Source organism: Eublepharis macularius, chromosome 5 (assembly GCF_028583425.1).
Source record: "Eublepharis macularius isolate TG4126 chromosome 5, MPM_Emac_v1.0, whole genome shotgun sequence".
Lineage (NCBI taxonomy): Eukaryota > Metazoa > Chordata > Lepidosauria > Squamata > Eublepharidae > Eublepharis > Eublepharis macularius.
In genome coordinates, this window is record NC_072794.1 from 173,017,066 (window position 1) to 173,082,408 (window position 65,343).

The 65,343-nt window shown below is 47.9% G+C and overlaps 1 protein-coding gene across 1 annotated transcript; it reads left to right on the forward strand.

Annotated features, from left to right (window-relative positions):
• The first annotated feature begins 6,705 nt into the window (after positions 1–6,705).
• LOC129330150 (bactericidal permeability-increasing protein-like) lies at positions 6,706–27,950 on the forward strand. Its single transcript, XM_054980103.1, has 15 exons — positions 6,706–6,905; positions 7,197–7,311; positions 8,975–9,106; positions 10,990–11,145; positions 12,910–12,973; positions 15,472–15,535; positions 16,763–16,854; positions 17,766–17,942; positions 19,286–19,345; positions 21,310–21,477; positions 22,690–22,757; positions 22,964–23,006; positions 23,390–23,453; positions 25,535–25,611; positions 27,202–27,950. Exons 1-15 carry the CDS (start codon positions 6,791–6,793, stop codon positions 27,238–27,240), a joined length of 1,434 nt encoding a protein of 477 aa, XP_054836078.1. The 5' UTR covers positions 6,706–6,790; the 3' UTR covers positions 27,241–27,950.
• The last annotated feature ends 37,393 nt before the right edge of the window (positions 27,951–65,343 follow it).

A 65,343-nucleotide genomic window follows, 5' to 3' on the forward strand; every position in this document is an offset into this window, starting at 1 on the left:
CTGATCTCCAGACAGAGGGGAGTTGAGATTGCCCTCCGCGGCGCTGAGCCATGTGACCATTTTCAAGAGGTCCCGGAACTCCGTTCCACCGCATGCCAGCTGAAAAAAAGCCCTGCTTGTAAACATGACAACTGGTGTAGTAGTTAGCATGTGGACTTCGAACCACATTTGCAAGTATGGAAGCATAAAGAGAAGTCTATTGTACAACGTCTGCAATAAGGGTCAGATATTGAGCAACTGAATTCCCTGCAAGGCCAGCTCTGGGGTGTGGCATTTGCTCTCGGGGTCCACAGAATGGTGCAAGAGACTCCTGGCAGCCCCCCCCCCCGGCTTCTCCTCCCGACCCACTTCCTGCCCTCCCCCCCCCCCAAGAAACCAAAAGCTTTGAGAAGATGAACTTTCTTCCAATTCCTTCTGCCCTCACTGTACAGGGAAGAGGCCAGAAAGAAAGAAAGAAAGAAAGAAAGAAAGAAAGAAAGAAAGAAAGAAAGAAAGAAAGAAAGAAAGAAAGAAAGAAAGAAAGAAAGAAAGAAAGAAAGAAAGAAAGAAAGAAAGAAAGAAAGAATTTTCGAGAGGACACAATCGCCAGAGAATAGGTGTGAAGGGACGGGAAGGGAAAGGTGTCAATAATACTAATACTAAGTCCCCATTGGGGACTTGGATCAGGTTAACTATACTGATTTAATAAACCCCTCACCTCGTACACCTGTTTTTTATGTCCTCCCTAAGATTCACAAGAATAAATTCCCTCCCCCTGGCCGTCCTATTGTTTCTGGGTCTAATTCTGCTTTGGAACCCCTCTCTTTTTTTGTAGATTTTGTGTTACAGCCCATTGTGCTCCAAATGAAATCTTACATTAAGGTTACGACGTCATTTATAAAATCCATAGAGAGCCTCACTGTATCGGACCAGGCAGTTCTAATGACCACGGACGTAGAGTCCTTATACACTTCAATCCCTCATGAAGGTGCCAGACTCGTTGTTGAAAATGCCCTTCGTTCCAGAAGTATTCAAACTCCCCTTACTCCATTTATTCTTCAACTAGTCAATATGATTTTGGAAAAGAATTATTTTTGATGGTTGTTGTGGGTTTTCCGGGCTGTATTGCCGTGGTCTTGGCATTGTAGTTCCTGACGTTTCGCCAGCAGCTGTGGCACCATCGCCATCGTGACGTTTCGCCAGCAGCTGTGGCACCATCGTTCTCCGGCCGTGAAAGCCTTCGACAATACATCAATTATTTTTTATTTAAAGAGCAATTTTTCTTTCAATGCAAAGGAGTAGCGATGGGCTGCCCTGCTGCGCCCAGCATTGCAAATTTATACATGGCCGATTTGGAAGAAAAGTTTTTCCTCAATTCAGAAAGGAATCCTTTTTTTAAGGAGATACTGTACTTTGGGAGATACATTGATGATGTGGCCGTGATTTTGAATGATATTGCACACGTAGAAGGTTTGGCCCAGTGGATGAATTCAGTTGCTCCAAACATAAAATTGTCATGGCTGTGAGGAAATTAATTTTTGGGATGTTTGTGTGTACAAAACCAGACAGGGGAAGTTAGGCGTGAAGCCTTATAGAAAACCCACAGATAGGTTTGCCTACCTCCACTATTCATCTCACCATAACATCCAATTGAAAAAGAATATACCCTTTGGCCAGTTCCTGAGATTGAGACGTAACTCGACCATGTTTGGGGATTATAGCAGTGAATGCAATCAATTAGCCAGGGCTTTTGCCCAACGGGCTTACCCAGCAAAGGTGGTGGGAACGGGCCAGGTTGCGAGCAAATCAGGTTCCCAGGGAAACCTTGTTAACACCAGCCGATAGATCAATTGAAGACAGATTGACATGGTCTATAGAATATTCATCACTGGCATGGGGCATTATAAGGATTGTTAAGAAGAACTGGCACATCGTGCAGAATATTCCAGGGTCTCCCCCAAAGAGCATCAAGGATGCGGTAGTTCATTCTGATTTCGTGGACAGAACACCTACCTGTAATTTGCCCTGTGGCCACTTTAAATGTGGGCATTGTAATGTTGGTGATCTTGCAGTGAGCGTGGATAGTATTACCAACCCAAAAACGGCCAGAAAATTGTATGCAAAAGGCTTTTCCACCTGTGCCACATTCAATGTAGTATATGTAATCTGTTGTACATGTAATTTACTGTATGTTGGAAGTACTATCAGACCCTTGAGACTTCGCATTCAAGAACATTTATCTAGAATTAGAAACAAGTCATTAGAAGCCCCTTTGAGCCAGCATTTTCAGGAAAGGCACACACATGAACGTGAATTGCATTTTTCTGTATTACAGACCTGGTCTAGTAAACATTCTTCTGACACACGGAGAGCTTTGTCACGCCTGGAGACTCAATGGATTTTCCGTTTAAACAGTTTATCTCCATTTGGGCTTAACAATGAGGCTGATTTCACTCCTTTTCTAGGATAGGATACAATTGGTCATTTCATTGTTGTTTCACGCTAGATATTTTCACATTCTTTTGCTAAAGAGCCTTTGCAACCCTGACCCTTTAATTGTGGGGACAGGGATGATTGATTTGATAAGATCCGCTCCCTTTAAATAGCTAATTAGCACAGCGTTTCTCACCAAACGCTTGCAAAAAGACTTCTGAGCATATTGACTTTGAAATGAGAAAGGATTGAGTGATTATTCTGCAAGCATATTGGTAAGTTCGACCTTTGCATGAGGTAACTATTTGTATATGTATTATTCAGTTTGTATATGAGAATATAAAGGGAAATTATGGTCTAATGGGATCCACTTTTAAAGTGTAACATTCTCACCAAATGCAAAGAGAATCTTGAAAAAGTTAAGCTCACAAAGGAAAAATATTGAATGTACATTTTTGAATGTATTTGAAAAAATGTTTTGGGCGTTGGCTTTCTTATTCATTTTATGATGTTATAAATTATGTTAACTATGTACAAAATCAATTGTTTGTAAATGAAGTTGTAAATGAAATTATCTACTGCAGAAAATTTTGCTTTTTGAGGTGGTCACATCCTGATTTGTCTTTGTGTATTAATTTCAGAAAAGTTGTGGCTTTGGAAGAAGCATAATTCTTGCGAAACGGGAAAATTGCAAGCCGGCAAGCCCGTTGCCATCTCCCGTCAGGAGGTTTGGTGTTAATTTTTGACTCAATAATTACGCGTATCAAGCTCCAGTGCGCTGTATATTTCAGTTCTATAATCTGGAACATAAAAGTTGGATTGTTTTTTCGTGGTCCCTGTGTTTTCTTTGTTGCTGCTTGTAAACATGACAACTGGTGTAGTAGTTAGCATGTGGACTTCGAACCACATTTGCAAGTATGGAAGCATAAAGAGAAGTCTATTGTACAACGTCTGCAATAAGGGTCAGATATTGAGCAACTGAATTCCCTGCAAGGCCAGCTCTGGGGTGTGGCATTTGCTCTCGGGGTCCACAGAATGGTGCAAGAGACTCCTGGCAGTCCCCCCCCCCCCGGCTTCTCCTCCCGACCCACTTCCTGCCCTTCCCCCCCCCCCCAAAGAAACCAAAAGCTTTGAGAAGATGAACTTTCTTCCAATTCCTTCTGCCCTCACTGTACAGGGAAGAGGCCAGAAAGAAAGAAAGAAAGAAAGAAAGAAAGAAAGAAAGAAAGAAAGAAAGAAAGAAAGAAAGAAAGAAAGAAAGAAAGAAAGAAAGAAAGAAAGAAAGAAAGAAAGAATTTTCGAGAGGACACAATCGCAAGAGAATAGGTGTGAAGGGACGGGAAGGGAAAGGTGTCAATAATACTAATACTAATACTAATACTAATACTAATACTAATACTAATACTAATACTAATACTAATACTAATACTAATACTAATACTAATACTAATACTGTGGTTGTTGTGGGTTTTCCGGGCTGTATTGCCGTGGTCTTGGCATTGTAGTTCCTGACGTTTCGCCAGCAGCTGTGGCTGGCATCTTCAGAGGTGTAGCACCAAAAGACAGAGATCTCTCAGTGTCACAGTGTGGAAAAGATGTTGGCAGGTCATTTATATCTACTCAGGAGGGGTGGGGGTGGATATAAATGACCTGCCAACATCTTTTCCACACTGTGACACTGAGAGATCTCTGTCTTTTGGTGCTACACCTCTGAAGATGCCAGCCACAGCTGCTGGCGAAACGTCAGGAACTACAATGCCAAGACCACGGCAATACAGCCCGGAAAACCCACAACAGCCATCGTTCTCCGGCCGTGAAAGCCTTCGACAATACAATACTAATACTAATACTAATACTAATAATATGGCACAAGTACAAAGGCCCTGTTCCAGAGAATGCCCACCCAACTTGCTTAAGATTAGTTGTGTGAATGACTTAACTGACTTTATCTGGAATGAGTCCAATATTTGTGGTACAAGTTTTTATTTATAAACAGTAGAAAAGAGCAAGCATCCAGGAGCACCTATAAGACTAACAAAATTTGTGGTAGGGTGTGAGCTTTCATGAGTCACAGGTCACTTCTTCACGAAAGCTCCTTCCCTGCCCCAAATTCTGTACGTGTTACAGGCGCTACGGGACTCTTGCTCTTTTCTACTGCTGCTGACAGACTAACACGGCCACCCATCTTGATCTATATTTTAAACAATTTTTCTCTATTATAGTCACATGAGGTACAATAAAAACAGAACAACACATTATAAAAGAGCATAAACAGAAACCAGTATTTTATTTGTTTATGTTTATTTATTTATTTACATTACATATAACACAATAAGCATCAAATCCACCAACGTTCCCCCACCCACCCAACCAATCCTGAGAAACAGCTCCGTTTGATAGGTCAGAATAGAGTTACCAAATCTGGTTTAGGAAACTCTTGTAGATTTGGGGGTGGAGCCTGGGAGGACAGAGTTTGGGGAGGGGTGGGAGCACAGCTGGGAATCCATCATCTATCCTCAAGCTGCCATTTTCTGCAGGGGGACTGAGCTTTGCCACCTGGACATCTGACTCCCGCAATCAAAACTGTAGGAGAATTCCAGGCCCTACCTGGGGGTTGGCAACCCTAGGCCTGAGAGAGGGACCACAGCATGATAAAATGGGACCTGCTGCAAGGTGTTGCTGTTGGGTTGCAAAAAAAGTGAGGGGAGCGGGCAGGGGGTGGGGTTGGAAAGAAAGACGCTCCAGTGGTCCCAGGCTGAAGCAGGTCAGGTGAGTTTCGCTTAAACACAAAGCGTTGTTCTAACTTACCGACGTGCTGCCTGCATATAGGATGGTGCCAAAGGGACCAGCAGTGAACTGGGCCATGCCATAGGAAGCATGCAATTTAAATGTGGAGGACATGCACCACTCTGCACTCTGCAGCCTGCAGACCCTCCGTGGGGAAGGAAGAAACATGGATAGAGGGACAGACGGACAGACAGATGGACAGATGATGGGGTGGGCTTTAAAAAGAATTTTCAAAAGTACACAAATGTGTTTACGTGTGTGCACATAAGTTCACAGGAAGGCTTTCTACCCAGATTACAGGACTGTGGCATAAGAAAAAGCTCACAGAGATGCCTTGGTAGGGATAGGGACTAAAGGCTATGCTACTGGGTACTGTCTGCTGATGTAGATATACACCTACTAGTGAGTTTCCTTGCTGCTAAACATGCCAAGGAAATTGGTTATGCTTTGTTTTAGATAGATTTCATCTCTCAGCTCGGCTTTATGCATGCTTATTCCCTACCATATCTGTTTCCCTGAACGCCCTTATTGGACTTTACTCAGTGAATGTCCTGGCTGTTGATTACACTGTATTTTCACTCACACTTTTGTAATCTCCCAGGGAGAAAGGGAGGAGGAGGAGGAGGAGACGATGGCGGCAGTTGTGTCTTCTTCTGTTGTGGTTATTGATTTTAATAGCACTTCACTGCAGTGTTTGCCAAATGGTATGTAATAAATACCAAACGAACACTAAGTCACAATAAACGACACGGTTCTGAAGACAACAATGAAGTCGAGCATCAGTCGGGACTGTGAAATCTTGCTTCGGTCTGCTGAAACCTGACATGAGACTCAGGACTGCCTTCTCGCTCTGCCCCATAAAGTGTCAGGACGGAGCAGCCCCTGGTGTGGGAGGCTGGTGGCACTGGATGGAAGGAGACTGGACGGACTGGTTCTCAGCCTCAGAACCAATCCAGAATGCCAAGGAGGGTGCTGCATAATTGCTGAGGGCATCTGGCCATGTGGCCTCTCTCCCTTTACACCAACTTACACCCAAGGATCTCTGAGCACCTCTTCTGGTTAAGACAGGCGTTTAGTTTAGTCTAGTTTATTGGACCCATAGCCCGCCCGCCCTGCAAGCCGGCTCAGGGCAGGCCACAACACAAATCTATAATGCAACCAACGGATGAAAGCTTAAAAGCACACAATAAATATAAATAAAATACAAACAGTTACAATCAACATAATTTAAATCCAATTCACTAAAGATGAGGCATTTGTAATTCCTCAGATGACGCATTCAATACAAAAGCTTGAGGTCTAGTAACTGTATTCTTAAAAATGAAGCCCTGGGGCTGGATATGTTTGTTGCAAGAAAGGCACCAGGAAGAAAAGCATCCGACCTGTGCCCCAGGCAGCAGCCGCAGGGCACACCCTGGCTTGAAAAAAATTATACCAGGGCCCGATTGTGCAACCTGGGGAAAACCCACAGCAGAAATATTATTGCAGCTTCCTGTTTCCTCCTGCCACTCTGTGGTGCTTCTCTTTTCTCCTGGCCGAAAGCAGATGCTTGCCACTTTCAGTGTCCCTGGAAGCTCACAGGGCTGCAAAGATGGCCCACGGGAAACTGCTTCGGGCTACTCTGCTGGTCTCTCTTTCTTTGGTGTTGGTCGAGGGCACGGACCCCGGCTTTGTGGGCAGGATTACTAACAAAGGGTTAGATTATGGTAAGTATTCTAATAACATTCTATGGGCGGTGCTTTGGATGGCAGGTGGGTTCTTTTGAGATCTGCAGTGGGAATTCTTGTTAGTGCGTGGCAATTCTGAGCACTTTGCTAAACCTGAGCTGCTGCAAACAAGGTCTTGCATAATCTTGCTCTGATCTGTTCTTCTGTCTAAGAACATGGCTGTTTCTTTGAACTTGTTGTTACCAGAGGGTCAGAGTGGTAAATGTTGCTTCCCCCTGGGAGGAAGTCAGCGTCTCATGTCAGCGATCTTTCTTTTTGCTTTCCCTTCAGCTCGCCAGGAGGGCGTTACAGCCCTGCAGAGAGAGCTGGCCAAGATCAAGCTGCCCGCGTTCTCTGGGTCCTTCAAAGTCAAACATTTTGGAAAAATACATTACAAATTCGACAGGTAAAGTGACTGGAATTAGAACTAATGCTGAGGACAGGTAGGATAAAATAGGTTATGGTTTGAATCAAAGGGGATTTCTTCCTTTCATTTATTTATCTACACAATGTATACCCCCAATTTTCCGTCCCGATCGGGGCCACCAAGGCAGCTAACAGATTAAAAACACACATAAAAACCCACATCTTAAAAAATCATTAAAACAAAAACACATTGTTCAGACAATTCAAAGCAAGTTAAAATACCCACCCACTGCAATAAAATCCACATCCCTAAAAACCACAATGAAAAACAGGGCAGGAAGGATGGGAACATTCACTTCCCCTTTGGGGAGGCGAAGATGAGATAACAAAACCCTCTGAGGAGCAATCTCTGCTGGCTCTAGAGAGGTGAAACTGACGAAGCCTTTGCTCTGTCTTTTTAAACTATGCTTCCCGGCTAACATTGTCTCCCTTCACTTGAGCATCCTCATGTCATGGAAAGAGTCTCTGAAGGAATGGCCGTTCTGAAACAGGTTTTTTCCAGCTTTCCTCCCTATCTGTTTTGTGCAGCGTACACATTATTGGACACTCCTTAGAGCAGTGAACAATATTTGCTTAAGCCGAGTTGGGGCGGAAGCAAAGAGTCACGCTTGTAAAAGGGCAGATGATCCCCAGCGGGAGAAATCCTGTGCTGGGTAGGGTCTTCAGCCCCCATTACAGCAGGGCAAGGGTCTGTCTGCTTCTCTGTCTTAGCCAGCTCTAAAGCTACTCTTTCCTCACACACCTGTCCCCTCCACAATGGGATCTTGACTGCCTCCTTTGAGCTCTGCTAAATGCTTCAAGAGAGCCACTGGGGAACCACTTCTGAACAAGCAGAACCCTTGAAAGCCAGTTTGGTGTAGTGGTTAGGAGCACAGGACTCTAATCTGGAGAGCCGGGTTTGATTCCCCACTCCTCCACTTGAAGCCAGCTGGGTGACCTTGGGTCAGCCACAGCTCTCTCAGAGCTCTCTCAGCCCCACCCACCTCACAGGGTGTTTTGTTGTGGGGATAATAATGGCATACTTTGTAAACTGCTCTGAGTGGGCATTAAGTCATCCTGAAGGGCGGTATATAAATCGAATGTTGTTGTTGTTGTTGAGAAACCTGTCCCGGCTGTTCAGAGCCCTGAACCAAACAAAGCAATGGCCTGCTAGCCGCTGCAGGGATATTGAATCTGTGCCACTCAGCTGTCCAAAAGTTCTGCAGGCCCCATTGCTTTAGAGGGGGGCGGGCTGCAGTGAGCTTGAAATGCTCCATTAGGGAGCCCCACCCAAAAAAGTGAGAGGCTTCCCAGAGCAGAACCACAAGTGACAAAAGGCACAGATTGGACACTTGTCTGCTTCCCTCAAGTTTTGATGGGAAATGTAGGCATCCTGGTCTCGCAGCTTCTCTCTCTGACTGCTGTCCAATGGACTTTTCAACTGTCACTTGTCCAACATTCCGCCAAGTTGCCTACATTTCCCATCAAAACTTGAGGGAAGCTGACAAGTGTCCAATCTGTGCCTTTTGTCACTTGTGGTTCTGCTCCCAGATAAAGGGGGAGCCAGCCCCGTTGAGCTCTGGACGCTTCGGCTTGGCCCTCGCTCACACACTTGCAGGATGCCTTCCCACATTGACTGTCTTCTCCTCTCTCTTTTTGTGAAGCTTGCAAATACGCTCGTTCCAGCTGCCCAGCTCGACGATTGCGCCCATCCCGAACGTGGGCCTCAAAGTCTCCATCTCCAACGCCTTTGCTGAGATCTCGGGGCACTGGAGGGTCAAGAAGAAGCGGGTGCTGTAAGTCCGCCATGGCTTCCGTCCTTCCTATGTTCACAGCTGCTGAGCCGAAGAGCCGTGGAGCTCCCAGAGATAACTGACAGATGGTGCTTCTGCATGCAGACATGGGATTGGTCAGACAGAGTTGACTGACAGACGGTGCTTTTGCATGCAGACATGGGATTGGTCAGACTCCCCACTGCCTAGCCGCAGTGCCCAGAGAGAGGCCTGAGGCCAGGCAGGTTGACAAGCAGCCCCGGGAGGAGGAGGAGGAGGGCATTTGCAACCCTTCCTCTTCATCCTCAGCACCCAACACTCGGAGTGGAGCAGAGGGGAAGCCATCATAGCTCATAGCCACTAGATTGCCCTCTAAGCTGGAAGGTGCACGGGGGCCGATTGTACTATTGCTGGATGGGCTTTTCCACCCAGGAAAGGCCAGCTCTGAATGATTGCCACAGCGCACCATGCACCAATGTGTGAATGCCACCTCAGAGGGGCATAGCTCAGAGGGGCATAGCTCAGAGGGGCATAGCTCCACAGTGAGATCTTGTCCACAAAAGCCGGTGCTGTGTTAGTCTTTAAGGTGCCCCAAGACTCCTGGTTGTTTTATTTTACTTGCCTTGCCTGGCATTCATGTGCACCTGTGAATCGGGTTGTCACTTGAGCAGAATGCAAAAGGCAAGGAGCACTGAGGCAGCCCCAATGCTCTGTCTGCACGGGGCCTGGGGGCACTGGTGTGGTTGGTTCACTGTAGGCATGGAGCACCACTTACAGTGTGCAAAGATGCCCATCAAAGAGGGAGCCTGGCGGCAATGGTGCCCTGTGCTCTCCGCAGCCCTGATCTTTTAGCAGGCATGCTTGTGATATCTTTGCAGTTGTCATGGGGCAGCCTGTAAAAGAGGCAGCCATGATCTCAGGGTCAACTCAAATATTTTGGGTGCCCTAGGTTAGGGCACCCTGACCTGGATAGCCCAGGTGAGCCTGATCTCGTCAGATCTCAGAAGCTAAGCAGGGTCAGCCTTGGTTAGTAATTGGATGGGAGACCGCCAAGGAAGACCAAGGTTGCAGAGGAAGATGGCACAGGGTTTCCTTGCCTCAGCCCCCAAGAAGCTGCTGCTTGCCTTCTTTGTATGCTGGCAGCTGGGAGCAGTGGGGCCTGCCCTCTTTGCCCCCTGGTGGCACGGTGCGATGATACCTTCCCTCCTCACCCCGTGCGGCATGGGGGAAAGCCACTGCCTGCCTCCTTACACCTCCCAAAGGGTCAAGTGCCTCGAAGCAAGGTGGCAAGATGCCACAGAGGAAACCCCAACATGCTCCTGCCCCCAGACAGGAGGGGAGGAGGGAGGAGGCTCCCTGGTGGTAACCAACTGGGGCCAGGACTTTGATGCCACAGATGGTTGGCACAGCTTGGTTGCCTGTTTGCCCTCCGCCTCTGTTGCCGTAGGCAGTCACATAAACTGTTCCTGCATGAACATACTAAACAAGCCCCTTAGCTGTCCATTTGCAAAATGCAAATAACACTGCTGGCCTACCCTGCAGGGTTGCTACTTGTAATGCAATAGTTAGTGCAGAAAACTTAACAGCAGTATGACAAACGATATTTACTGTTATGATTGGATTTTTAAAATGTGCAAAATGATTCAAGACTTCTGTGATCTTTCTCGGACATTAATTTTGCAGGCAATGGCAAATTTACTCAGTGCTTTTGAGCATGTGCGGAGTGTTTTCCCATCACCCCTTCCCCCCAGTAACCACATTCTGCAATTAAATCTCTGGGATTAGGAAGTGTGTGTGACTCCCCGGAGTGTGAACCTAGCCACTCCCTTGTTTGTTTGTTTTTTAAGCTGAGCTGGTGCTGCTATTCTGCTACTGAAAATCCTTTGTTCCGTGGTGTTTCCAATCAGAAGCGACCATGGCTCCTTTGACGTGAAGATCGAGGGCCTCTCCATCTCTGTGGGTTTGCAGTTGGGCAATGACTCTGCCGGGAGGCCCACCGCCGGCACCTCTGCATGCAGCGCCCATATCTCCAGCGTCACGGTGCACATTCATGGCAAGTGGAGGTATGTACGACAGCTTTGCTATGTCAGGCTTGACCCTGCTTTGGGTTCAAATGATGCTATTAGGTGAACAGAGTGGGGGAGCATTGGTGGATAAAGTTGCAGAGTTTAATATTAGCACAGTGGAAATAAGTAGACAGACTTCTGTGGTTTGAACTCTAGAAAAATACTTTTACTACATATCAGGGGAAAGGGTACATTGGTGAGAAAATAAAGAATACATCTCTCTACATCTGGATGGTTAACTAGTACAGGGTAGACTAAACTGCAGACTGAAGACTGAAGACAGAGCTAAACTACAAGAGACGAATTACTCGCGTGAAGGAAGTCGCAATGTTAGCCAGGAAGCTGAGCAGGGCCGGATCTAGGGTTGCCCGCCCCCGCACGCTCCCGGCACTACGTGATGATGTCACTTTTGTGAGGTCATCACGCAGGGCCCCTCTGGAAGCATGCCGTCCATGCTGCTGCTGTAGGGAAGGGAGCGTGCAGCAAGCCGGCTACCCCAGCACACGGCGCACCGCAGAGCTGGCAGTGGCAGTGCGAGTGGCTGAGTGGAGGGCTGGAAGGCCGCTCACGCCATTCGCCTGCCCCGCTGATGGGGCAGCCGGCTTGCCACGCACTCCCTGCCCTCCAGGGGTAGCACGGGCGGGGCGCTTCCAGGGGGTGCCCTGCACTGCTGCCAGCTGCCCTGCCAGTGGGGCAGGCGAATGGTGCAAGCGGCCTTCCAGCCCTCCACTCAGCTGCCCACACTGCCGCCACCAGCTCCATGGCACGCGCTCCCAGCTGGCAGCCGCACCCAGTGCCCACTCTTTGGCGGCACTGGGGGCAGGTAACCCCTAGATCCAGCCATGAAACTGAGTTTTAAAAGACAGATTGGAAGGCTCTGTCAATTTCCCCTCTCTACAGAGCAGCAAAGATGGCTGCTTAGAGGGTTTGTTAATTTCACCTTCGCCTCCAAAGGCTCTGTCAGTTTCACCTCCCCTTCTGGGAGGCGAAGAGGAAATTAGCAAACCTCTGAGCAGCATCTCCCTGGCTCTGGAGAGAGGGGAAATTGACAGAGCCTTCTGATCTGTCCTTTAAAACTCGGCTTCCCGGCTAACATTGCGACTCTCTTCACGTGAGCATCCTTGTGTAATTCGTCTCTTGTAGTTTAGCTCTGAGAGAGTGGACAAACAGCAATAAAACCTTAATATATGTTGCTAGCTAATTGTCCTCCAATAAACTGGCTAATCCAATAGACAATCCGAGATCCCTTCATTAAGACTAAAGATTCCCCTTTCTATGCCAGGAACTTTTACTGGAGGCTGAAGTGGTTCTGTGCTCATTAAACCCTGGAGGCACTTCCTGCCTGCAGCAGCCCGATCCAGTGCCAGTGGGGTTGGAACAGGCTGCTTCCAGTCACGGGTGCCCACCATGGCACCTGCCACCCCCCTCGCTGTGCTGGGGAGGGGGCAATGCCAGGCCCGGGCACCTTGCCCTCCCCTCAACCAAATCAGAGTGCCGCAGAGGAGGTAATGCTTGGCCCGCCTGCCCTGCCCTTTCTAGAGCCTGTTGTATCCCCCCCCCCACACACACAACAGGCTTTGTTACTAGCGCTACAATAACATTGGTTGGTCTTAAAGGTGCTACTGGACTCTAATATTTTGCAACTACAGACTAACACGGCTAACTCCTCTGGATCAAGGGAGGTGGGCATCTACTTTGCACTGCTCATCTAACACCCCCCCCCTCGTGCGCGCACACACAATGTTTCCTTTCTTTCCACAGTTGGCTGTACAATCTCTTCCGCAGTAAGATAGAGTCAGCCTTAAGGAGCATCATGGAAAAGGAGGTAAAACCAGCAGGGGGCTTCCAAAGGAACACCTGAAACTGCCTTATAGCATGGCTGGCCGTTGCTCTCAGTTGAAGTCTCTTGAGATGCAGCGGCTCTGCAGGGTCTGGGGCGCAGTAGGGTCTTATTCCTCAGCCGGAGATCTCTTAAGCAGAATCTGGGAATCTGGGACCTTCTGCACGCCAGGCGGGCGCCTCGCTGCTCAGCCACGGTCCCCAGCCCTTTGTCGTTGTGCTCAGCTTCTACAATGAAGGTATCAGCGTGCGGACATGCCTCAAAGCCGTGCCTTCTAGCCTGGACCTCCCCCACCACACACATCTGTGGACTAGCTGCTCGCAGTGAATGAGAAAGGAACTTGGTGCATGCTCAGAGCTAAGTGGAGGGTTGTAACGGTGACACAGCGCAAGCCACCCGTCTCTGTTGGCGTGTTGCTGCCTATTTCAGCTCTTCCACTGAATGCTTCACAGACACACACACACACACACGCATGTAAACTCCGGGAGGATCCTTCTGGGGCCCAATATTTAGCAGAGGAGCTGCATGGAGCTTGTTGCTCCAACCCCAGCATTGTCTCTATCAGCTCTAGGCTGCACTTCTAGGGGCGGTGATGCCAAGGGGCACTCAGGGCACAGTGAAGAAGAGGGCATCAGATCAGTCACCTGCAGCAGCCAGAAGAGCAATCACCTGTTGAGAGGGGGAGGAATTGATAAGCCAAGCGGCTGGCGGACAGGTGGGGAGGGACTTCTCCTCCCAGGGCAGGGAAAGAGAGAAGCCCCAGTTGGCCAAAAGGGGCCGGGCACGTGCATTGCTCTGGGGGGACTCCACTCACCGGCCTGCCTGTTTGCTGGGGGGGGGGGGGGGAGGCTCCTAATGCCTGCTATACTGAGGCTACCTTTGCTTGGAGTTGTAGGGTGGGGGTAAAAGACACACAACACAGGAATAAGACAGATTTCGGAAAACCTGGACTAAAGCTTCATTAACTGCAGGAATACAATATTTTTTTGAGTGGGAATGCAGTGGAATGGAGTCCTGTCTCCCCCACCCCCCGATCTCCAGATAGAGATCAGTTCCCCTGGAGGAAATGGCCATTTTGTAAGGGGCCTTGTGTGTTTCTCCCTCATTTTCCTTTTGAGAGTTCCACCACCTCTTTTTCTGGAAAAAAAGCCCTGGGTAGAAGCAATTCAGGGACCCCGTCCAGGAGCCCAGACTCACTTTGGGGGTGGAGCAGGTCATCCTCCCCCCCCCCCCCCGCTCAAGGTCTTGCAATTTTACCCACAGCTAATTAAACCGCCCTTGTCTTACGTTGCCTGATGCTCTCTGATCAAATCAGCCAAATGTGCGTTTGCAGCCTCACAGACCAAACCAGGCCTGCAGCATTCAAAAACGTCTTTCACTGAAAAGATTTTTGCTCTCTGGGGCTGCGGCCTTTCTTTAATGGAGCGTGCCACCGCCAACAGCGTGCTTCTGTTCTTCACAAAAGCTGGCTGGCGGGCTGCCCGTGCCAGGCCATGTAGATGGGCTGTTAGCAATAATTGCTACACGGCAATCTGGCACTGGTCGCTGTGTCTGAGGGCGCAGGAAGAACTGAAAAGAGCTGCAGGCTCCCGAAAAGTCCGAGGAAGGAAGAAGATGGCATTTGAGCGCTGCTCATGGCTGAAGTGGCCCTATTTGGCACCATCTAGTGGACAGCAAAGGCCTGCCGAGCAGAGGAACCAAAGAAGACGGAGGAACCCGAATTGTTGGATAAACGTATCTAGTTTCAAATCCGTTCTCTGCCATGGGCAGGATCTAAGAAATGGCTTGATGGGTCCATCAATCCAACACTTGCCAGAGGCTGACGGTGAAACTGAAAGCCACACACGGGCTTTCTTTGTGGTGGCCCCTACCCTGTGGAACGTCCTGCCTGAGGAGGGCAGGAGAGCCCCCACTCACCTGGCTTTCCACAAACGATGCAAAACCAAATTATTCAAAAAGGCTTTTTACTCAGAGAGGAGGGCTGTATTGTAGGGAGGGGGTCTTGGATGCTTCCCTAATGAGTTAGAGACCAGAGACTTCACACCACTATGTTGTATTGGATTCCTACAAATGCTCTGTCTTTGTGAACTTGTATCTATTTACCCGATGGCATTGTTTATAGAAATGTTCCTGATATTGTTTGTACTAATCTCACACTGTGTGATCCGCCTCAGTGAGTCTCAGTGAGAAAAGTGGACAATAGATAGATAGATAGATAGATAGATAGATAGATAGATAGATAGATAGATAGATAGATAGATAGATAGATAGATAGATAGATAGATAGATAGATAGATAGATAGATAGATAGATAGATAGATAGATGATAGGTGGGTGGATACTTCAGAAGCCAAGCCAGATCTGATCTGGGATCCCCGCTATATTGTGTTGCTTGGCCCTGTTGGGGCACTAGAATCACCGGGTGTTGCTCTTCTGCCTGGGAGGCATTCATTGGCACGCTCTTCCTTTTCTCTCACGCACAGGTCTGCGAAGAGGTGCCCAAGTCTGTCAGCTCCAAACTGCAGCCCTATCTACAGACTCTGCCAGGTAAAGGGCATCCCAGGCGGGGACAGGAACCAGCTGGGCCCCAGCAGAAGGAAGGAGCCTCCTTCCAAGCCAGTGGGAACAGAGCCCCACCCCGCCCCGCCCTCCCCTCCCTGCCCCGCCCCGCCCCACCCCGCCCACCCATCTGGCTTCCGTGCCCTTCAAGAAGGTGGATGGGCACTTCCTCTCGTGTCCTTCCACTGGGAGAGAAGGATTCTTTCTGCTTTTTGTCCTCCTGAGCTCCTTGTGGGGATCGCCTTTCTGAGCCCCTTTGCTGTCCAGAATTTGGAGATCCCTCAGTCATGTCATCTCCAGAGCTTGACCGAACCATGTTCTTTGGAGGTGGGTGAGTGGGTGGGAGCCACCTGTGCCACGCTTTAAGCTGTGGGAGTGGGCTTGAACTACAGAGAAAAGAGGACTTTTGTCCAAGATTCCTCTCCTCCCACCTGCAGGTTTTGATCACCCAGCCTGATTTATTTCTTGCTTCCTTTCTACGAAGTGTGTTTTTCACATGAAATTATTCTAAAGGACAAAGAGCACACAGGGAAGGGAGGGGGCCCACCAGAGCATCGCGAGGTGTTGGGCTTTTGGCTTTTTAGCACCATACTCTTTTGGTGAAACGCACAGGGCCTCCTCCAGGTGCCAGGCTGCACGTGGGCAAAATCCACAGCAGCCCGTACACGGGCTTTCTCTGCGGTGGCCCCTACCCTGTGCCTGAGGAAGTCTGGAGAACCCCCCCACTCTCCTAGCTTTCCGCAAACCATGCAAATCCAAATTATTCAAAAGGCCTTTTCTACTCAGACAGGTGGGCTGTATTGTAGGGAGGGGCTCTCAGATGCTTCCCTAACGAGTTAGGGACCATAGACTTCACCACTATGTGACCGTATGACCAATCTGTTGCCTTAAATATGTACTCCTATGAGCTGCTTGTGCTTTATGCTGTCTCATGTCAGTCCTGGAATTGCTTCTGTTCTGTTTCAGCATTTCTCCAACTCTGTATTGGACTCCTGCTAGTGCTCCGTCTTTGTAAACTTGTATCTATTTGCTCTATGGCATTGCTTATGGAAATGTCCTTGATACTGACTGTGCTAATCTCACACTGTGTAATCCACCTTGAGCCTCAGTGAGAAAAGCAGACTATAAACGACATAAGTAATAAATAAATAAATAATAAAATAGGAATCACACAGCCAAGGAGAAATAACTGTGACTTCCTCTTCTGTTTTGCAGTCACGGCAAAAATTGACAGGGTGTCTGGGATCGATTACTCCCTGGTCGGCCCTCCGGTTGCGACAAATAATTCCCTGGATTTGGATCTGAAGGTAGGGAAAGGGGGGGCAGCCATGAGGAGGAGGGGGGGTTGCGGGGGCCAACTTTTGCACCCAGTAGTCTCTTGGGGCTCTTCTCGATCCATGGACACTCACCTTTTAATTTCCGTGGCTTTCATTCTCTGTAATGAGGCCTGTCTTTCATGAGGTGGCATCCTTGCCTTATTCTGACAGTGCCTGGCACTATTATAAATAAACAAACCAGCAATAGCTTTAGTAGGGAGGCACTTCTGGAATCCATTCAGCCGATACCAATGTGCCCTTCCTCTGGGAAGTTGTGGCCTGTCCTGGGGCCACTGAAGATACAGGAAAACTTTCAGGGAAAAAAAAAACCTGGAGGCAAGGGGGCTGAGGCTTGGGCTACCAGTGAGGTGAAGAACAAACGGGCACCTCTGCAGCATCTCATGCTTTGGTTGGGGGGTGGGTGGGTTATATTTTTCAGCACTTCCTGTTTTAAAACATCCCAGTAAATAAAATAGGCGTTAGGAGGGAAGGCGCCATGGTAGAGCCTGCTGTTGTCAGATCTCAGAAGCTAAGCAAGGTCAGTTCTTGGATGGGTGACCACCAAGGAAGACTCTGCAGAGGAAGGGAACGGCAAACCCCCTCTGCTTCTCCCTCGCCTGGAAGCCCCTTTCTGGGGTCGCTGTCAGTTGGTTGTGACTTGACGGCACATACACAAAATAGATGTCCTAAACCAAAACAGCTAATATTTTGGAACGTGGGTTTGAATTTTTAAAGCGTTGCCGAATTTGTAGAAAAGTCATTTCTTATTTCAATACTGAGCTTGCCCAGCTGGGTACCCTGGCCGTGACGTTTGGGAGGCGAACCCAGAGGCCCTTCAGCTGCTCCGAGTCCGAGGGCTTGAATCTCCACCCTTCCCACATCTCTTTTTACTTTCCCATCAGGGCGAATTCTTCTCCCTCGCTCATCGCTCTGCCGTTCCCTTCCCGCCACCGGCCTTGTCTTTTCCTGTGGATCATGACCGCATGCTATATTTTGGGATCTCCAGTTACTTGTTCAACACAGCCGGCATCGTGTACTACCAAGCAGGTGCTCTGACCTACGAGATCACAGATGACATGGTAAGGTGTGACAGATGAGTGAGCAGAACTGGCCATAGCTGGAAGGTCTGCCTTGCTTCTACTCCCCTTCTCTAGAACCACTCTGCACACACACACACACACACACACACACACACACACACACACACACACACAATTGTCTAGTCCTTCGTTTGCAAAAAAGCAGATGTCATTGAAGCCCTAGGAAACACATCTGTTGTTGAAATATGATGTGGCATCCATGTTGATTTCTGCAACCCCGCAGGGCCTGTAAAACAGAGATGTTCCGCCGGGCCTTCGGCTGAGTGCCGGCGGGTGTCCTCCTTCTTCCATCTAAGACCATCACTTTTTCTGGGGCTGCCCTCGGCCATCTGCTATGCCCATATACGGACTCCCAATATTTGTCTAAATAGCCTGCTCCTGGACTATTTTAATGACTTTTTAAAAATTATTATTGATTTTATGGTTTTGTGACTTTTAATGTATTTTTTTAATGTTGTTAGCCACTCTGAGCCCATCTGTGGGGAGGGCGGGGAACAAATCAAATCAATCAATCAATCAAAGATAATGTAATTGCTACCATTGTTTTTATCTTTTTATGTATTTTATCATATTGTTCTCTGCTCTGAGCCCACTTGTGGGGTGAGCGAACTATACATTTGAATGAATGAATGAATGAATGAATGAATGAATGAATGAATGAAAGCTTTGCCACCTTTTAGACAAATTGTATTTAGTACAGGAAATGCATCATCCTCGAAGCGCAAACTTCCTGACGGGGAATAGCAGTTCCTGTTTATACTTCATACTCCCCACTTCTGATCCTCGGCTTTCAAAGCAGGTTCCAGATTTGGCTGCAGCTAGGACCATTGGTGGGAAATGTTGAGGGTGATTGTGGTTAAGTGGTGGGTCTGTGAATCAGCACTCTGCTGGTTCGACTCCGTGAGCTCCATGGCACTCTGCCCTGAGCTCAGCAGGTGGCCTTGGGTCAGCCACTCCACCCAGCCCCAGCTCCCCAGCTGCATTGTGGGGATAATAATAACACTTACTTTTGTTCACCACTCTGAGAGGAGCACTGATCTGTCTAGAAGAGCTGCTGTAGCACAGTGGTTAAATGGTTGGGCTGTGAATCTGCTCTCTGCTGGATCAAATCCCACCACTGCCATGAGCTCAGTAGGCGGCCTTGGGTCAGCCCCTTTTCTCAGCCCAGCTCCCCAGCTGTATTGTGGGGATAATAATAACACTGACCTTGTTCATCACCCTCCATGGGACATTAACCTGCCTAGAAAAGTGATATATAAGCAAATTTATTATTATTAAGTTCTATATTGTCCAGTCCTGAAATGTCTCTTCTCCCATTGCAGATTCCTAAGGAGTCTAAAATCCGGCTGAACACCTCTTCCTTTGGATCCTTGGTTCCACAAGTGAGTCTCTTACGATATTGTGCTGGTTTTCTGAATAATCAACCCAGGGTTGCTTACAGAATTTCATAATAGTAAAGAGTCCAGTAGCACCTTTAAGACTAATCAACTTTATTGTAGCATAAGCTTTCAAGATGCATTTGATGAAGAGAGCTGTGGCTCTCAAAAGCTTATGCTACAATAAAGTTGCATCTGACAAAGAGACCTGTGGTTATTGAAAGCTTATGCTACAATAAAGTTGCATCTGACAAAGAGAGCTGTGGTTCTCGAAAGTTTATGCTACAATAAAGTTGCATCTGACAAAGAGAGCTGTGGTTATCGAAAGCTTGTGCTACAATAAAGTTGGTTGGTCTTAAAGGTGCTACTGGACTCTTTACTATTTTGCAGCTACAGACTAATACGGCTAGCTCTTCAGAATTTCATGAGACATTCCAGGCAAGCGCAATTCTAGTAAAGATGTAAAAGAACAATGGAAAACAATGAAAGCAACTGCAGAACAAAAGACAGATGGCCAGGGAGCGGTCATGGCCAAAGTGCTCCGTAAGGACCATTGCTGTTGGTGGTCAAATCCTGACTCAGCCACAAAGCTTGGGCCAGTCACCACCTCCCAACCTAACCTCCCTCACCGAATAGTCATGGAGACAGGGAGAAGAGCATCATGTCTCTTAAGCTCTGGGCTGAGGGAGCAGGATAAAAATGTCATAGGGAAGGAAAAAAAGAGTAACAACGCTTGACGAGAAACCTCCGCAGCCTAACCGCCTCGCTGGAGTACAGCTGGGAATATTCCAAGTGTCCGGCCTCTGTCTGTCTTGGGGAGGGTGAAGAGGCTTCCCTTGCTGTGGCTTGGCCTTCCTCGCCAGGGAGAGGTGACCAGAGACTTAAGAAAGAGAGATGCTCCCTGATGTCTTGGACCCTCTCCCTCGCTTTTGTGGGGAGAGGGAGTCCAGGTACCCTGGGATTCCCTGACAAACTGTGCCTCAGCTGGCAAGGTGCAGGGATGGGAGGGGGGGTCTCCTTGCCTCTGAAAACTCAGCCTTAACTAATAGGAGAGATGGGGGGAAATAATATGAACTGAGGACTAAACAAAGCAATACGTTTTCTTACAAGTTGTCTTTGGATTCATCACATTGATAGGAATCACACAGCAGCTATAAGAATGTCACTTTAAAAGCACCCCCCCAGCTGACTTTGCTGGCAAAGGGTGGCATGGTTGGAGGGGGGGCTTCTGTTCCCCTCCCCCAGCTTTTTTCCTGAGCCTAAAGAACCTCCAGTGGGAAAGAGCAAGAGTCCAGTAGCACGTATAAGACTAACAAAATGAGTGGTAGGGTAGGAACTTTTGTGAGCTGCAGCTCACTTCTTCAGGTAAGAGCTGTGGCTCACGAAAGCTCATACCTTACTACTAATTTTGTTGGTCTTTTCCACTGCTACAGACAGACTAACATGACTGCCCATCTTGATCTATCTCCAACGGGAAGTTATGGCATCTCTAGAGTTATGCAACTAACCTCTCATTGGGGGTACTTTAGGCTCAGGAAAAAGGGGCAGAGGAGCCCCCTCCTGCAGCCATGCCACCCATCATCCGCAAAATCTGTTTTGGAGGCTTTTAAAGTGACATTCTTGAAGCTGGCATGTGACTGACAGAAGTGATGAGCCCAGAGACAAGTGATAAACAAATGTATTGTGTCGTTTAGCCCTGAGCTATTGCACTGTTGCAACGAAGTCTTTCCCATTCCTCTGGGAGGGGATCATGAAAAGATGTGATTTTTTTTTTGAGCAAGACAGGGATCCCCCCCTCCTCCCGCCCTCCCCCCATGGCATTTGACCTCAAACATTTCAGAAAACCTGGGTTTTCTGGAGGATCTGGGGCAGGCATTTCCAAAGAGACCATTTCATTCCCCAAATAACCACATCTCCAGGAGAACCGTGTGAACAAGCAGTAAAAACAGGTTGGTGTTCTCTGTCCCCAGATTGAGAAATTATACCCCAACATGCTCATGAAGCTCAAGGTCTCGCCTACGTCTCCACCATCTCTGGCCATTGCCCCCGAAAGCCTGTCGCTTGCACCTACGGTGGATGTCCAAGCCTTCGCCATCCTCCCCAACGCCTCCCTGGCTCCCCTGTTCGTGCTTGATGTGGTAAGTAGCCAAACTAGGAGCCCCAATGGCTGTCAGTCACGATGACCAAATGGAACCTCCATGTTCAGAGGCACTGTACCTCCGAATACCAACTGCTTGTGGGAAGTCTCAGGGAGTAGCTTTGGCCTCTGTGCCCTTACGTGTGGGCCTCCCACCAGTCGTTGTAGGAAACAGAATGCCGGAGTAGAAGCGCCACTGGTCTGGCCTAGCTGGGCTTTTCTTAGGGTAATGCCGATCGCCACCTTGGGGTCAGGTAGCAATTCTCCCCAGGGCAGTTTGGCCAGGGATCCTGACGGTGTTTTGCCATCTTCAGGGCATGGAGCAAGGGTCACGGGGTGTGCACAGGGGAAGGGGAGGTAGTCGTGAATTTCCTGCATTGTGCAGGGGTTGGACTAGATGACCCTGGAGGTACCTTCCAACCCTATGATTCTATGGCAGGAGATCCCTGAATGGTTCTCCAGCTGTTTGTATAAACTGCAAACAGTAAAGGAGGGAGATTTGTTCAGGAGATGGCTCAGAGAGATGCTTTGGCAAAGGGACAGTGACTATAGACTACACTACTGTGTACTTTCTATTGCTGTAAGTGTGCTTCTACCGGGTCGTTTCTGCATTGTTTAATATATCACGTCAAATTGTTTGTTTATTTATTTATATATCACATTTATACGTCGCCTTCCCCACGAGCGAACAACAAGAACAAGAACATTAAAATCATCAACAATTTTCTAAAACCCGTATTTAATGCAGATGCTAGATAGGCGCCATACACCATATCGAATGTACTTCAGTTTTTTTTTCTGCCATATTTCACTTCTGTATTCAGAATGATGCTTGTTTTCAAATTTGGGCACCCCATTTCCTATTGTACTCTTTATTGAATATCCCAGCCATTGATCGTATTGACTTACACTCTGTAATCTGCCTTGAGTCTCAGTGAGAAAGACGGACTACTAATAACATAGATAAAAATAAATAAAATTAATTGGGGGCAGGGCATAGGGAAATATCTGCCCACTGTGCTCAGTTGACTCTTCTGTTTTCCTTGGTTATTTATTCCTTTTTACAGGGTGCGCATTTCTGCCTATTCATATGGCAAATGGGACAACGTGTGCAATAGCTACATAGCTGCCCATGTATACATCTGGCTAGATTTTAAAAGATTTCTGAAGTGTTTGTAAATCTGGCACCAACTTGCCTCTCTTTGATTCCCAGGCAACCACCATTTCAGCCACCGTTGCTATGAAGTCCAATAACATCGTTGGGTCCCTAAAGATCGGCAAGTGAGCATTTTCATAACTTTCCCACCTTCTCAGACATCCCGGCTGTGTGTCTAAAGACATCCCTGAAACAAGCTGACCGTGAGCTTTTTATGTGGGCTGTGAGATCTGGGGTTGACCCCAATGTGGTGGTTTCCCAATACAAAAAATTAACTGCCCTCGATTTGCCCTGTGAACAAGTTTCCTTCTCTCTCCTTTCCTCTCTTTAGGCTGCAGATGTCCTTGAAGCATTCAGACGTGGGGCCCTTCCCAGTAAGTCCTTCTCAGTGACCCAAAGTACTTGAACCTGTCGCCTTGAGGGATGCCCACGGATCCCAGTGGCACCGCCAGGGCGTCCAGTTCTCAATACAGACGTTTAAGGGGGCACAGCTGCCCTATCTTGGGCTTTTTCTCCTCCTAAATATCTAAGGATTCCCGCTCCTCACGTGCTTTCTTTGAGCTCCTAGGGTGTTCTCCTCACTGCCTTAGAATCACACAGCAAGCCGATCTTGGCATTCAGGAAAAGGCAAATCAAATGTCTTTCAGATGTAGAGATTTCTGCATCAAGGCAGGAGATAGGGAGAACCCGACCCACGGGATGCCTTCTGACCCTTCCATTCTGATGGGCCGTTTCTTATTCCTCTCCCGACATCCAGGTGCAATTGATGCAGGCCTTCGTGAACTACTACGCTGCACAAATCCTGCTCCCTCAAATTAATGGTAAGGACCATCCTCGCTTCGTGCAAAGTGCTTTCTGACCCAAATCCTTCCTTGTGCCCATTTCACAAGCACGGGCACAGAGGCAGTGGGAGGGCTGTCCCACAGGGCGACTCTTTCCTTTGGATGCCCCATTCTGAGAGTCTCTCTACACGAGACATCTGACACATGAGGAACATGGGCCGGGAGATGCCATGTTAGCCGAGAAGGGTAGTTTTAAAAGACAGAGCTGGCGGCAGGGCGAAGGCTTTGCTATACACTGGAGCTGTGTGAAGGGGCTGTGAAAGGCCAGAAGGAAAACTTCAGCCCATTAGAACCTCTCCAGGTCCAAGCCTGGCTCTGGAAGGCAGCTCCAGCCTGTTTCCATTCCTGGCTGCCCTCTGGCTGTGATCCCACCCAGTTTGAGACTGGAGAGGTGAAACTGACAGAGCCTTCAGGAGGCAAAGATGAAACTGACAAACCCTCTGAGGAGCGATCTCCACCGGCTCTGTCTTTTTAAACTATGCATCTCGGCTCACACTGCGTCTCCCTGCACTAGATGAACACATGCCGAAGCATCTCATGTAGAGAGACTCCAACTGTAGCTGCCAACTTCCAGGTGGTGGGATTCCCTGCATCTTCTCCCCCATTCCCCCTGACAGTCATTCTGCACCACCACTACCACCAGGGGGCGATTCCAAGGATTCTTTTTACCAGTGATTGTCATTGTGACATACCATTATATCTATATATAGATGTGCCAATTTCCTATTTTAAAAAAGCTCAAAGAAGCCGCCAGTAGTGTGAAGGAAAGACTGCCTGCCTGCCTGCATGGTGGATGACTGGATAAGGGAAAATTATGCCCATGTGAGAGAGAAAACCTAGATATTCCCATCCATATCGGTGCCACCCCGGCGTTCCTACAACCCAGTACTGCAACTTCCCGATAGTATCAAACTTGTGACAAATAACCTGTGTGGAAAAAGTCAAAATCTCCAGACTAGGTGGGAGATTAACACTATACTCAGCACCTGTCAGTAGGTGAATCAAAAAGAGTCCAGTAGCACCTTTAAGACTGTCAGCAGGTGTGATCCCACTCCTCAAAGTGGACTGAAGAGGTTTGATAGTGGCACGGGAACGCTTGGGCAGCTGTCTTGGAGACAGTGAAGCGCCCATGTTCTTTCCAGTAGGTGGCTGCGAGGTGGGAACCAGGAATGCAGAAAAACCTGCTGAATCCCCCTCGGAGACGGATTCAACTGGTTTTCTGGACTACCCAAACAGCCCAGAAGGGAAAGATGGCAGAGGAAAGGAGTACAGTCCCCTGTAGACTGGCTTACCTTAGCTCACCTAGGCCGCAGCTGGGATGGGCGATTCTGGCGTGTGAGAGGAGGGGCTCATGGGAGCTGGGGGCCCTTGGGTGGCCTGCTCTCCCCGGCAGAGAACGGGCAACCCAGTCCCCTTGTGGGGACACTCTGCTTTCACAACGATGTCTGTGCAATAGGGAAGCGTCGGCCTGTGGAAGCCACCGGAAATAACCGGACATGCATGAATGGCTAGAATGGCCCTCTGACTGCAATGCTGATTCTGTGAACCTGGGCAGATCATGAGAGGGAGGGCAGGAAGGGTTGGATCAGTGCTCAGTTCTCGTGGCCCCTTCTTACATGCCCAGGGTAATGCCGGTCGCCTCTTTGGGGTCAGGAAGCAATTTTCTCCAGACCAGTTTGGCTAGGGATCCTGGAGGTGTTTTTCCATCTTCTGGGCATGGAACAAGGGTCACTGGGGCAGTCGGGGGGAGTAGCTGTGAATTTCCTGCATTGTGCAGGGGGGTTGGACTAGATGACCCTGGAGGTCCCATCCAACCCTGTGATTCTAGGATTCTTCTCCCTTTCCATAGCTGCAGAGAGAAAGAAATCTATATGCTGAACTTGCATAATGTACTTAGACTGCAGAACCTGTCTTTTGTTGCCAAAGAATGGTATGGAAGAGGCAGTAGAGAGCCCTGTTGGGTGGAAACAAAATGCTACCCCCCCACACACACACACACTGTTGTCAACTGAAGAACTATTCTACTTCCCTCCGTGACCTCCTCAAATGTTATCTTCTAGCACGGCTGGCCCAGGGATTCCCTCTCCCCCTCCCGGATCACCTGCAGCTGTCCAGCCCCATCCTTCAACCACACCAGGTATGTGAGAACTTGCAGGCAAGAAGAGCATGTCTGTGGGGTCGCTGCTCGTATAATGACAGTCAATGAAAAGTCCCCCGAGGAAGGCAGAGGACAGACTCTGGTTGAAACGGCCCTCCAGGGGCCCAGCCCTTGCCAGTTTTCCATCCCAAGTCAGTATGAGAGGCCCAGCCCCAGAGCCTTTGCAGTGTTGCAAAGGATTCTGGGAGAACAAGGTGTAGAGAAACCCTCCCTGCCCCCCCTCCCCCTCCCCCCGGCCATAACGGTGGTACTCCTATTCGCAATTGGCCTCAACCAAAATCCCAGAGCTCAACCAAAAGAGCCACATTTATCGCCATTTCTGGCATGACGCTGCACATCAAGGAGGCTTACTACTTATCTGTTCCTCCGGTGGCGGCTGTCCCAGGGGGGCCACCCACTAGCCCTGTTGAGCAAAGGTCTTGCCCGGTTTCCTGAGACACGAGGCAGGCGCTGCATTGGGGTCCCTGCTCAGAAGAGCCACAGGTGGCTCCCCACCCACTGAGTATCACTGGGTTAGAAAACTGATTGTGCCTCTGGCCCCAGACTGGTTGTGCCTCTGGCATGGGGAATGGGCTCCCGCTATTACGATGCTGGGCATAGGCTGGACGTCCTTCACAAAGACATCCAGGATGGGTCAAGACAAGACAACTGATGTGTTGCTTCGCTGGCTAAAACCGAAGACTGTTAAAGAGGGGAAAGAAACTTCTGCAAGAGACGAAAAGTCCATCAGGAAGAACCATTCAATTATATGGCTGGCACCGGGAGACATGCACGGGTTAATGTGTTGGAGTTTGGATACTCTCCCTGGCAAGGAAGGTTTTACCACCCCCTCCTCAGCTGGACTCTCTCTTCTTTGTGGCTGTGCGCTGGGAAACGATCCGCTCTCCCTCCTGCTAAGGGACCACCGGGCCACAGATGGTGCTATTCACATGCTCCTCAGAAGTGAATGTTGAGCTACTAAAAACAAGCCTTTTTTCCTATTGGAGGATTAAGAATTGGGGAGGGGGACACCTGGAAAGGGCCCTCAAACGTGTGCAGGTATTAGACTTGCAGCTCCGCCCCTCTGTACCTGCATCCCTCCCTCTGTTTCCTGGCCTCTCCTCGGTCCAGAAGCAGCCGCATTCCCAAGCTCCTGGGCACGTTCGTCCATGGCCTGGTCTCTCGGCCAGCATTTCAGGCACATCCAAAGCTGACTGCAGGCTCTTAAATGTTTGTTTCATATGGAATTGCTCGGCAGAAACACTTTAAAAGTTATCCTGAAGCCAAGAAGAGCTCCGATCCGTCTAAGAGATCTGCTGTTCACAGCTGGACTCACATGGAGGGGCTTGGAAACAATAGCGGGCGGCAGCCATGCGCTTCCCTCCAGTGCGCTGCCGATGTCTGCTCAGGGTGCCTCATCTTGGCTAACAATGCACATGCCGGGTAGTTTGCAATGTAATCAGAGCCCAGATTAAAACTGAGCCTCTCCGTTACCCACAGAAAGGCAGGCGGGACTAGGAGGGCACTTTTGTTATGCTTCTCTGGCCAAAGGACCTTTTGCTTGACTTATGCCTTTGAATCTCTCCGCAGAATTTTTTGCTCTTCGGAGCGGATGTTCAGTATGGTTAGTGAAGACGCCAAAGACAGCAAGAGGGACTGCAGAGATCCATCCTTCCTTCCATTCTCTTCTGCTGCTGCTTGAACTGGAGCAGTTCTCCCCTGAACGCCTTGTCCGTACGACATCCTCTTCATTCCTCCCTTTACCCTCGGCTGGAGTCCTTCATGCTGGGCACCAAAGCTGCTCACAAGCTGAGCGGAAGGAGCAAGTGAATACCTCCCCCAAATGATTGAGGCTCTGGCATCAGGAAGGGGCTCCCGCTATTATCATGCTGGACATCAGCTGGCACAGACCATTTTCAGGCTGTATCGGCTTCAGGGTTGTGCTCTTTGACCCCCAGCAAGAATCGATTGGGAACACAAGTCGAGGAGACCCTCCAAGGGGGCTTCCCCTTTTAAGCTGTTGCTGCAGATACTGCAGGTAAATCCGCTGGCCAAGTTCAGGCGCTGCTCCCCTTTCAACGCTAATGATTTGGGCCCCGGTGCTTTGTACTGATGGTCTCTCTCTTGGCTGACCTCAAGTGGTCTGTCTCAGTGGAACCTCCATGGTCAGCAGCAGCGTACCTCTAAATGCCAACTGCTAGGAACGAATAATAGGAGTAAGATTGTCCCTGTAGGCTTCCTGGGGACATTTATCTGGAAACCGGCTAGAGCAAGGTTGACAACTCCATGTCAGGATAATACAGCCTTCAAAGTATTAAATAAAAAGGAAATCCGTGAAATTGTGTGTGTGTGTTTTGGACAGCAAGGGAAGGACTGGCCTTGATGGTGTCCTTTCGATTCTGTTGTTGTTTAAGAGCCTGGTGAATGTGGAAATGGAATGCCCAGGAGCTGTCAAAGTTCAGACAAAAACCTGCAGTGATCCCAAAATGGCACAGCACTCAGTGATTGCGTATGGGTTTGTGAAACATACACAGAGGTAGAAAAGAGCAGAGTCTAGTAGCACCTATAAGACAAATTTTTTGGTACAGTATGAGCTTTTCTGAGCCACAGCTCACTTTTCCAGGTTTTATTAGTCTTACAGGTGCTACTACTCTTGCTGTTTTCTACTGCTATAGACAGACTGTGGCTACCGATCTCGATCTATCTTCACACAGAGGTGTTACAAGAGGAGGATTAATGCTGTCTCTTTCCTCAGGGTTCAGAGGGGGACAAACCAGAAGGTCAGAAATATAGAGAAGTCAGGGATCTGTTTATTCTTTACTGCCCTGATCTATCCTTTGATGTGTAGATTGCTAATCTCAGGACTGCCTCCTTGTGACAGCCTTCTCTTTCAGTCGAAAGACACGAGATGAAATACCTAGGTTCAACTCGTGTTCTCTTACCTAAAGGTTTGTCGGGAAGTGTAGGCGTCCTTGCAGCTTAAAGTTTAGCATTTACAGAGCAGCAGAGAGGGATGTGCGGGGGTCCTTGCAGCTTAAAGTCTCCCAGTGCAGCCAGGCGTCACTCTGCAGGGCCAGGTCGGGTGAGGGGAAGGGAAAATGCCGTGAAGCACCTTGAGAGTGGGAGGAAAGGCGCCCCACTTCCCTCCTCGCTGCTCTGTAAATGCTAAACTTTAAGCTGCAAGGACGCCTGCACTGTAAATGCTAAACTTTAAGCTGCAAGGACGCCTACACTTCCCGGCAAACCTTTAAGTAAGAGAACACGAGTTGAATCTAGGTATTTTGTCTCGTGTGTTCTGACTCTTTGTCTCTTTGACACACAGCTGTCTCTTCTCTCCACCTTGCACCATGGATTCAGAACTTATCCTGCAATCAATGCCCATCTTTAGACTAGATTATTAGATAGGAATCTCTCTCTCCTCTTTCCTATCAGAGTATGGAGTTCTTACAATAAAGAACTCTCATTTCATTTCTAAACCTAAGCTAAGTGTAAGTTTGTTATTTTCTGTCTCACACACACAATAGCTAGCAAGTTCCAACACCCATCATGTTCTTCCCTGCGATTGTTGCTATTCTGCCACCCTCCTTCTAGTTCATGGAAGCCCAAGGTTTATATGCCTTTTAATAAGAGGATTGTTTTTGGGGTGCAGAAGAGACAATGGCCGTTTCCACACGTCCTTATAGGCATGGCCCACTCACGGGACGCTGGTGGCTTTTCTCCATGAATCCAGATGCCTCCACTTGCAAAACATTTGTAGGATGTTTTCCTACCACTTAAGGTGTTTTTTTCTGAGACCACACTTTCCCGGGTTGGTCCTTTCCACACATCCTTAAAGGAATGGTTCACTCACCGTTCACTGGTGGCTTTCCCCCTTGATTCCAGACGTCTCTGTTTTCAAAACAGTTGCAGGCTGTTTGGCTTCCATTTTTTCCAGTGCCTTTTCTGGGAGCGCACTTTCCCACAGTCCTAGAAAAGGCACCGAATAAATGGAAGCCAAACAGCCTGCAACCGTTTTAAAAATGGAGACGTCTGGAATCGTGGAGAAAAGCCACCAGTGTCCCATAAGTGGGCCGTGCCTCTAAGGACGTGTGGAAAGGGCTGTCTTTTCTTTTGCTTTGGGCTGACAGGGTGCTTCTTCTGCATTCATTGTCATGTGAATGATTAAAGTGTTCTGACGAATCCACTGATCACTGCCCAGCTCCTCCCCTGAAGCGCTCAGCATGCGATCGCGCATGTGCAGAATAAAAAAAGCATTTGAAAGGGAGGCAGGTGACGATGACGAAGGTGCCCAGCCTCTCCTCCCAAACTGCTTTTTGTACAAACTCTGGAGGCTGTCCTACAACCTCAAAGTGCAAGGTAAGCGCTTTGGGGTGTGTGTATGGAGGCTGACTTTTTGGAGTGACTCAGCAAAATGCACTTACAGCGGGGAAAGGGCCGGAATGACTGGCAGAGTGGAAACGGCCAATGCTTCTATTCCCATTCTTTGCCCTTCACAAGCCTGGGACCTGTTTTCCATCCCAGAGAGCTCCATGAAATCCTGACTTTCTCTGCAAGCCCCAGCCCCGCTTGCATCATCAGAGATGTTCATTCCATGACTTCCCGCAACAACCCCCTGTCTGCATTTCACCAGGATGGAGAAAAAGGCTTTTGATGCAGGTCTGGCAGCCCCCTTATGGCCAAACTGTTCATATTGCAGGGAGTTCCACAGTCAGACCTTCTTGGCAAGTTTTCCTTTGAAAACAGGAGCGGGACAGAGACTTGAGGCAGATCCAGACCTCAAAGGAGGGAGGATTTCCCAACTTTGTGCTTCTGTTTCCCCACTGTGACAAACACAGAGGCAACCTGAAGAATTTGGCCCCTCCGTCAGCACAAAGAGCCCCCATTCTTCCGTGGGTCAAAGGCAGCAGCCTAGCCTCGCTCACCTGAGACAGAAATGGTGCAAATCCAGGGCTCGCCCCTTCCTTCTTGCTGCCTCCTTTGTACCCCACCAACCACACAGCGAACACAGCCCAGGAGCCCAGAATGACGGCCACCCAGGCCTTGGCAATCCTCTTGCCCCCTGACTCGAATTGCAAAAATGGGAGAGGGAGTCAGCCCTTTAGCGCACCACTTCACAAGGGCAGTGGGCAATGCTTTGCTTGCCAGGTCACAACTTTGCAGGTCTGCATCAGGCTGGACTCCAGTTATGTCACAACTGGGCAGTTTCAGGCCAGGCAGCCACTGACTGCCAAGGGAATTGGAATGATCCCAGAATGCAAATAACTTTTGTGAAATTAAAGAGCGGGAGGGAAAACTGGCAGAGCTGCATTTGGCAGTAAGGGAGCCTGAAACCCTACATTGCACTTCAGCTTCAATTAGGGTTGCCAGCTCTGGTTTAGGAAGTACCTGGAGATTTTGGAGGTGGGGTCTGAGGGGGGCAGAGTTTGGGGAAGAGAGGGACCTCAATGGGATATAAAGCCATGAAGTCCAACCCTCCAAAGCATCCATTTACTCTAGGGGAACGGATCTCTGTTGCCTGGAGATCAGTTGTAATTCTGGGAGATCTCGCAACCGTGGCTTCAAAACTGGGGCTACAAGAATGTCGTGGGATAAACTCAGGAAGTGGAAGGGATAGAAAGCCCTGGAGTGTCCTAGATCAGCAAGGATTGGGGCCTTCTGAGCCAGGCCTTGCTGTAGAGTGTAGGGCCGCCAGGCACGGTCTTAAGCACGGCAGGCATTTGTACGGGATTTGATGCTCATACTATTTCTTGTAACTAGATCTAAAAATAAAGCGGGTGGCTTATGTCAATGATGAAAGCCACAAAGCTAGAACCCCTGGTGTGCAGAAAAATACGGGGTTCAAAATAAAACTCCCAAGAGGGGAGGAAACACCTCCCCCCCCCCCCAAGGAGCAAAATTATCCCCTTTCAGACCCTATCGTTCATTAAGTGATTTCTCCACAGGGTGCCATAATGCATGTATTGCTGTACAATCAGATCTCATAATTACAGCCTGCAGAAAAAGGTATTCTCCGAGCTGGAAGTAAAACAAGAACAACATTTGATACCCACTGTACGTATGGAACATTTAGCAGAACGGGCTGCACTGTCCGTGGAAAGAGGCCGCTTCGCCTGTGCACCGAGTCCCGGTTCCCAAAGCAGGTGCCCCAGTTGAGCCCAGGTGAGCCTGAAGTAGCACAACTCTGACCGAATACACCCCTGTCTTCTTGAAGAATGTCCTTCTGCATTATACCAGCAAGACATCCATTTACAAGTCACAGGTAATTGGTCACTAATGTGGAGTCTTTGAAAGACGACTCAGCAGCAATTTCAGAAAGTCGTTTGTGTAATGGAACACCTGCCGTGTCTGCTGCCAGGGCAGCTCTCCTTATGAAATATTTGCTCTTCCAGTGGGGCCAAATATATGTGCGGCAGTTTCACAGATGCACCGATGGAGGAAGTGAGCCTAAATCAAATCCGGGGGACAATCCATCACTTCTGGGAGGAAGGTAGATTGTCCAATCTGCTCCCCCTCCGCTATCCGTCTTAATTTGGACAGCCGCAACATCTATCCTGATCCAGAAACGAGTTCCAATCCCATTCATTTACATTTACAAGACTCTTGTTAAACCAGGCTAGTTTGTTTATTAGCTGCCTTTCCTCCAAAGGTGCTCAAGACAGCTTATGAAGTAAAATATAAATGTGTTGTATGTGTTATGTGCTGTCAAGTCGCCTCCGACCTATGGCGACCCAATGAATGAAAGACCTCCAAAACGTCCTATCATTAGCTGACTTGCTTAGATCTTGCAAACTGGATGATGTGGCTTCTTTTCCTACTGCCTTCCACTTTTCCTAGCATTATTGACTTTTCCAGAGACTCTTCTCTTCTCATGATGTGACCAAAGTACGAGAGCCTCAGTCTTGTCATTTTAGCTTCTAGAGAGGATTCAGTCTTGATTTGATCTAATACCCACTTATTTGTCTTTTTGGCTGTCCATGGTATCCGCAAAACTCTCCTCAAGTACCACATTTCAAATGAATCCATTTTCTTCCTGTCCGCTTTCTTCACCGTCCAACTTTCACATCCATACATATTTATTTATTTTATTTATTTTTTCAATTTATATACTGCCCATCCCCAGGGGCTCTGGGCGGTGAACAGTTAAAATAGATAAAAACAAAAACTAAAATCAATATACAAATAATAAAACAAATTGACAAGGTGCAGTGGTGGGGAGAACCTTCCCCACCCCAAAGGTGGGAGGCCGACATGGCACCGCCCCCTTCAACCACCGAACGCCTGGCGGAACAGCTCTGTCCTACAGGCCCGGCGGAACGATAATATGTCCCGCTGGGCCCGGGTTTCCATTGACAGAGCGTTCCACCAGGCTGGGGCCAGGACTGAAAAGGCCCTAGCCCTGGTTGAAGCGAGGCGGGCTTCCTTAGGGCCGGGGACCACAAGTAAATATTTATTCGCTGATCGAAGCGATCTCCGGGGAACGTACAGGGAGAGGCGGTCCCCATAGCAGTGGGGAATACCATAGTTTGGATTATCTTGATCTTGGTACCCAGAGAGACGTCTTTATCTTTAGGGATCTTACGTAGCTCCCTCACAGCTGCTCTTCCAAGTCTCCATCTTCTTCTGATTTCTTCATTGCAGCCTCCCTTTAACATGTGGTGGAGAGTGCCCTCAAGTCAGAGTTGACATGTGGTGACCCCAATGAGGTTTTCATGGCAAGAGACTAAAAACTAGTTAAAAACTGAGTTAAAACACAGTTTATAAAAAAGAGTTAAAACAAAATCCAGCCCACATTCAAAAAGCTGTCCTAAATATAACAGACTTCATCTGTTCTTTGACACTAGAGAGCAAGGGGGGCAGCGACTGTTCCACAGCCATGGGACTACCACCAAAAAGGTCCTCTCCACGTACCCACCAACATAGCTTCTTGGGCTGATGGGACAGTCAGGAGAGCCTTTCTCTGTGATTTCAATTCCTGGGCAGGAGCAAAAGGGAGAAGACGGTCCTTCAGACACCCAAGCCCCAAGCCATGTGCTTTAAAGGTTAAATTCAGCACATCAAATGGGGCTAGGGAGCGGCTCAGTAGCCAGTGTAGTTGATGTAATATTGGGGTCGCATGTTCTTGATAGCTGGCACCAATCAGCAGTCTAGCTGCAGTTTCCAAAACTGTCTTCAAGGGTAGCCCCAAGCACAGCATATTGCAGTAGTCCAGTCAAGATGTAACGAAGGCATGGATCACTGTGGCTAGGCCTCACCAATGCACCAGCTGAAAGGTAACATGGTCAATTGTATCAAAGGCCACTGAGAGATCCAGCAAGACTAGCACACTTGCCCTGTCGAGTTGTTGATAGAGGTCATCAGCCAAGCAGACCAATGCAGAATCCGTTCCAAATCCCAGCCTAACGCTGACTTGTATTGGTTTTGCAGAGAACGTGAAGGATGCTTTGTATTCTTTGACACGCCACTTAACGTACGTTATTAGTACGAAAGAAAGAGTAGAAAGTGAAAGAATCAGCTTTCCAGAGCTGCCCCTTCATTTGTCTTACAAAGGTGCAAAATCCAAATATAATAATTACAGCCCAGCCCCATTCATGTTCCCCCAGAAACACAGACTTAATCCCAAGAAACTGTGCATAGAGTTGGAGCCTGAATGTCGTTTTTGAAAACACCCAACAACTTTCTGGACAGTCATGAGGCATTGGCATGTTCTGCACTTCACATGGGCTTCACTTACAGTCTGTCATTAACGGAGCCATTCGGTTACATCTATGTACTGAAAATAAATTGGATCCCACTTGCTGAAGAGCTCTTCTGACTAGACACGCTCAGCCTGCTGGTTCAGAACACGTCGTGCTTGCCAGTGGTGAGCCAACCATTTGCAGAGCTGTTGGGATGTGTACGAATCAGTTTGGATGTATTATTTGATTTTATTTACATCATTTCTAGTCCGCTTTTCTCACTGAGAGTTGACATGGATAACACAGCACAAGGCAACTTAATCAACAGGAATGGGGCATGCAATAAACAACAGGATGCATCCGTTTGCGTCATTACATGGCTTTCTTGAAACTGCCTCCCCCTGCCATCTCATTCCTAATTTTTAAAAGCCACAAAATAAAATTTTGAAAAATTCACTTTAAAATTCTTGATATGAGGCTTACTACTTAGGTGTTCCTCTGTGCCTTTAGTGTCTGCCCCTAAACTCAGCTAGTCTTGCAATTAGATCTTGGCACAATATAACATCTATCTGATGTTAGTCATTTGGTTAAGAGCGTGGGACTCTAATCTGGAGAGCCGGGTTGGATTCCCCACTCCTCTGCGTGAAGCCAGCTGGGAGACTTTGGACTAGTCACAGTTCTCTGGAGCTCTCTCAGCCCCACTCACCTCACAGGGTGTTTTGTTGTGGGGATAATAGTAGCATACTTTGTAAACCGTGCTGAGTGGGCATTAAGTTGTCCTGAAGGGCGGTATATAAATCAAATGTTGTTATTTGAAGGATGCATCCAACTGCACAGATGCCAAAGAAGGGATAGACTGAAAGCAATCCCATGCTTCACTATTTAAGTGAGTCAATTTAATGTGATGACCTGACCAAGACCCACGGGGATCCATGCCTTTACTCCAGAAAATAAAATGATTTAGGGCCAAACTACATGTGTTAGTGGCCACAGGTCCAACCTGTGGTCACCAATGCCATTTTAGAGAATTTGGCCATTTAAAAATCACTGCAAGGGACTGCTTTCGATGCGGTACAAAGTGCAGTCGTACCAGATTATCTTGTCCCTATAGTGCAACTTAGCCCTGGAGTACAGGAAGCTACTCTAAGGTGCAAGATGCTCAGTATGGCATGGTGCTCAAAGCACACTCTGCCACAGGACAATCAGGTGCTCACCCTGCATAAAATTGAAGGAGTTTGAGCGAGCCAATTGCACTTGTATTGAAGACATCCATAGCATGCCTCCCTCTGACATTTCAAAAAGCAGATTTCAATAAGCAGAGAACCCACGTAAGAGGAAAGCATTGCTGGGGACGGGGGGTGTTAAAAAGTCCAAGGTAACCGATAGCTTTGAATGGACAGGAATTTTACCAGTTAAAAAGCAGATACTTCACCCTTCCCTTTGATACACAAAAGCAGGCCATTTCCACACATGTTATTTGCCCCAGGTTCAACGCTGTTGGAAAGCAAGATTTGTTAGTGCTTCCGCACAGCATGGCGGTCCATTCATGCACGTTTCCCTGAAAGTCTTGGGTGGCTGCTCTGTGGGTGGGGGAGTTCAGCTGCCATGTCCTCCCCTGCCACTGAAGATCTTTTTTGCTTTCTTTACCTGGTGACTGTATGTTGTTATATAGATATAATAACAATATGTGTAACTGGCATATTGTAAACTAATCCATAAAGCTGCGGTAGCGTAGTGGTTAAGTGGCTGAGCTGTGAATCAGCACTCTGCTAGTTCAATTCTCACTCCTGCTAGGAGCTCAGCGGGTGGCCTTGGGTGAGCTGCTCCTCTCAGCCCCAGTTCCCCACCTGTATTGTAGGGCTAATAATAACACTGCTAATAATAACAACACTGACCTTGTTCACTGCTCTGAGTGGGCACTAATCTGTCTAGAAGAGTGGTATATGAGCACATTTGTTGTTGTTACCGTTATACCATATGGATTCCAGGTCCTCCGGTGGGGGCAAGCAATCCCCTGCTCCCACCTCCCTGGGGAAATCGGCCTCCCAGGCACATTACTGGGGCAGCGCGACGATGTCACTCCCCCACTTTGCAACGGGCTGATTTGGGTCCCAAATCAGCCTGCTGCAAAGCACAGGTGCGCTCCCGGCCCCTGCATGATGACGTCACTTCCTGGAAGTGACGTCATCATGCCACCACAATGTCCAAAATGTGAGTGCCAGGAGGATAAGGGACCTGCCAACCCTATCACTGTGGGATGAACAAGAAAACTGCTCATGCCAGTCCCCGTGTGAAAAAAATAAGTCGTAACCTATATGCAGGACAATTGCTTGCCACACCCCACTATTTCCCCCCCACCAGAGGCTGGAAAGAACCACCAAACATTTCATTAGATCTTCACCAGGCCTCTCCTGTCCCCAGCCCTCTTGCTCCTTTAGCATTGTTTTATGGAGGAAGTTCTACCAATTAAGTGGTAACCTTTACAGAAGCCGGGCACAGAAGGTAAAGACTGCCTCCACTCACCTGTCCGAGGAACAGCAGGGCCATTTTCCAGCTCCTGGGGCAGGGTCATGTCTCTGGAATAAGAGGCTTGCTTTAAATTGCAAGGCGGTCCAAGATGTGGGGAAGGAGGAAGACCCTGCATGTCTGTGCTGCAGAAATATAGGCTCCAGGAACGGGAATGCTCAATACATGCTGGTAAGTGACCAGTTTGTTATCAACAATAGTACTGGGCATATTCAAGAGGCTCAGCAGCTCCCAGCATTCCCAGCAGCATGTGGCTGGAGGGTGACTGGGAGGGTCAATTCCAGCTACTGCCACTGCATGTCCCTGAAGAGGGGAAGAACCTTTGCCAGAGGGCCCTAGAAGGGGGCTACGCCACCTCCCAACACCCTCCCTTAATGGCACCACGCCTCCTACTACACCCTTTCTTTCTTCAGTGGCACTCAGCTGCCTCCACGAAGGAAGTTGGACAAGGTGGGCACACCTGGGGCCAGACAGGCAGGACCTTGAAGAGGAACATCACATACACAAACCCTCTGCTTTTCATAGTATACTAACAAAGAAAAACGAGGAAAGAATCCAAATAATAGCCCTGAAATATGGGCTAAATTTGGTTTTCCATTGCCCCCCTTTTGCTCAGATTGTGTCTGTCTGTCTAAGTTTTGAAGCACTTTCTTAGGCAGAAAGCGCTACATGCTGGAGAAATCCAGAAGAGGGAGACATGAGTCAGTGAAATGCCTTTTTGGATAGTCCTGGCTGCAGCATTCAAAGTAGCAGCCGGAGCACAACTACTAAGCTTTCAACGTGTGCCGTGACTGAGAGTCTGTCTACACAAGACATCTTACGGGGGGACGCTCAAGTGACAGATCTTACACGTGTCCTCCCATCGTGGATACACCTGCACTGCTAGGGAGACAGAGTACACTTGACTATGGGTCAAACCACACGAGACAAAATACACTTGAATTACACTCGAATACACTCGAATGATAAAACTCGAATTACCTGTGTAATTTGAGTGTATTTTGTCTCGTGTGGTGAGACCCTATAAGACCACACAGAAAGTAAGTCTTTGTCAGACTTTGTCAGACTGCACAGGGAAGCCATTGAAATTCACAAGCATAAGCAAAACTTCAACAGGAAAGAAGAAACCTTAAGAATGAACAGAGCATGGTTTCCAGTTCTGAAAAACACCAGGCTAACAAAACACTCCACACCCGACAATAGCCCTGCAGAGAAGATTAGCACATCAAGCACCAATCCGTATGCAAAAGAACCTCCTCAGGATACAGTGAAGCCTCCCGCCATTAGCATTCCACACCCTGGGAAACTCTTACAGGATGACTCAGCCCAACCCCACCCCTCCTGAGTAGATACAAATGACCTGCCAACATCTTTTGGTGCTATACCTCTGAAGATGCCAGCCACAGCTGCTGGCGAAACATCAGGAACTACAATGCCAAGACCACGGCAATACAGCCCGGAAAACCCACAACAACCATCAAGAAAGTAAGTCATTTGAGCATCCCTGTGTAAGATGCCTTGTGTAGAGAGACTCTGAGAGGAAGTACCAACACCCACCTATCCAGCCCCCTTGAAGTTCTTTGCCTGGGGGGGGCCGTACCCATCAGGCAGATCGGGTGGAGAACGTTGGAGTTTAGATCCCAACATCTTCAGACTGCCTTACTGTTACATTTTCATCTCCTTTTGTTACTTTCTTTTTTTCAGCATTTCCCCACCGTTTCACTTTACTGTCCCGGCTTTTCTTTGTCCCCACCCCCTCTCTGTTTCTGAAACTTATTTCCCCTTAATGTTTTTTTTTTTTTTGGAATAGCTAAACTTCCTTTTTTCAGTGCTTGGCATTCCTATTGCTCTGCCCTCCTCATCATTTTGCTAGTGATATATTGAAACAGCAATGATTTGATTTGATTTGATTTGATTTGATTTGATTTGATTTGATTTGATTTGATTTGATTTGATTTGATTTGATTTATACTCCACCCTCCCCACGAATGGGCTCCGGATGGCTCACAACATCCATAAAATACAATAAATTAATCATCAGCTATAAAATCAGTAGCAATCTTAAAACAGTCATCAAAATAGGCCAGGCACCTTATATACAGGCTACATTAGATAAACAATTGGGAGTCCACATAGAGGCCAAATATACGGGCATAACACGTGGCTGAGGGCAGTCCCAGAAAAGCAGTGGTCTTAGGTGGAAGAGGGGGGGGGGGACACACCCGTTGGTCCTCAGCCGAAATCCCAGTGGAACATCTCTGTTTTACAGGCCCTGAGGAACTGTCACAGGTCCTGCAGGGCCTGGATCTCCAGGGGGAGAGCGTTCCACCAGGCCGGGGCCAGGGCAGAAAAGGCCCTGGCCTTGGCCAAGGTCAGATGGATGTGTATCAGGCCGGAGACCACCAGGTGTTGCTTGTCTACAGAGCACGCCCTGCAGGGGCCTGCAACAGGAGAGGCAGTCCCGCAGGTATGCTGGTCCCAGTTCGTGAAGGGCTTTAAACACCAAGGTTGATACTTTGGACAGGATCAGGCCCATCAGAACTTTGGAAACGAGCAGCCGATCCTCTCCGCGAAGCCACCGGAAACGTTCCTCATAAGATCTCACTGCTGGGCCAGAAAATGACATTTCTTTCAGGCGTGATGGGTGGACACAGAAGCACGGATGAAGTGTTTGCATGAGGGTAAGTAACTCCACTCCCCACCCCCCAACCATGTGTTTGGATCCTGGGGTAAATGACACCCCTAGACCCTGCTTAGCTGCCAAGATCTGGCAAGATTGGGCTAGCCTAGACTATCCATCTCAGCATGTAACTTACTTATATTGCAGGGGGCCCACCGTGGCACCCACAGGCATCTTTCCCGGCAACCGCTACGCGGTTTTAGATAAGGCTGCCAGACCGCCAGCAATCCGTGGGAGCAAAAGGGGGGCAAGGTCCTGGTGTCATTTTCCAGCATGACGGGGAAGCAATGAGTTGCACCAGGGGGCAAGTCACTAAAAATCACTCCAAACCTTAGTGTTTGGGAGCAATTTTTAATGCATTGTCCACTGAGGCAGCCTGTAGCTTTCATGTCAGGCCAGAAAATGATGTCATTTCTGGGGCAATGAGGACACACACATGCACTTCATACACACGCATCCCCCCTTCCACCGGTCAGGGGATTGGAGGTAGGGGGCAGGAGCTGGGAAAGGAGATCCCCCACTTTCAGTGGGGTGGTGGCAACCCGATCATGGTCAGCCCTGGCTAGTACTTGAATAACAGACTACCAAGAAAGTGTAGGGTCGTTATGCAGAGGCAAGCAATGGCAAACCTCCTCTGCTCTGCAAACCCCATGAAGTCCCCCTAATTCGGCTCCAATGATGACATTTTACACCACCAGATGATGAGAAAAAAAGGTAATAAAAACTAAACCATACCTGATAAAGAATGCAATATTGGGGGTGTGGGGGGGGGTGTTGCCTTAAATGTTTTGAGACATTAAAACTACACAACCCATTCTCTTTATAAAACACTTTCCTTTACAACTCCAGTCCACACATTCTGTGAGTAGAAGAATACTAGTGTGGGAGCCTGCCAGCCACCGTATCCTTTATGTAAATAGTAAAGAGCCCAGTAGCACCTTAAAGACTAACCAACTTTATTGTAGCATAAGCTTTCGGGAGCCACAGCTCTCTTCGTCAGATGCATCTCTCGATGCATAAAGTTGGTTAGACTTAAAAGTGCTACTGGACTCTTTACTATTTTACTACTACAGACTCACACGGCTAACTCCTCTGGATTTATGGAAATATAGCACCACTGTCTCCCATAAGTATTTTCCTGGCACTTTCTGAAGGCAGGCACTGCCAACAAGGGGTGGGGTGGGGTGGGGCGGGGAAGAAGCAGAGCCTCCCTTCTTGTGCTGCAATGCCTCTCTCTACCCTCTTGCAAGGGAGAAATTTAACTGCCTATGAAACTTGGATGCTTTCCTCTCTTTGCCTAGCCTTTGGCAAGAGGACATTTTAGGTGAGGGGGCATCATCCCTGAGAATTTTTTCCAAATGGGTTAGGAGGATATGAAAAAGTTACAGGTGAAATGAATTTCACATTAAAATCCATTGAAATGGAAACTGTGTACCTTGGAAAGCTTTTTAAAACTAGAAGAACAGAGATGAAAAAAAAGATTTTGTGCACATATTGTTGTCTCTCTTGCCTAGCAGTAGAATGGGGAATCACTCTTAAAAGTTGATGAGAGGCAGGTTCAGGACTGCCCCTCAACATCCAGTCAGCTTTTAACTTGTTGAAGTTAACTTATGGAACTTACTGCCACAAGATGTAGGAGATGTACAGTAGCTTAGGCCTGAAGTAGTAGATACATGATGGAACAGCTGAGTTTTTCACGTCTGCCCCTTTACCTACCAAGTGGGGCTGGGAGTGAGGAAAGCTGTTCTCTCTTGCTTGTGTTATAATTAGACATGGGCACGAACAGCATTATGAATGCAAAAAAGCCCACGAACACCCTGTTCAGCTGTTCGCAAACAGGGTGTTTGTGAGGCCCCATTCCAAACGAACAGGTGGTCGTTGCAAGCCTCGTTTGTTTGTTACTGTCCGTTGCTGTTCGTCAAGCCAGACAGTCTGGCACCTGCAATCAATTCCCTTGGCAACTCAGGCAGGGATTGTCTGAACTCCTGCTCTTGCCCTGGAAACCGGGAATCAAAGATTCCCGAAGCTATTTGTATAGATTCGGGAAGCTTTGGAGTTTAAATGCCCGTTTCCATGCCACTGCTCAGCTTCCCCTACGAGTGGCTGAGTGCCGGCTGCCCCTCTCCTGGTGCGAGAGGGATGGGGAGAATCTCCCCACCTTTCTCGCACCAGGTCGCAGTGGCCCAGTGGCGCTGGCTGTCCCGGTGCTGAGAGGGATGGGAAGATACTCCCCCCTCCCACCGGGAAAGCCACCGCCACCAGGCTTCTTCTGCCCAGTCTCAGAGGGACAAGGAGAATCTCCTCGACCCTCTAACACTGGGGAGCCGCAGTCCGGCATGCTCGCTCTCCCTGTGGGAGGAGAGAGAATCTGTCCATCCCTCTCAGCACCAGGAGAGCCGGCACCACGTGGCTTCTTCTGCCCCGTGCAAGAGGGACAGAGAGAATCTCCCCGCACCGCTCGCACGGGGCAGAAGCAGCACTGGGGCACTGGCTCTGCCGGGTGTGAGTGGGACAGGGAGAATCTCCCTGTCCCCCCGCCGCCTGCCAGCTGATATTTAAAGGGCCAGGTAAGTGGATTAGAGGGGAGGAGGGGCTAGGTGGGGTGGGGTGGGCCTGCAGGCCCCCATGAACAACGAACAACGAACATGTTCATGACAGCATCATGTTCGTCAGTGTTTGTTGTTCATTGTTCGTTGTTGGTCGTTGTTCATTGTTTGTGGATGGCAATGAACCGTGAACAGTGTGTTCGGGGTTTTTTCGCATTCGTGCCCATGTCTAGTTATAATACAGACAACTTAGTGTGCCTGGACATTGAATCCTGTACGTGTGAGATGCCTCTCTATGTCTGTATGTGTGAGATACTTCTCTTTGCCTAAGCTAGAAGCTTCTCTGTGGTCCCTCCTTCTCTTTCTGTGCCTTTGTTCTCTCTCTCTCTTTGGGGTCTTGCGAGAAGCAAGGCGGTTCTGCAGAGCTTTCCTGTGCAAGCTTGCAAAAGGCACACCCATACTCCCCTTCATGTGCAGCCAGATTAGCTGGCCACTTGTAAGAAGGAATAGTGTTATTTAGAAGTTAGGGTTATTTATTTCCTTGTTTTTCTTCTGCTACTACAAGAATGCAATAGGATTCGAGTCTGCTGGCACCTTAGAGATCAACAAGATTTTCAGGGTATAAACTTTTGAGAGTAAAAGCTCCCTTCTTCAAATGCAGGTAGGAGCGGAAATCCCTGAGCCTTTACATCCCAGTCAAGAGGTGGGTCTGGATTTAAAGGCTCAGGGAACTCCATGCCTTCTTGTATCTGATGAAGGGAGCTTTGACTCTCGAAAGCTTATACCTTGAAAATCTTGTTGGTATCTAAGGTGCCGCTGGATTCAAATCCTACTGTTCTACTGCAGACCAACACAGCTACCTACCTAAAACTATCTACAAGAATAGAAGTGAGTGAGAATCAGTTTCAATCAAAGAAGGTTTTATCTGTTGCAGCATACTGGTTTGAAGAGAGTTTCACCCCCACCACATGCGATTCCATGCTTTCCTGACTGTGCAACGTTGTTATTTAATTAACAAATATCCTCAGTTGCTTGAAGCTCTTTTTTGTCCTCAGGTCTCGTGTTTGCTATTGGACGAAGCCAAAAGGGGCTGGTTATGCAGTGAAGGCACACGGGGGAGTCCGTGGATGGCATGATGAGGCACTGACTGAATGCTCCACCAGCAACACAGGAGGGGCTTGGTGCTCCCTCCTGGCCATGTGCCACCACCACTGGCTGGGGCCAAGCCAAGGCACAGGCACCCAAGGCTGTGTGTGTTGTTGTAACTTAGTTGGATCAGGGGAACTTGCCGTGATTTCAGGGACATTAAATCCATTTGGTAGATGTCTGCTTACAAGCCCGTGGTTATGGAAACTCCCCTGAACTGTTTCCAAAAAAACACATGAACTTAGTTCGGTCATGAGTGCTTGAACTTCCCATGAACTCAGTGACAGATACCAAACCAGAAGATGGGGCAACCAACAGAGACTGGGGAGAAATGCCAGTTTCCTCTTTGTGGCTTGGCCTTTTGGATTCAGGTCTTGGGAAAAGCAAGCCAGGCATCCTTGCCTCAGAAGGTCACACACAGAGAGGCGAAGGAAGCCCAAAAGAACTAGCCTTGGTGTGTCCAGAGGAAGTCATGCTCAGCTGAGCTGTCAAAAGACGCCCTGTGGTAAAACTGCACATGTGCAGCCCAATTCATGCATAATCTGTATTCATACAGAACATGGAAATATTGTTTGAAATTATGCTCACCAATAAAAAAAATTTAAAAAAAGAACATGGAGGCATCAACTGCTGTGGGTCTAGGAGCAGCTTAAGCTAACAGCCTGTGGGGCCCACGCAACTCAGACTCACTCTGCAACCATGCCAATGGCTGCTGCAAAAACAGATGTCCATGTGGAATATTTTCCATGTGCAGAAAATATTCCATGCAGAGCAGCAAAAATACGAACATACTCCCCAGCACTGTTTGTGCACAGAAAAATGGCTTGTGGGAGGAGAGTGGCATAGAATCATAGATTCATAGGATTGGAAGGGACCTCCAGGGTCATCTAGTCCAACCCCCTGCACAATGCAGGAAATTCACAACTACCTCCCCTTCCCCACCACATACCCCCAGTGACCCCTACGCCATGCCCAGAAGATGGCACAACACCTCCAGGACCCCTAGCCAAAGTGACATGGAAAAAATGGCTTTCTGACCCCAAAGTGGTGGTTAGAATTACCCTGGGCATGTAAGAAGGGGCCACGAGCACTGATGTAACCCTTCCTGCCCTCCCTCTCATGATGGGCCGAGGTTCACAGAATCAGCTTTGCTGTCCGATGGCAGGAGCCCTTCGTCCCTCCATGGCAGCATTTTGAGTTAAAACAGGCTCTCCTTTTTTTTCCTTTTTAAAGAATTTTATTTGAATTAAAATACTAGAGTCATCATCAATAATCTAAATTCTATTTAAAACATAATGAATAAACTACTATCATTTAAATCATATTGACATCAATTAAATCATATATCTATGTAGAACTTGCTTATATATGTTCTTAATTTTTCACTTCTATTTAAGTTTCTTTCCGTCACTCTTCTTATCTAATAATGACTTTCCTTAATTGTTCTTTATTTTCAGCTTTATAATCAAAAATATTTTCCATTTTTCCTGAAATTCTGAAATTGGCCTATTGTGTATATAAGATGTTAATTTTGTTAATGACTCAAAGTCATATAGTTTATTCTAACATTCCATCAGCTGGGCATCTTACTGCTATTTCGCTGCAAATACCAATCTCACTGCCGTCACCATGTACTTAAATAGTTCACTGTGCATTTTTTAAATATTAAATGGTAGACTATTTAATAACATATTTTTGGGATTCACCACAAACTTCAGTTTTAATCTTTTTCACTTCTCCATGTACTTCTATCCAATATTTTCTTGCTTTCTTGCATGTCCACCACATGTGATAAAATGTTGCATCCACGTTCTGACATTTCCAGCACTTTCCATTATAGTTTTTATTTACTTTGGCAATCTCTTTGGGAGTAATATATCATCTGAAAAACATTTTATACCAATTCTCCCTTAACATTTGACATTCTGTAAATTTAATTTCTTTGTTTGATACATTTTCCCATTGGCACATGTATATATTTTCTCCAAAGTTTATCATACATTTTTACTCGCTCTTATTCTGTATCATATTGCAATAATATTTTATACACTTTTCATAATAGTTCTTTTGAATCGCCAATGAATAATTGTTCAAAAAATGTTTTCTCTCTTAACCAGCCTCGTTCTCTATTTGTAATTTGAATTTAGACACTATTTGATAATACAACAACCACGGAATGTTTTTTCCTTCATCTTGTATTTATTGCCATGTTTTTATTTCCCCTTGTTTATCCATCATATTTTCATAATTTATATCAATGTTATTTCGTATCTTAATATCACAATAGGCATCGATTGGAGATATCAATGGCGAAATTCATAGAATCACAGTATCATAGAATCATAGGTTTGGAAGGGATCTCTAGGGTCATCTAGTCCAACCTCCAGCACAAATTGGAAGACTTACTCTGTTTCTGCACTGAAACCATATTCTTAATAGCCCATCATTCAAAATATGAGTACCGCCTTATTTTTGAATAGTTTTTAATGATTTCTTAATCCATAAATAGTTATGGATTCCTTCTTTAGTATCAATTGTCTCCAATTTGATGTTTATTCTTTCTGCTATCCAAACTAGTGCAGCTGCTTGGTGATACAGTTTGATATTTGGAATGGCTAAACGTCCTCTTTTTTTCCCCATCTTGTAATATTTTATATCTTATTCTTGGTTTCCTCCCATTCCACAAACTGTTATTTATCATTTTCTGCCCTTTTTGTAGGGTCTTTTCATCTATATGGATTAGTATCTGTCCGGGGTCCGCAACCCAGCCCCCAGACTTACCTGGAGAAAAGGATGGGAAACCCCCGGGAGACATCTGCTCAGCTGCTTCCACAGGCACTTGTCCAGGGGGGAACGGTCACAGCACCCCGGCCCAGCAGCAGAGTCAGGGGGCTGGAACAGTCACAGTGCCTCAGAAGCAGAGTCAGGGGGCCCAGAGGCTCCAGGGAAGGCAACACAGACAGCAGCAAGTGTGGGAGGGGAAGAGCCAGAGGGGGAAGCCTGCCAGGGAAGGGCAGCCGTGCCCAGCATCAAGGGACAGGCCAGCAACAATGGACAGGCAGCCCAGATACCGGCCAGGGTGGCACCTCGTGAGCAAAGTCAGGGAAGCGCAGCCATACCCAGCTCCAAGGGACAGGCAGCCCAGAAGCCGGCTGGAAGGGCACCTCGTGAGCAGAGGCAGAGACGGCCAAGGCGCAGCACCTGGAAAGGCCCTGCCAGCCCAGTCCTGCAGGGGAGGTTGAAGGAGAATGAGGGAGGGAGAGAAGAAGGCACACCTGGAGGAAGCCTCAGCAGGGACACCTTTACGTTCAGCCCCACCCTGCTAGAGAGGCAGGAAAGGCCAAGAGGAGCTAATGAAAGAGAAGGAACACCTGAGAGCAGACACAGCTGGGCAGCCTCAGGAGAGAGAAGGCGCTTGGAAGGAAGGGCGAGGCAGCCAAGGGAAACCCTATAAAAGCTGGCTCAGGAGCGCATTTGTGGTGGGTTGATTGAGAGCCAAGCTACAAGTGATGCCTGACACAGGTTGGGTACTTGTCAGCTTCCCTCAAGTTTTGATGGGAAATGTAGGCATCCTGGTCTTGCAGCTGTAATGGAGAGCCAGGCTGTAAAACCAGGACGCCTCCGTTTCCCATCAAAACTTGAGGGAAGCTGACAAGTGTCCAACCTGTGTCAGGCGTCACTTGTAGCTTGGCTCTGAGTGGGAGTGATGGAGTGGAGCAGAGCAAGAACAGAGGCAAGGAGGAAAGTTGATGGAAGAGGAGGAGATGGCGGAGGTCAAAGGGGGTGAGTGGTGCAGGTTGAGCAGGCCAGCGAGTGGAGTGAGAGGGAGTCTGGGTGAAGTATACCGCCCCTCCTTCCACAGAGCAGGGTCCTGCAGCATCCCTGGTACCCCTCTGAGGTCAGGGCTGTACATGCCGGGGCCCCGCCCAGCGGCAGCCGCTGCAAGCCCTGACAGTATCATCTGAAACTGAAAGTTCATCTTTGGTAACATATTCATTTTGACAGCAGAAATTCTTCCTAACCATGAAATTTTCAGTCTTTCCCTTTTGTGTAAATCTTCAACAATACTTGTCCAAACTTTTTGATAGTTGTCTTTATATAAATTATCATTTTGCCCTGTTACATATAAACCTAAGTATTTTATTGGGTTTTTAGTGATAGCACATTGTTATTTTTTCTGTCTCTTCTTGTACTGTTTTGGTTGCTGCATAACATTACCTTATTTGTATCCAGAATAAATTCCAGATCTAATTATTTGTTCCATTATATATTTCAAAGAAATGTTTGGTTTTATTACTGATGTAACAACAACATCATCCGCATAACTTTTCATCTTATACTCTACTTTGTCTTCTTTTATTCCAGCAATTGTGATGTCTTGTCTAATTTTTATAGCCAATATTTCCATTGCCAAAATAAATAATAATGGTGATATTGGACAACCCTATCGAGTTTCTTTTCATATTAAAATTTCTTCCGTTAAGGAGCCATTTCCTAAAATTCTAGCTTGCTGGTCTTTATAGATACTTTTCATCCACTTTAAAAATTTGTGTCCAGAGTTCATATTTTGTAGGCTCTCCTTTATTGTTAAAAAGCCATTCACTGCAGTGAACCTGACTTGGTAACCAGGGCCCAACTCATAAAAAATCCAGATGTGTGGCTTGGCCCTGATGCGCATCCCTAGACAAAAATGAGAATGCAGGCTGAGCTCCCTTGGATTGGACCAAAGGTTAATTCAGTGAATCTAGTATTCTTTTCCTGCAGCAACTAGGCTGATACTGATGAACAACCTGTCAATTGTCCCCAGCTTCTAAAATGTAAAGATATACTGCCTCTTCATATGAAGGATCCATTTAGCTGTTATGGCCCATAAGCAGGGCTTTTTTTCTGGGAAAAGAGGTGGTGGAACTCAGTGGGTTGCCCTCGGAGAAAATGGTCACATGGCTGGTGGGCCCACCCCCTGATCGCCAGACAGAGGGGAGTTGAGATTGCCCTCCGCGCTGCTCCCCTCTGTCTGGAGATCAGGGGGCGGGGCCACCAGCCATGTGACCATTTTCAAGAGGTTCCGGAACTCCGTTGCCCCACGTTCCAGCTGAAAAAAAGCCCTGCCCATAAGCCATTATTTATATGTCTATTTATTTATTATTTTAAAAAATATTTTTTTATTAAAGCAAAAAGGGGGTACAGAAAAGAAGGGGAAAAAGGGAGTGGACAAACTAAGATAAAACTGTATGCTACAAGGATTATTAAAATATAAAATAGCAGAGTCATGTGTATGACACTTCTGGATATTAAAATAGCTGTTGAATATTTTTCCAGAATAAACAGCACATACAAAGTTCAAACCTCTCTCTACTTATTATTCTAGTAATAATACAGAGAGGAAAAAGAGAACTATTGTTAAAATTGATACTGCTTATCACTTAATATAACTGATTATCACAATCTTTGATAGCCTTAAATAAAGTACTATTAAGAATTCTAACTTATTTCTACTCCATATTTTCATTACCTTTTACTTCTACTTTACATGACTGTAACAGCTGTAATAGACTTTTGCCACTATTTATAAAATCTATTATCTTTATATCACTAATTATTTTACAACCGAGTTATCAAATATATCACAATACAATCATTTTAAAATCTGCAGAACTAAAGCATCTTATCAATTTTATCGGTTATATGCCAAATATTTTCCCCATTTCTCTTCAAATTCTTTAACTGGCCTCCTATTTATGTAGTTTTTATATTTATTTACAAAATTTGTATCCCACCTTTCCGCCCAATCAGGGCCACCAAGACAGCTATCAATTAACAGCAGAGCATTATCACAGTACATCATAAAACCAATGAAAATCAAAACTAAAATACACATATGGAACACAAAGACAGCAGTTAAAACATAAGATGGGAAGAAGCGGTCTTTGAGGGAATGCCAGACGAAAAGTCTTTATCCACTGGTTGAAGACTGTAATAGGAGGGGATAGACAAATATCCTCAGGGAGGAAGTTCCTTGATTTTGGCTGCCTGAACAGATCACTCGCAGTGCCCTCTCCAGCAGCACTTTAGCTCACAGTAATCAATAGTCCAAGTGCCCTAATAGAGGTGGAGGAGCCAGACCAGTGCCCAGGTAGCGCCACAAAACAAACCAAGATGCAGCCCCTAAACAGGTCTACTCAGATGTAAGTCCTGTTATTCAATAGTGTTCACTCCCAGGCATGTGTCTTATGATCAAAGCCTGCACATTCCCCCTTCCAAACTTTTCCAAACCTGATAGGCAGGGAAGGGTCTTCCCTCGTGAGCCCTGATTGGCAGGGAGACAATGCCATTTCTAGGATAGTGACGGGGGGGAAAGATGCAATCATGAGCATTGCACACCCTTTCCCTTCCCGCCAATAGAGTTACTTAATAACATCAGGGCTCTCTTTCCGTGGGATGCAATTGTTGAATTCCATTAAGGAAAACCGGATGCTGCCAGTGCTGCAAGGCAAGAACCAAACCAAAACACACAAACTTTTTGGAGGGAGAGTGTTGTTATAATTTGGTTCCTGGATTTGGTTTACTGTTCCAGAAGCTGCTTTAACAAAATGAAACTGTGGTTTCTGGAGGTATTTCTGGCTTGTTAGTTTTGTTTTGCACACCCCAATGTCTAATTGTTGTTTGCCTCTTTAAAATCCACGGTGCAACATAGAGATGGGCATGAACTGGAAAAAAACCGAACCATGCGATTCGTGGTTCGTCAAATTTCACAAACCATGAACTTTCATGGACCTGTCCCTGGATTGCGAACTGGTTTGTTTGGTTCGTGAAAATGTCACATCCGGGTCAGAAAATCATCACTTCTGGGTCAGCAGAAGGTCACTTCCGGGCCAGAAGAAGGTCACTTTCGGGTCAGCAGGAAGTCTGCAGGAAGTCCATCTCCTGTTGCCTAGGAAACTGATTGATTGGCACCAGGCTGTCTCCAGTCATGAACCAGAAAATGAACCAAACGAACCAGCCTAAAGTTTGTGGCAGTTCATCAGAAATGGGATCTGACGAACTGCGGTTCATGAACTACGAACCGACCTGGTTCATGCTTAATTTTGGTTCGTATTTTGGTTCGTGCCCATCTCGAGTGCAACCACACAACATCTCTGAGCTGTGACCATATCCTTACAGCGCTCTCATCACTGACTATCCTTTTTGACACGGATCTGCTTAACATCTCATCAGCCACTTCTGGAAATTGTGGTTGCTCCCACACAAAGAAAGGGGTCATGCGGCATTTCTCAGAGCTTGGGAACATTAAACTTTAAGTCGATGCGCAAGATCTTCACGAAGACAGCAGGAATTTAATATGCTAATTCATCATTGCTTGCGAAAGTTCCCAGTGGGCAAATGCGCACAGGAATGCCAAATATCTTCAGAGTAAGTGCAGTCTGGTCCCAGTTGTGGTTTCGAGCTGCCGTGCAGAATCTGATCCCCGCCTCGGGCAGCCTCTTCTTGGGAAGTCAAACAGTTCCAGCTGTTACATAGCTAGCAAACATCACTGCTTCAGAATGCCAAAGGTCTAATCAAGAGAGGAGGGCAAAAAGGGGATTGAAGAGGTGGGGGCAGGACGTATTTTCTTCCAGACATGCTCACTCACCAAGTGCTGCCAACAGGGGCAAGCATGAAAAAGATGCTCATGTGTTTGTGTGACTTGCGCAAGTGGCAACATGTTGCCATGATCCATATCCCTACATTTGATTGCCATGTGCCTCTACCCATTTTTGCCCAGCTACCTACGCCAGACTTCCTTTGAGCAAGCCCGCAAAAACCGACTTTTCTTTGCTGCTGTGCTGTGACTTCAGCTGAGCTTTCCCCCAGTTCCAGGCTGCACACATGCAGTCTTGCACACCCTGCCCACTTGCACCCATACCTGATCATTTGCTTGCCTCCTTTCTGTGTGCTCTGGGTCCAGGCAGGCTGCTCTAACCCAGCCTCACTCTCTCTTTGGATGGATTCGTTGCCTGGAATTGCTGCTGGATTGGCCTCTTGGCCCCCTTTGGCAAACACCCTTCTTTGGACCTCCCTCTAAGCTATGGCTGGTGTTCCAGTCTGAGGATTGGTGGAACTAGACTACCCCAAATGATCACCCATAGGAGAAAAGGATAGGTAACAACACTCACCCTCTGTGTTTCCTCTTCAGCTTACCTTCTCTTTCTCTTTCTCTTTCTCTTTGAGGTACACACTATTCTATGGCACTAGGTGGAAGCTGAGTAATATTGATGTGCTGAAGTATATCAAAGTATTGCTCTGACTGCTTGCCTGTAACCCTGGTTCTCCTCAGTAAGCTCTCTCTCTCTCGTTTATTTCAATTTATTATAGCCTCTGTTGTTTTTTCTAATCCTGCTCTGGTGCTCCATCACTTTTCACAGCAATCCCAAACCTCTGGCCAGGCGTAATTCACTCCCCTCCATCTGAGCTTGGTTCTGAGCCCCGCTTGCCACAGACATTTACACGTATTGCCCCTGGCACATTGGGTAACAAATGGAGTGCTGAACTTTCCATCGCTTGCCTGTGGTGAATGCACAGCTCCAACTAAAGCCGTTTCAAGCAAATTCGCATACCGGCTGAGGATACAGCTGCTCGCAGCATTCTCCAGAGGAGGACAATGAAGATGGTGGAAGGTCTGCAGACCAAATCCTATGAGGAAAGGGAGATTGGAATGTTTAGCCTGGAGAGGAGGCGACTGAGAGGTGATATGATAACCATCCTCAAGTAATTGAAGGGCTGTTATATTTATATATAGGATAGTGCAGAGTTGTTTCCCACTGCTCCAGAAGGTCGGACCATAATCAATGGCTTGAAATCAAATCAAAAGAGTTTTGGCTAAACATTAGGAAGAACTTCCTGACAGTTCGAGCGGTCCCTCAGCGGAGCAGGCTTCGTCAGGAGGTGGTGGGCTCTCCTCCTTTGAAGGTTTTAAAGCAGAGACTGGATGGCCCTCTGACAGCAATGCTGAGTCTGTGAACCTGGGCAGATCATGAGAGGGAGGGCAGGAGGGGTTACATCAGTGCTTAGTTCTCATGGCCCCTTCTTACATGCCCAGGGTAAGGCCAATGACCACCTTGCAGTCAGGTAGCAATTTTCCCCAGGCCAGTTTGGCTAGTTGTTTTGACATCTTCTGGGCTTAGAGCAGAGGGGTCACTGAAGGTGTATGGGGGGAGGTAGTTGTGAATTTCCTGCATTGTGCAGGGGGTAGGACTAGATGACCTTAGAGGTTCCTTCCAACCTTCTGATTCCATGATTCTCAGGGCACTGATTACCATCTCATGGGGAAGGCTGGGGGAGTAATGCCTTCTCTCTGACCTCCTCCCACAAGGAGAGACTTGGGGTCCCTTGCTTTGCTTTCCTGGGGGCAGTCCTCCTTCAGGGCCAGCTGTGGGCTCTGCTCCTCTCCGCCACTCTCTTTCTTTTTGCCACGTTTGATGTAGCTCCACCGGCAAGCACGGAGCTGGAAGGGGTGGACATCCACCTGCACCATCGATCCTGGATGGCTCACCCAACCCAGAAACGCCATGGGATGGCTGCCGGCCAGTTGATTGGCACATCACTGTGGCTGGGTGTCAGGGGTACCTCCTTCTGCCCTCTTGTGCTTGCTGGGCTACCTTCAGGGTTTCAGGTGAGTCAGGCTGTCAGACCTGACTGCTGTGGCCAGGGTTTGTTGCAAGGCAAGAGAATCGGTCAAAACTGTAGCGCTTGGCTGGTTGGTGACGCCTGGCCAATCCCCGAAGGGATCAGGGTGGCCTCGAGCTACAACCGAGCTGCTTGAAGCAGAACTTCAAGAGGAGTTGGAGGGTTCCTTATTGACCAAAAACATCCTGGAATTTCAAGAGAAGTCAAAAGAGGGTCCGCACGACGTGAAGTTTCTCCCTCTGGCAGAACTTGCCCCTGAGTTTCTCCAAAACCATTTTTCAATGGCAAGTTCTCAGATTCCAGCTCAGGAGAAAAAAACATCCAAGCCCTCTTGAGGGGATCAAACTTAGTTTTAGTAACACCAATGGCATTTTCTAGGAAGCTCTCAAAAGCACTAAATCTATTTCACATTGCGGATGAGATCATCTCAGCCTACCGGCTGATTGCAGTTGGGCCTGAAAACAGCGCAACGTGACCGGGGCGGCTTCTCTCCAACACCTGAAAATAATGCAGGGGCTGGATCCAAATTCTTCTCCTGGCTCCTCTGGGCCATTTTTGGACCTTTCAGTTCCCGGAATAAGAGATTCTGTGCTTTGCTAGCCCCTTGTACAAGAGAGATGGATTGTTTCGGGACCAGCCCCAGCATCAGTGCCAGACAACAGAAGGGCTTCTGTCATCTCCCCCCCACCACTCCCATTTACAGTCTCCTCTTAAAGAGGTGTCACATTTTTTGGACAGAGGCATTTAAATGCCTTCATGTTTCTTACCCCTGAAATGTTTTGAAGACAACAGCCAGGAGGCTGGAATGCGCCCCAAGATCAACTGGGCACATTTCGCGTTCAGTAGAAACACAGACACGTGCCCGCCTCCTGCTCTGCAGGCTCCCGTTCTCCTCCCTCCACTGTCATCCGCACCGGTGGACAAAGAGCCCTGCCGGAGCCCTGGCGTGCCGCCCCAGCCTGCATCCGAGCCCTTTGGCATGCCAAAGCTTCCTGTGTATTTAAAGGTGCCTCCGGCTGCCAAGGCTGCCCTTGCTGAGTGCCAGCAACCTCCCTGGCACAGCTGAACGGGGCTTATCTAGGATCAAAAGAGATCTGGGCATCCCAACAGGCTCCGGACTGGGCTTGCAGCCAAGCACGCTCGCGCATCCAGTTACATCGTTAACCCACAGCATTCCTTGAACGTTCAAGGTCCAAAGCGACCCAAGCAGTCCTGCCAGGATTTTTTTAAAATAGTTCTCAGCAACTCTGCTTACATGTACAATATGTTGAATAGCACTGCAGCCACTCTTCCCTGTTGGTTTAATTGACAACACTTACCTTTTGGACCGGGTTCTGCTACACGTCGCTCAGCGTTGAGCCCAGTCCAGAATCACCTCCTTTTTTTCCCGGTTCCAAGGCAGAACCATTGGCCGTATCTAACAGCAAGAGCGTGAACTGATGCTTGGAAACAAACCTACTAAGGCCAACCAGCTTGAGAAGAACCATAAAACTGCTTTGTTCCACAACATCAGAAAATGAACTAAAAACCTCGTTTCAGTTGTCAAATCATTTTTTGAGGCAGAGATGAAAAGAGAGGAGAAAGACTTCTGCTCCCAGGTGCCACAATATACAATATATATGCTGAAATGCTTGATATTGCCACAGGTTCAAAGTTGAAATCACAACAACATTCGATTTATGTACTGCCCTTCAGGACAGCTACCCACTCAGAGGGGTTTACAAAGTGTGTTGTTATTATCCCCACAACAAACACCCTGTGAGGTGGGTGGGGCTGAGAGAGCTCTGAGAGAGCTGTGTTTGACCCAAGGTCACCCAGCTGGCTTCAAGTGGAGGAGTGGGGAATCAAACCTGGCTCTCCAGATTAGAGTCCTGCCACTCTTAACCCCTACACCAAACTGTCTAGCATTGTCAGGGGCCATGGTGGTCAAAGAAATGGTGATGTTTGTGACAATTTCAAAGTGTGGGCAGTTCACCATATAAAACAATGCAGGTATTTTGTAACACAATGAGATTATCAAGGTGTATATGATATATGTGCAGGGGGGGGGGGAATTGAGGGAGAGAAGTTATTCATTTAAAAAATCCTCAATTGATACAGCAAACAACATCTTCAAAACTTCCTGATGGAAAAGGAAATACGCTGGTGTGATTGTGTTGCTCTAGCAATTATTAATGCAGCACCAAGACCAACCTACACATTACGTTGAATGTGTGATTGTCAAGGAGACTTGCAGTCCTACAAAACCCATATTTGTTAACACCATAACCTGAACATGCCAGTTAGTTATCTCATAGGGAAGCTGAGATCCCACGGATAGCTCTGTCCAATGCAACCACAGGGGTGTAGGTAGATAGCATACATATACAGTCCACTGGCTCACAAGCTCCAGGTGAACTTCAACAAGAACCCAGCGCATCCGTGGTGGAATTCAGTGCTCTGGAGACATGGTTGGGGGGGGGGGGTCCCATCCCTGCCTCGCATCCCCACTCCGCAAATGGGCAAAATCAGCAGATGCCACACATTCTCTGTGGTGGCCCCCAAGTTATGGAGTGCCCTACCTGAAGAGGCCAGGAAAGCTCTCATTCTCCTGGCTTTCCACAAACTATTCCAAACTGAATTATTCAAGAGGGATTTTTTTACTCAAGCGACAGGGAGATGCCATAAGGACATTTTTCAGAGGGATGCTTTGGAAAAGGGACCGGGACTGCAGACTATACTTTGAGTACTGTCTATTGATGTAGATATGCTCCTACTGGGTAGTTTCCGTGTTGCTTGATATGCCACATCAAATGGCTTATGGTTTTTTCCAGCAAGATTGCATCGCTGCATTCCTGCATTCAAACTTACGCTGCTTTTCAGATTTCTGCAATGCGTACCCTTTTGCAGTGTTTTTTGAGTTTCTCAGTTGTTGATTATTTTGATTGACACTGTGTAATCCCCCTTGAGTCTCAGTGAGAAAGGGGGATAGTTAACATTGATAGTTCCCCAAACTCTGAATAAACGGGTAAATTTTACTATTACCCCATGGAGGTCACAGTTCTTTGTGTTCATTCATTGCATTGTTGTACCAACCCATAAAACCATCTGATGTATCAGGAAGGGGAGAGATTCTCAGGGACAGAACCCGCCCCGCCATTCATGCCAGATCCGGACAAGTTGGCATGAGCGTAGTGATTTTTAAGGACGCTTTTTCAAGGAAGTTGTGTGCCTCAGCTATAAAGATTCACATCGCTTCCCAGACACCCCGGATTAAGTGGTCAACCATCCACTGGTTTCCTGCTGCCTAACAAAGTACCATGCCCCCTCCCCCTGCCCCAATTGTAGTCAAAATTAAAAAGCCAAGCTAAAAGTTCGCATGTAGCAACTATCCATATTAAACAGTTTAATTTGCATTACCCTAGTATGTAGGCTACCCTCCAAACAGGTTTTTCCACTTTACGTTTTGCATCAATATTGTCTCTGTGTGCGTCTTTAGTCCCTTTTCTTTTGTGTCCCCCTGTTTTGTGCCCCACAACTGTGTGTGTGTGTGGGGGGGAGGTGATTAGTTCATTGATTTTTCTGGTTCACATGGACAATTTCTATACAGATGCTCCATGTGAAGCAACAAAACTGATGAAATAACTCCTCCTCCCCCCCCCCGCCATAGTTTTCACATGAGAAAACTTGAGTTGTGGGGTAGGCAGGAGCCTTTCCTCCCCCTGCGGTAACTTTCCAAGCCTTTCAGTTCTCTCTTTTTCTTTTTTTTTTGAAGCAGTTTCCCACAGCTGCCATGTGTCTTTGGAAAGCACATTAAAACAAATGCACATCTAGAGGCGCCCTGAAGTTGCCATTTTCTCCAGGGAAATTGGTCTCTGAGGTCTGGAGCTGTAATTCCGGGTGCTCTCCTGGCCCTACCTTGAGGTTGGCAACCCTAGAAACAGCCCGTGGAGGATGCTGTGCAGCTGATAGAGGCTTCCCGGTGCGTAGGAGCCCCAGCAAGATGGCAAACTGTTGAGGGAGTTTAAAAGGACATGAACTGGGTTCAGACCTCGCAAAACACACAAGAATGTCCAGCGAGGTCCTGATTCCCTCCCACAACACACACACATTTTGCTAGCAGTTATTTGAACTCGGCAATAAATTTTTGAGGCTTTTACAAGGAAAAGCTCTTCAGTTCCTGTCAACCCATGCCTGGCCCTTGGCCTCAAGAACGCAGCCTGCGCCAAGAAGAATTCCTCCATAAACCTCCCCTCAACACCCGTTTCTCACAAGCATTTCCTGGTAATTGATAGCCGCTTGGTCTAGAGGCTCAGGGCCAAGCCAGGTGTGTGGAGACAAGCGCTCTTCTTCTTCCTGGGCCTGTTTTGTTCACACATCAGTGGCGAGTGAGTGTAGTGTTGCCAGCACCTCCCGGAGTTACCAGTGATGTGATTTCCACACAACTGAGATCAGTTGTCATGGAGAAAATGGTTGCTTTGGAGGACAGACTCTGGCTTCATACCCCCCCCCCCGAGGTCCCTCCCTTCTCAGATGCTGCCTTCCCCGGGCTCCGCTCCCAAATCACCAAGGATTTCTCAACTCAGAGTTGGCAGCCCTAGGTGGGTGTGGGTGAATTTTTGCAATCCAGTCCATCCATCCAGAGATCAAGGGAGCTGAGCACCTTTTCTCTACTTTTGCTCCCAGGGCCTTCTTCTAGACAGCGTTCTCTTAGCCTGGTTCTGGTGCCAGAAGTGGGCTGGGCTGGGCTGGGCAGGGAAGCGCTTCCAGCCGAACAGGGCAGCAAGATACGAGGACAAGATGTCCATGTGCTCAATTTCATATCAAAAAAATCCCTGAAGGGAGATAGCACGGCTGCCAGGTAGCATCCCACACGGGAGGCTGTGGAAATCCTTCTCTCAAGACATGGGCTGGGTCACCCAGCACAGAACTTCTGGACGGCACGAGGCCTTTTTCTTCCAGAAGGTCTCTGATCTGGGTTAGAAACACGCTTGCCAGTGTCTAGGTGGAACTTGGAGATCCCCCAGAATTACAACTGATCTGCAGAATCCAGACTACGGAGGTTACTTCCCGTGGAGAAAGTGATTGCTTTGGAGGGTGAACTCTAAGGTGTCTCGCCCGCTAAGCTCCCTCCTCAATCTCCACCCTCCTCAGGCTCCACCCACAAATCTCCAAGAATTTTCCAGCCTAGAGTTGTCAACCCTGATGTAAAGAGGGACGGTGCTGTCATTTTACCACTGAATTGTTAAGTTCATAATGTCTGGTTTGACCCTCAGAAACCAGGAGGCAAGGCAGTGATGTATAGTGGTTAGGGTGCCAGGCTAGGACAACCCAACTTGGTTCAATGGGTGACCTTGGGCTGCTCATTGTCTCGCTCAGCCTGCCCTGCCTTGCTGGGTCAGGAAGAACCACGTATCCAATCCCGAGTCCCTTGGAGGACAAGCAGAATGTGATTGCGTCTGTACCAACTGCAGCTCTGCAATCCCACACTATTACAACAGCCAAAGAGTTGTGAGTTGATACAGTGTCATGGTGGAGAGTCCTTGTGCATGCCTGTCTGTCTTAAAAGATTGTGCTAGTCAAGAGGAATCCGAATGTTTACCTTTGGTTAAGAAAATCTCTGGAAGGAGTCCTGGGTAACATTTGGTAGAAGGCAGGTGCAGAAGCACACAGGCAGGGCGCCGGGGGTGGAGGCACACGCCACGAAGCTCAATTGCCCCATGCTGCTGCACCCGGACAGGAGTGTGTGCTGGTGGCGGTAGCATGGGGCCCCTGAGTGGGCAGCCTCCCAGCCCTCCCACCCAGTTGGTGTGGGCCAGGTATGGCAGGCGGCTGGTGCGGGGCACAGATAGGGTTGCCAACCTCCAGGTAGTGGCTGGAGATGTCCCGGAATTGCAACTGGTCTCCAGGCCACAGAGATCAGTTCACCTGGAGAAAATGGCTAGTTTTGAGGGTGGACTCTATGGAATTATGCCATGCCAAGGTCCTTTCCCTCCCCAAGCCCCACTTTCTCCAGGTTTCTCCAGCTTTCACCCCCCAGATCTCCAGGAATTTCCCAACTTGGATCTGGCAACCCTACGTGCGGAGGATGCACACCGCCGCGCGCTGCCCTGGCTGCCGGCCGTGGCTGGCCTGCAGCTGCTGCACCTGGCCAGGAACGCATGCTGGCGGCGGCAGCGCGGGGCAGCTGAGCGGACATCCTCCCGTTCAGTTGCTCTGTGGGCCAGGCACAGCTGGCGGCCAGGGCGGCTGGCTGAGCCTGGCCTGCAGAGCATCCGAATGGGAGGGTTGGAAGGCCTCCATGCGCGCACCCAGCCCTGTGTGATGATGTCACATGCAGTGATGTTATCCAAATTCTAGCATAGCTACCTGGGAAAGAGACCCTTTGAAATAGTTTACCATCATTACAAGGGACAGTGAGGAGCAAGAGGGGAGGGGCCGTGGCTGAGAGACAGAGCGCCGGCTTGGCATGCAGAAGGTCCCACGTTCAATCCTCAGCGTCTCCAGTTGAATCAATCAGGTGATGTGAAAGACCGGTCTCCGCCTGAGACCCTGGACGGCTGCTGCCAATCGGAGCAGACAAGACTGACCTTAATGGACCGATGGTCTGATTCAGGATATGGCAGCTTCATGTGTGTTCATACGTTCAGTGTGTGAGAAGTTAGTGAGGTCTTGGTAAGGATCGCCCCAGCAGCTGGCTTGGGAAGCAGCAACTCCAGTGCCTTTGTATTCTCAGACCTGGATATCCCTTCATCTAAGGAATGTCACCAGTTCCAGGTGATGCCACGCCACTGCGCACTGAGTTCCAAATAGAGAGAGCTACTGTAACCCTCATGAGCTAATTTGGTTTAGCCCAGGAGGGCGGAGTTCGTGTCTGGAGCCAGGCAGCTGAGGAAGGGGCTGGCTGCTGGGAGCTTGATAACAACTGACATGCTCTTATCACCTTGAATAAGATAACCAGCAACACGTTATATGTGAACAAAAAAGTGGTGATGTCAGATGGCCCCGCCCACCTGACCCTCGGCTATTTTGAGCCCGTTTTGTCCTGGATTGGTCCCAAAATGGCCAGGATGGGGCCTCTGATGGGCAGGATCTCTCTCCTGCTCAGCAGCGGCCTGATCCTGACCATTTTGGGCCCCTTTTCAGCCATTTTCAGCCCCTTTTTGCCATTTTGGGCCCAATTTCAGCCCTGAATGGCCAGGATTGGGTCCAAAACAGCCAGGATAAGTGGTGCCAGGGAGTGTGGCATATGCAAATCAGTTATGCTAATGAACCATTTCCAGCGATGGCAAGGGGTGTGGCATAGGCTAATGAGTTATGCTAATGAGTTCCCCCAGCTCTTTTTCTACGGAATGGCTCCTGGTTGGTATTATTATTGGAATCATATTATTCTTTCAGGGCTTTAATTCCCCAAGAAGAGGACAGAAGCCTGGTTGCAATTGCTTCCTAATTGGAAGGATGGCGGCAAAGGACTCGGTCCGACAAGTTGAACTTGCTTACCTTGAGAGGTTTCAAAGACATTGTTGGCTGAAAGTTTCTGTTTTTGTTGCACTTATGAGACTCAGTTTAAGGAAAGAAAAAAATAATTGTTAAAAGGTTTGGAATTTTTTTTTTCTTAACTTACATTTGTGTGAAAGTTTGCTTCCTAAATTAGCCCCACAGAACCTATACAACTGAGGTTACACTGAGGCGATGTCTCAGCTTGCAAAGACTGCCAAAACATGGCACTCCGTGTGCACACATGAGCGCCCCCCCCCCCCCCGCAGTAGCTGCAGTTGGTGAGAGGAGACCAGTGTGAGGAACTCAAGCAGGCGAGGCCAAAACTTGGCCCCTGAGCTTGTTTTTCAAGAAGCAGGACTGGCTGCTCCTTTCTTGAACGAGCATCAAAATTATGCCTTTGGGTGCCAAAGTTCAGACTGGCTGTTGCTCTCTTTGCAGGGAGCTGCTCTGTTTCCTCACCTCACCTCAGGCTGCTCCACGCTGGCTGATGTCATGGCGGAGCTATGCCTACAGAGTAGGTTGCTGGCAAGCAAGTCACCCGTGGACAGGAAAGAGGCCCAAACAAGCTCTGGGCCCATAGCCTGCTACGGCAGAAGCAACCGATGGGGGCAGGAGAAGAGTTTCCAAGCAGAAATCCTCATGGGTGAGCATTCAGCCCAAGCTTGCGCATTCCTGAACTATGCATTGGATATTATGTTTTTGTCCTCCGTTTCAGCTAAAATTGGTTCCTGAATGTATTTCAGAAGGGTATTCGTGTTAGCCTATTGTGTTACCTGGAATGGGCCTCCTTGCGAGTATGAGTGGGGAATTAACGGCAAGGAAGGTGGCCATGCGAGAAGGGTAACAAGCGGGAAGTCTCCACCAATTTCTACCAGGCCCCCCCCCAAGGCAGCAGATGAGGCTGGTGCTTTTAAGGTCAAAGAATAATTTTATTTAAAGAGGAAAAACTAACATACACACAAGAAGTTAATTGAAAATGGTTGATACACAGAGAGAGAGAGAGAGAGAGAGAGAGAGAGAGTCCTAGGAAGCTAGCCAGAAGTTGGAATAGAGTGGAGGGGGGAAGTATATTTACCAATCAGAGGAGCAGCATGGTCCATGGAGGAAGAGAGCTTCAGACGCCAGCGTTCTCGGCCAGGAGAGAGCGAGAGAACCCTCCGGGAAGCAACCCTAAGAGAACAGCGCTGGGACTCAGGAAGCATGCACGATATGAATGAGGCCAGGGCCCTACCTTCATAGGTAAAATGTGCCCTGAGGTGGAAGAGCCCACCTAGTCATTAGAACAAAGGCTCCAACAGTCAGTTCCTGGGTTCGACAAAGAGTTTGATTGCCTTGATTGATAGCTGCTGGTGTTTGCGAAAGCAAATACAAAACTTGTTCTAGCGCTGTACAAAAGGGATAGTTTGTTAATGAAGTCCACCGGAGCTGAATTGATGAATTTAGGTGGGGACTGTACTTTCCCAAGAACAACTGTACAAACTTATGAATGTCATTTGATTAGCTCCTCAATCATGGACAGGAGATCTCATCACGGAAGGAGGGAAAGGAATGTGTTAAGCGGGGATGACTCTGCGAGACCTTTGCTGCACTGGATTCCTTTGGGGCTGGTGGGACTGCAAATCCAATCATCTCTCAATCACTCCGCATTCCTCTGTGGCATTCCATTATGCCTGTTTCTCCTGGGCAGGACTCAACAACGGTTAGCTGGATTCTTCCCTGGCAGCAATTTCAAACTGCCATTTTAAGCCAGGGGTTATGTGACACGGTATCACATGCAGCCATGTTAAAAATGGCTATTAAAATGGCGGAGGCCGGGCCGACCGCTTACAATTGCAGCCAAGTAAAACAGAAGTCCTTAAAGAGCCACTGTATTTCCCCAAATGAATCAACAGAAACTACAAATACCTGTTAGAAATTAATTTGTTTAAAGTTCAGCCAGCTCAGAAGTTCCCAATTTCCTCCTTTCCTATGGCATTTGTGCCTCTGGACAAGGGTCTAGTGTTGCCAGGAGGGTCCGAGTTCTCTTAGAATTACAACTAATCTTCATAGATCCAGAGGAGTTAGCCATGTTAGTCTCTAGTTGCAAAATAGCAGAGTCCAGTAGCACATTTAAGACTAACTAACTTTATTGTAGCATAAGCTTTCGAGAATCACATGATGCATCTGACGAAGAGAGCTGTGGTTCTCGAAAGCTTATGCCACAATAATGTTGGTTAGTCTTAAAGGTGCTACTGGACTCTTTACTATTTTGCAACTAATCTTCAGACTGCAGAGATCAGATCCCTGGCAGAAAATGTCAGCTTCAGAGAAAAGACTCTATGGTATCATTCCCGCTAAACTCCCTTCCCTCCCCAAATCCCCCAGGCTCCAGCCCCAAATCTTTAGGAATTCTCCAATCTGGATTTTTGAAAATCTAGGTCAAACATTGGCTGTATTCCTGAGAAAGGATGCAGAGGACTGGAACTGGCTCTGGGAGACGTGGCATTAAATGTTATGAAACTTCCCGGGTGGCCCTGGGCTAGCCATCCTCTTTCAGAGCAGCCTACCTCATAGGGCTGTTGTGAGATTAGAGTAGGAATAATCTGATATGCTGCCCTGCATTTGCGGGAGAGGGGGAAAGGATGCTGATGGAATAACTGAATTCTGAGCAGACCTGAGCAGGGCTGCCCGCTCATTTCTGAGTAGCTAGAAGCTCTGATACCAGTCTGCCGTTGGTGGGAATAGTTTTGCATGGAGTGCTCCATTAATCGTCTTGAGAATCACAGATGTGAGCACAGAGTAAACACATTTTTAAGGAGTACAGCATGTAAACACCAACTGCAGTCCAGTACCCTGATTTTGCATCGGATCCTTATCCGTGTCAAGAAGTAATGGAGAATCTGGGAGTACGGGGAGCTTCCGGGACCCCACTGAATTCTCCGGGCTCAAACATTTGCAGACCTTTCAGTTTATTATCTGATGATTTCAAATGCTGTCGAAATTCCTGGAAATGAGTACTGTTGAGTTTTGAGTGGGGTGGGGAGGGTAAAGGCTGGAATGTCCCAAGCTGGTCCTTAATGTGATTGCCTTACATTTCAAAAGTAAGACTTCTTAAAAGCATCCCTCAAGGGGACGTGGAAAATTTCAGAAACTCACAGCAGCAAATCTGAATTCTGACCTGCCATATTTTGAATGACATTTTGTTTTGACAGTATTCTGGGCGCATGCAGAATGCATTTCCCTCAATACCGAGTGATCTTCAAGAGATGCTGCTTCACAGCCCCGTGTTCACAGCCGGCCTCTAGCAAACTTGGAGTACCAGCATCTCTTCCCACTCACCCTTTTAAAAAGGAGATTTGTTTGTTTGTTTAAATTTGTATTCCGCCCTCCCTGCACCAGCAGGCTCAAGGTGGATCACATTTATAGACATTAAAATTACAAACACAATTTAAAACATAATAAATACAATATAAATATTTAAAAACAAACACAAGCAGCACAAACAGTTCATTAATCCATTTCCAACTGCCACTGAAAAAATAATTAAAGAAGAAGGAGACTTTTATTTAGAGGTGGATGTTCTAATGGGGGGGCCCGTTCTACCCTATTTCGGCTGGCGGGGGCCCTACCCGGCATCGACCAAACAAAACCTTTTGTCTTCCATCAAAAGCACACACGACAGCATGTTTGTTGATACTCCATTTTTATCTAAAGGGGGGAATAGGAGTTTAAGATCAAAAAGGTGAAAACACAGACCAACCCCACCTTACACCTGCCTGACAGCCACCAGACTCCCCCTCCCACCATCTGTGATTAATTTTTTATTTATGTCATTTATAGTCCACCTTTCTCACTGAGACTCAAGGCACTGAGACTGCAGTATCAAGGACATTTCTGTACAGTGTCAAGGACATTTCCATAAACAATGCCATAGGGTAAATAAATACAAGTTTACAAAGACATAGCATGAGCAAGGATCCAATATGGATCTGAAGAAATGCTGAAACAGAACATAATTCTAGGACTGACATTAGACAACATGAAGCACAGGTAGCGCATAGGAGCACATATTGAAGACAACAGGTAGTACGAAAGGCAACGTAGTGGTGAAGAATTCTAGAGTTGCAAGGGGCCTTACAGACCATGTAGTTCAGCTCTCTGCCCAATGCAGGAGGAACAGCCTAAAGCATCTTCTATTAGAAAAGAGCAAGAGTCCAGTAGCACCTATAAGACTAACAAAATTTGTGGTAGGTTATCAGCTTTGACGAGCCACAGCTCACTTCTTCAGAAATAGGCTCCATCTGAAGAACGGAGCTGTAACTCACGAAAGCTCACACTCTGCCACAAATTTTGTTAGCCTTACAGGTGCAACTGGACTCTTGCTCTTTTCTACAGCTACAGACAGACTAACCTGGCTCCCCATCTTGATGCATCTTCTATTGCAGGCCAACACAGCTCCCCCACCTGAATCTATCCAGAGCAGGGGGTCTCTTTCCTGCTTCCTCAGCCCTTCCCACCTGTACAGATGGCTGTGAAGCTGTGGAGCTGCCTGATGCCCTCACCAGGGCCCTCTGTCAAGCCCAGCAAGACTAGTATGATTAGGATGGACTGAGAGGGACCTCTGCAGAGGTCCAGTGGGCACATTCCATGAAGCGGCAGAGCCACCTTGGTACAGGAAACAAGAACCTCTCTGAGCACAGAGAGTGCGAGCGTGTGCAGCCCCACTGCAGAGCAGCAAGAGGGGGAAAGGGCTCGAAAGGGCAGCTCAAGTTTCTTGGAAATGGGAACTCAGGGGAGAGACAGCAGGAGAGTTTGTACGCATAGATGCATGAAATCCTCTCGGCTGACTGGCCTGCAGAGGACCAAATCTAAATTTAGCCTCTGCTTCAGGAAGCAATAAAAATGGAAGACAAAGTGAAGATGTTGTCGCAACAGCACTTTCTTGCCAGAGTACAAAAGTGCAGATCCGAGTTCCAAGCTCCCCACTTAGGCACGCCCTGGGGAAGGTGAGCCCGTCACACACATTCATTTGCAAAGC

Coding starts and splice junctions, on each gene's coding strand:
- LOC129330150 (XM_054980103.1), top strand. CDS start 6,791: ATGGCCCACGGGAAACTGCTTCGGGCTACTCTGCTGGTCTCTCTTTCT. Junction 21,478..22,689: donor CCCTGTTCGTGCTTGATGTG/GTAAGTAGCCAA, acceptor TTTGATTCCCAG/GCAACCACCATTTCAGCCAC. Junction 25,612..27,201: donor CCATCCTTCAACCACACCAG/GTATGTGAGAAC, acceptor ATCTCTCCGCAG/AATTTTTTGCTCTTCGGAGC.